This window comes from Erythranthe guttata, chromosome 8 (assembly GCF_056151865.1).
Source record: "Erythranthe guttata isolate IM_541 chromosome 8, IM_541, whole genome shotgun sequence".
Classification (NCBI taxonomy): domain Eukaryota; kingdom Viridiplantae; phylum Streptophyta; class Magnoliopsida; order Lamiales; family Phrymaceae; genus Erythranthe; species Erythranthe guttata.
This window is the reverse complement of record NC_142540.1, coordinates 22,460,405-22,532,493: the sequence shown is the minus strand read 5'-3', so window position 1 is coordinate 22,532,493 and position 72,089 is coordinate 22,460,405. Positions and strand designations below refer to the sequence as shown.

Genomic DNA, 72,089 nt, shown 5'->3' with positions numbered 1-72,089 from the left:
TTTATACTTGGATTTTATATAATAAAAAAGTAAACAATAAGTTATTATGGAAATACACATTTAATATTACAATCTTAACCAATTATTGTTGATTTGATATTTTCAATGAATTAGCCATATGAATCAAATCCAATCAACTTAAATAGGTAAAAAATCAAATTATATGACATAAAATTGGGGAATTTATTGAAAATTTATTGTACAAAAAACATTTGAAATTTAAAATTTGGAATCCGAAAATTTAAATTTCAAAATTTAAATTTTGTTTAGTTAATAATAGTTATAGAATTAAATTAATACATATATATATTAAGTTGGCAAAATATTAAACCAAAAACAAATCCATATATGGTGATGAATTAATTTATTGATATATTCATTTGAATTATTAATGGTTTGTAAAAATAATAATTATTACTACTATATTATTTTTGAATATTATTATTAAAAAACCTAATTTGAAAATATATATTATAAAAAAATGAGTGTTCTATTTAAAGAAAAAAAGACATTCGAAAAATATACGTCGGAAAATTAAATTAAAACGTGAGATAAAAAATGTTTTTTTTTGAATATTCGTATAGACAAAAAATATTTTTTATTTATTAAATAGTTCAATTAAAATATAAAACATTTTTTGTATTTATTTTTAATTGAATGGATATTAGAATATTCCAAAATATTGAAAAAAAACAACGTATTCCATGATTTTAATATTTTAATATTAAAAAAAATGTTTTTTTTTCTGTAAATTATTTAGATATTCGTATATACAAAAAATATTGTATATTTATTAAATAGTTCAATTAAAAAATAAAACATTTTTTTATAATAATTTTTAATGGAATGGATATTCAAATATTCCAAAATATTGAAAATGGAAAAGAAAAAAAACAACGTATTCCTTTATTTTAACATTTTAATACTTAAAAAAATATTTTTTCTGAAAATTATTTGAATATTCGTAAAAAAATTGAGTATCATGAATTTTTTCAATAAATGTATTTTGAAATACTGAAAATATAAATAAGATTTTTTTTATTTCGAATTTATAAACTATTAGCTTTGGAAATAATATATATTCATGTGGTAACTGTTTAAATGAATGTATAAATGTTAAATAGGAAATAACTCAAATACATACCAAAATAAAATTGACAACTCACCAATTGAAGAATCCACCTCATCATCAATTGAACTCCAACTAAGCAATTTTGATAAATGACATCATCATTTGTCACTTGCCAATCTATATATAATATAAAAAGAGGATCTATGCCCTCAATGATTGACATGTGGCAAATGATGATGTCATTTGTCAAAATTGCTTAGTTGGAGTTCAATTGATTAGGTGGATTTTTCAATTGATTAGGTGGCATTTTTATTTATGGATGTTGTTAAGTTTTTTCCTATTTTACATTTACACAATCATTTAATAATTACCACATGTATATATATTATTTCCAAAGTTAATATTTTATAAATTCGAAATAAAAAAATCTTATTTATATTTTTAGTATTTCAAAATATATTTATTCAAATAAATTCATGAAACTCAATTGTTTTACGAATATTCAAATAATTTTCATTAAAAAAATATTTTTTTAAATACTAAAATATTAAAATAAAGGAATATGTTGTTGTTTTTTTTATTTTTTTTTTAATTTTCAATATTTTAGAATATTCGAATATCTATTCCATTAAAAATAATAATGAAAAAATGTTTTAGTTTTTAATAGAAGTATTTAATAAATAATCCACTATTTTTTTTAAATAATTTTTATTATACACGGTGGATTAATTCTTAATGTAGTTGGTTGTATTTTGGAAAACATTATTTAATATATAATAATGCGGTCCGAACTATAGAACTACGGATTATGCAAAAAAAAATTTATTAATTATTATTTCAATAAAATATCAAATCACCAATATAAAGGAATCTTTAATATTCCAAGATTCCATCATATCATCTTTGATTGATTTAATTTATACTTTAATTCAAATTTGAATGGTAAAAAATAAAAATCGTATCTTCATATTTAATGTTTTTATATTGCAAGATTTTTTTTCCACAAGTTATATTTTTTTTTGGGTTGTTTCCTTTATTTGTTTGATTTGATTTCATTAACTAATATATAAATATTTTGAATTTTTAATTTTTCCATAGAATTAAGTTCATTTTCAATACTATATAAACCCCTCAATGTTCATTTCATTTTTTTCTACCATCATTCGATTACAAAGTGCACAATATTCGTATTATACAGTATTACATTTTTTGTTTATCATTTCTTATAAATTATTATACGTATATATGCATAGTTTTATATTCATAATTATTTTTATATATACATATTAGTACTATTTGTATTTCTTTCTCTTGGGTTTTAATTTTAATATACTTTTTTTTTATTGTTTTCATGCAGTTTATTAATTTTAATATACTTTAATTCAAGATGATCTATGCCCTCTTTGAATGACATGTGGCAAATTCCTATGTCATTTTCTCAAATCGCTTAGTTGGCATTAAATTGATGATGTCTCAATTGATTATTAGACATTTTAATCTTGGTATGTTTTTAAGTTCTTTCCTGTTTAATATTTGCACATTCATTTAACAAATATATATATATATATATATATATATATATATATATATATATATATATATATATATATATATATATATATATATATATATATATATATTTCATGCATTTAATATCCTATAAATTCGAAAAATATTATTTTTTTAATAGTTTAAGTTTTCGAAATATATTTTCCACCTATATTTTTTTTAAATTCAGAAAACTCAATCTTTAATGTATAAATATTCAATTTTTTTATATCATGTATATATTTTCGAATTTTTTAATATTATGTATATATTTTCAAATTTTTTAATATTATGTATATATTTTTGATTTTTTTTATATTATGTTTATATTTCCGTAATTTTTGTAATTTTTTTTGTATTTTTTTAGTATTAATTCTTTGAAATATATTATATTTATAGGATTTCACAAACTAATTCGAAATATCATGTTTTTAGGTAATTGTTTGATTTTTTTTCTTTTTAAATCCGATAGTATATATATTACGCTTTAAATATATTGAATTGTAACTAATTTCTAAGAAAAGATAAATCTTCAAATATTAATTTTGGCCAACATATCATAATTTTATTATTTGATTTGATAAATGTGAAGGATTTAATATGGGATAATAATATATTGATTTTATTTCCCATTTTGAGAATAAAATATTTACATGACACAATATTGTACCATAATTATTTAAATTTGCTTATTGATTTCCGGAAAAGAATGATTTCTTAATAATTAATTGATTTGTGCCTTAATTATGTATTATTTACCTTTTTAACAAAACTAAAGACAAGTATAAAATCATTTTTACCCCACACTCATCACTTTCATCCAATTTCGTTCCTGAAAACTACAAATGTTCCATAAAGTTTCATTTTTTCTGTTAATTTTTAGCATGCTTTATATTTATGCGTTTTTATTATTAATTATGTCGTATTCATACAATAATTATTTATAATTTTATTTACATATAAGATTGTATATCTAACATTTTATTTTGTTTGTTTATTATTGTAGATATAGTCGGCAAAGGTTTGTTTTTCGTACTGATTGATTATTTTATGTTAAGATTTAAATCCATAATAATATATCATTACATTAAATAATTGTCTTATTTGAAATTGCAAGGAAAAACTCAAGACTCCATGACAATATAGAGATTATAGGTAAGACTCAAGACTCGGTGACATCAAATAATTGTCTTTTTTGGATTGTGCTAGGAGAGCCGGTGAGTGGAGTTTGATTGGTCTACCAATTGTTCATACGAATTTATATTAAAAAAAATATATATATATCTACAACGAGTATTGCCGCAAAATATTTGGTAAACATATAAATATTTCTATGGGTTATTATTATACATGCATGTGGTGATATATTACAAAATATTTTAGTATTATGGACCTCACATATCTGAAAGTTATTAAATATATATTCGTACTTACTATTTCCACAATTCCTATAGATGAAAAATAGTTACTTTTTTGCATTATAGTTACTAAAATATTTAATTGTACTAAGATATTTAAATATGCTATAAATTTAAGTAATGAAATTTTTAAGTTTTTTTTGCTTAATCTTAGAGTTCTAAACATTACTGAAATAACATTTAAATTGCTATGTATACAATATCATAAATTGAATTCCTTTTCTTGACAATTTGCTTTTCATAAATTAGTAAACACAATTGTAAGGGTTTAAATATGTAAATATACAAAATTTTATTTTTATTATTATATATATTCATAAATAGTTATATAGTGAAAATATTTATAAAATATAATGTAACATGTAAGAGTATATATATATATATATATATATATATATATATATATATATATATATATATATATATTGATATTTTCTCGGATATTGAAAATACTGTCAAATTCATTTAATCAAATAATTAACTACGGTCTATCATAAGAAATAAATATTATTAAGGATTGTTGTGATGATTTTAATATAATTAATAATTTCATAAGAAGTCAAATTATTTAAAAAATTAGATAGATATAATATCAATAATATTTTAATTATACTATTTAGGTTATCCTTGCTTGAGTACTCATTGCTTATCTTTTCAGTAAGGTGCAATTTTTTCTGAATTTTAAAGGTTGGTCAATATGTATTTGCAATCTCTTTAGGCAGGAGATTGCTTCATGTGCATATGATGTTATAAATAGGTCAATAGGTTGGTGAAGATTTCATTTCTATTTGTCATAATACTTCAATCGTTTTTATTCAGATGGTTATTATGTCGGCATACGATCGATAACAAGTTTATCTTAGTTGAGGAAGTACATTTTTACTTTTTGGGGGAAAATACTAAATTTCTAATGTATTGTGACTCAATTTCATAAAACATTTAAACTTTGAGTATTAGTATGGGTTTATTATTATTAGTATTAGCATGAGTATTAGTATTAGCATTAGTATATATTAATATTAGTATTAGTATTAGTATGAGTATTTGCATTAGTATTAGTATTAGTATGAGTATTTGCATTAGTATTAGTATTAATATTAGTAGGGTAAATTACACACACCCCTCTGAGGTATGCTTAAATAACTGTAAGGTCCCTGTGGTATCGATAATTACACTTAGCCCCCTGAAACGTAGTCAGAAACTCTAATGGGATAATGAATTGGATACGTTATTCCGATAGGGTTCTAACAGACTATTGGTTTCAGAAAGTGGTGAAGACAACAAAGAGATATGTGGTGACATGGCTCCCCGAACATTCCCGAACATTTCTTAAATCACCCATAGCTCTTTGTTGTCTCCACCACTTTCTGAAACCAATAGTCCGTTAGAACCCTATCGGAATAACGTATCTAATTCATTATCCCATTAGAGTTTCTGACTACGTTTCAGGGGGCTAAGTGTAATTATCGATACCACAGGGACCTTACAGTTATTTAAGCATACCTCAGGGGTGTGTGTGTAATTTACCCATATTAGTATTAGTATTAGTATTAGTATGAGTATTTGTATTAGTATTAGTATTAGTATTAGTATTAGTATTAGTATTAGTATTAATATCAGTATTAGTATTAGTATTAATAATAGTATTAGTATTAGTATTAGTATTAGTATTAGTATTAGTATTAGTATTAGTATTAGTGTTAATAATGTGTTAGAATTGGTGTTAATATTAGTATCAATATCAGTATTAGGTGGCAGCTGCTAAAACATCGGATAAAGCAGAACACTCAAAAAGTCAAGAAGACTCGGCTTAGTATTAATATTAGTATTAATATATTAGTATTGGGGTATTAGCATTGGTATATGTATTGGTATTAGTATTGGTATTAATATTGATATTAGTATGAGTATTCGTACGTGTATATGTATGAATATGAATATTATTATTAGTATGAGTATGAGTATGAGTATGAGTATGAGTATGAGTATGAGTATTAGTCTTGGTATTCGTATTGGTATCGGTATCGGTATCGGTATTGGTATTGGTATTGGTATTGGTATTGGTATTGGTATTGGTATTGGTATTGATATTGGACATTGGTATTAGTATTGGTATTGATATTGGTATTGGTATTGGTATTGGTATTGGTATTGGTATTGGTATTGGTATTGGTATTGGTATTGGTATAAATATTAATGTTGATTTTAGTATTGATATTGATATTGGTATTAATATTGATATTAGTCTTAGAGCAACTCCAATGGGAGATATCAAAATGGAGCATTAAATATTCATTTGATAATTGATATAATACTTTGATACTTTTAGAAAAAAATTCACTCCAACCACAAGTATTAAATAGATTATCACATCTTAAATATATTAATAATTATATTTTTAAATGCCACATGTCAAATAATGATAGGTTAGTGGAGTGGTTATATATTTGATACTTCATTTTCCAGGGAGCATTTTTGCACTTCGGATGGTTGAGTATCAAAATAAATATCACTTTATTGCTTCCATTGGAGAAGGATTTTTTAATTTTGGAGTATCAAAGTGATATGCAAACACATATAAAGGTACACATTGACAAACACATATATTAGTTTTATTTATGTTTAACATTGTTTTTTTTCAATATGCTCACACACACACACACACATATATATATATATATATATATATATATATATATATATATATATATATATATATATATATATATATATATATATATATATATATATATATATATATATATATATAAAAAAGTATTCTTTATCTACGTAACGTCTTTAACTTATATATTGAAAATGTGCAAAAATAACAACTTATTTGTCATCCTATCGTATATCTGATTGTAGTTTCATTGTCTCCTTTAACAACAATCAGATTCATGTGCAAGACTGGTGCGATGCTTTGATTTCAGTATGGAAGTTACTTGCTACATTTTAACGTGGATGGTTTTTAGAATTTTGTCAGTTTATTCTATATGCAGAATTTTTATTGCTTGATTAAGATACGAATTTTTATTTTTTTGTTCGGTTGTATTCTTAGCATTCTCGACATAATTTTTCTTCGTCAATTTTATACATTAACTCATTTTAATGTTTTTAATTAATCCCCGTGCATCGCACGGGTGAGTTACTAGTTATTGAGGGCATAGATCCTCTTTTATATTATATATAAATAAATTTTGTATTAATAGAGGTCAATTATATATATTACTGACGAAACTACAACAAAACTTTTATATAAATTACTAACCCTCAAACCCTAATATGTGTTTTGTAATAGACCATCTATTTTTCTTTCCACTTCTCCTTATTTAGTAGTCTGTGCTTATGTAAGTTTTATCTGTATTATTTATTTATTTCTTCTTCTTTTCTTTGTAATTTTCTCTTCTTTGATTCTCAATTTATTCCCACTAGATCAATATTAGTGTATGAATCTTCTACGACATCTCCATCTTTTTTTTTTCCTTTTACATTTTCGTTGCATCAAACACGGTTTTCTGGGCCGATTTTTACCGGTTTTATCCGGTTCAACCGGGATTTCAACAGGTCAAAGACGATTGACCCTTTTTTTGACGTTTCTGTGTTTTGATATCCAACAGGACCGGATCAGGCACCTGTTCGCGGTCGAACCGGCCGGTCCGGTTCGATTTTCAAAACATTGGTTGCACGTGATTACGTATGATTTTATTTAATATATAACTTATGATTAATTAATAAAAGTTACGCATTATATTTTACAAAAATATAATTATATTTTGAAATAAAATTAAATACGTACAAAACTTCATGTTCTACTTGTGTATCAAAACGTATAACGAAATAAAATTATTCTAAAATTGAAATCAATAAGCATATAAAATTGAAAACAACTAAAATAAATTGTTATATGCATGGAAATGTCCTTCTCCATGGCTCTCTTTCTCTTTCTTTTTAGGACAGTCTCAAGAAGATCACATCCACTGCCGCAGCTCACTGGACTAGTCAGCTGAAAAGTTCCATCAACCATGGTTCATCCATCTCCCACAACTGGACCAAGTCTCCTTTGATTCCACCGAAAGAAGGGCTCAAAATAAAATTATGTGCTAAAGATTTATTTGTATATTTTTATGTGCTAAATTGATTTATGTGAATAAATTAATCCATGTGCTATAGTTAAATTATTCTACTTGGAATTATATATATATATATATATATATATATATATATATATATATATATATATATATATATATATATATATATATATATATATATACATATATATATATATATATATATACATATATATATATATATATATATATATATATATATATTCGGTTTTGTGTGTAAGAGAGAATTATTGAATTATTAATTAATTAAGAAATAAATTAAGAAAATGATGCATGCTTATACACTTGGCAAAGAGTGAAGATTTACACTAATTCTACACTCAAGCATCCTAAGTATCCCAAATGACACTCTTCCATCTTCATCATTTCACACCTCACTCAACACTTGTCTTCTCTCCTCCATATCTACCGAAACACCACCACCTCCATCAGCCACCTCCTCATCTTCCCCCAAGAAAAAAAAAAGGAAATTCAAGATGCAAATTCCCTATATAAGCTTCACTCTTGAATATGCTAAAAACACCATAAAAAACACTTGCCCTCTTTCGGGAGATCAAAATTCCTCCCAACTTGATATCAAAGCCCTCACATTCTCCATTCAACTTGCTTGATTTCATTTTGGAGCAACCTCTTAAAGGAGGTAACATTTTATTTAGAAGAGTCTTCATTTTTCATTCTTCTCTTCCTCTATGACCCCTCTTTTCTTTTGAAGGTTTTTCTTTCGGCCAACACCCCTTTATTTTCGGTATTAGGTAAGAAATCTTGAATTTGTTATTGCAATTAAAGAGTATCACAGTATGAAAAAGAGGGTCATCGAACGGCTGGGATTTGTCATAGTTTGCAAGGTGGAGCTTGTCACACATGGTTAGCCTAGTGTGATTTACCTCTCCCGTACGGTTTACAAGCTATTATACGAGAGTGTAGGTTTACCCAGTGCACCTACATGGTGGTTGACTGCGGGTTCTTTTATTACCAAAAAATAATAATACTCAGATACCTAATCAATTTTTTTATTTATTATTTTTTAACAAAGTTGTAGTCCTAAATGCATGTAGTTATGTTGTACACCATCCCTCACGGTTTAAATAATGTTTTGGGTTGTTGCTCACGTATAATCTAATATTATTATGAAGAAATCACATCCAATTTTGATTTTAACAAATATAATTGTAGATTCTAGGTATCTCGAACAAATTATCTATATTGTAAAATTTGGACAAATTTATCAACAATTCTCTGAAACATTTGCTTCAGTAATTGTTTCATCATTTACCACACTTGCTAAAATATAATTTTCTCTTATCAAATTTGAAGAGCGAGAGTTGATATGCTAAAATTATTTTTTTTGCCACAAAGGTACAAAAGTTAGCAAGCGTTTATCAGCATAAAAAAAGCACAACTCCGAAGCACTACTTTTATTATTATATAGCTAAATATGTGAAAGTTGATAAAATATAGGACAAAATGTACTTCATCGTCTATAAAATTTTTTTTTTCGCACATACCGCCTAATTGTTTTAAAAAGGGATACTCCCCCTTCGAAATATAGGACATAATTATTTTTTGAAGCAATTAAGTCTGTTTATCATATTATTTGTATGTTATGATAGCTTTGGTGAAATGTACCAAAAAAATCTTTTAAGAAAGTGTAAATTTACTATATCAGGGCCCAAATGTTTGGTGTAATTACATCTAGACTGTCTCTAATTTGAAAAATTATGCATATCTCTCTTGAATTTGGATAGTAGCCAAGACCTAACTCATTTGATAATTATGGGGTGTGTTTTTAATTTTTTCGCACTTTGTGCGCTTGAAATTAGGTTAAAGGTTGAAGAAAATAACAATTTAATTTGTTATGTTGCACCAATAAAAATGAATTATCCTTTATTTTTCAATTAAGGGTGCATTGCGAATGATTTATTGTGTTTTGAGGGTGAAAAGTGCTATTATAGATTTTCAAGGGTGCAAAGTGCCAAAAGGCTCCATTTGAATGGTGCAAAGTGGGATTAAGCCATTACTGATAAGAGCATTGTAGTATTTACTATATTATTTTTGGTGTAATATATACATATTTATTGAGTTTCTTAATATACGGACAACCACCGAAAACGACATCTAATATAGGACGGAGGGAGTATATAATAAGACTTATTATTACATCTAAAGATTAAAAATACATTAAATGGAGCCCTCAATTTTAAAATACACAATCACTGTTACGTGATTACTTATTTATATACATACTTATGATATTATGATCATTGGAATATAATGTAGTTTGTATTTTATAGCTTAAAGACGAGAATGACTTGTTTTGAATGACGAACACAAAGTCCTCTCCGCAAAAACTTACTACATAGTAGTTCAAACACCAAGACATGCGAAAAAGAAAAAAAAAGTTAAACAAGTAACAAATTTTGCTTTAAATTTAAATTGGCACACTGATATACATACACATACAAGCATATAATCCCCACATAACTTATAATTGCCTACATGTTACTATATAATAAAAATCATAAATCATGGAGGCGCACCACAAAATATACGGAAAAGTATTTAGGTCTGGATGCATGCAACCCTTGAACTCGACAAACAAAAATAAACTTTGGAAGGAGGGAGCATCATAAAATCCATTGCAATTGCTTCAGGCCTGGATGCATATGATGACTGTCCAGATATTTGGCCCATTTAAGTCAGCAAACATAGTCAACTTCGGAAGGAGAGCGTACTACAAGATCTACGGAAACTTGTTGAGCCATGGAACATACCGTTTACATGACGACTAGCCAAATTTTATTCAAGGGGTCAAACTGAATAAACTTTGCATTAAAACTACTTTAGATCGGGATGCCTATTGTCTAGATATTCATTCTTTAGAAAATTATTGGATTATACTAAGAGAAATATTAGATTGTGTAGTAAAAAGTAAGAGAAATTCATGTTTCATGTTGCCCATTCACATAGTTTACAAATGATAATAACATGATTTATATATTTTCTAAATACATAATTAATTTGAAATAGAAAAAGTAAGAAAAATTCATGTTTCATGTAGCCTAACCACACATCTTACCTCTCATATTTTACTATTAGGTTACATTTTCACGTGCATTAAATGCGGATATTACCTTATGTGCCAAGAAAAAGATTATTCATTTTTCCTTCTTCAACCCTTACCATTGACAAACTGGCAAGATAAAAAATTTCAATTTAGTATATGTTGACAAAAGAACCTGTCTCCAATGGGCGAGATAATCTATAGCTCATTCCAAAATAAAGTTTTTTCGATTAGATTGCATGCGAAGTTGATTTGAGTTTAAAAATTTATTATTCTAGAGATGTTAGGTTTAATTTGGAGAAACAAATTTCAGATATTCTCTGTTCTCAATGTTAGGTTTATGTGGCAAATTTATGTTTTTCGGCATGCATTGATTCAGATTTTTTATCAATCAAACATTTATGTACATTAGACTTTGATTTAGATCCTTTTTTAATCAAACACTTATAAACGTTAAACTGTTTTTTATTTCTCTCTTTGATTCATAAAAAAAATATCGTTGATTCAGATCTTGATCGCATTAAGCTGTTTTTTCTCCTCGTAAACCATTAAATTCATGTTGCCTTTTTTTGGTGGTGCTGAGATTTAATTAGATCTCGGTATCTGAAATTTGTAATTTTAGTTTTCTATTTACTGAATGTTTAATCCTCTATTTAATTGGAAACTATTTTACCTTATTTTTTACCCTAAGATTATTTTTGAATACAAGTATTTCGATTTCTCCGTGTATTTGTGTAACCACATGCGAAATGAGCATTTCTTTGACCATTAAATGTAGAGTAATTTTTGTTATAAAGTTAATTATGATCACAATTTACTAACTATCTTTTTTCTTTTTATTTTGTTGTTGACACAGAGATGTAGATGTAGATGCATCTGAGTACCATTTCGGACAATATTCGTAACGTCAGCGGCATAATGGTGAGAAATATTTTCTAACAATGTTAACTTTTTTATCGCACTATGTTTGTAAAAAATATGTTTCATGATAAACGAAGTTTATGAATTTCCTCTCATGTTTCTTTTGTTTGAATAACCAATGAAGTTTTACTAGAGGGTGGAGGGAGCAGGAACATCTTAACATTGTTCTCTTGAGCAACACAACAATGGTAAAACGAATCTTCTTGAGCAACTCTCTTTGGAAACTATAAATCATTTTTGGTACAAGTTATTTATGAACAAAACGTAATTTGTTTTTAATGCATTATTTCCCCTGTTTATTACAACTGTAGAAGTTATTTATGATTTGAGTTAATGAACTTTCGATTTTATATTTATTTTATTGTTGAATGATGAAAGAGGTGTACCAAATAAGCATATCTAGAAGTATATATATATATATATATATATATATATATATATATATATATATATATATATATATATATATATATATATATATATATATATATATATATATATATATATATATATATATATATATATATATATATATATATATATATATATATATATATATATATATATATAAATTGTGCTCACAAGGGTAGAACCAATCTCACTTATATGGAACTTTGACTAGTTAATTTTTTTCTCGCATTATGGTTACAAGGTCAATACTAATTCAAAAAAAAGTTTATGAAAACTCTCTCATGTGTCTTTTGCCGTTGACCAATTGATGAAGTATGGCAAGTAATGCTATCGGAGCATCTTGAAGAATTTATTCTAGTAGAAGGTCCAACTCAGCTTCCTTGAGGCATTCCACAAAAGGGTAGAATCGAATAGAAAATGTGATAATTTACAAACATTGCTCTCTTTGTAAAATAGACCTTCTTATTCTTATGACTAATACGAAAAAAATAAAAAAATCACATCCTTCTTTTTAAAAAATAGGAATTTATTCCAAGAATATTTGTAATATCCCTCTTTGAATATGGATCCAAGGACTCCAATTTGTTATCCCTAATATGACATGGCCAACTAAAGAAACATTATAATTTCGCTTGTGACTTAAGTAAATCCATTGGACATATGCAAAATTGATTATATATCCGATGGTTTGAGTTGAATCCTACCACATGGATGTTGTAGGATGGCGTTGGGTGGTTTGGAGGAGTCTATTACGTATTGGAGCCTAATGTCGCTTATTTTTATTGGATTTAATCAACTTTGACATTTGGTGAAGTGTGATTGAATACTCAGTATCGTACTTCTCTGATAGTCATCTTGGATTGAAACTAACTACACCTAGTTTCTCCATATAACCCATTCAATTATATTGAGTGTTGTTATCAAGATTGCTAGGTGCAAAAAGTTGGTTGCCATTCCTTTAGTCCGAGGCGCAAGTCGCTAGCCTAGATGCTATCGGTAGCCGAATGAGGTGCAACATTATATATTTTATGGTCTATATAGGTAGAAACTATTCGCTTCAGTTTCTTTGGTTGTCCATTGTTTTTTTTCTAGCTATAGTAGCTTCTCTCTTGTTCTTCATATTTTCTATATCAGTCACATCACCTATGTTTTTTGATTAGATGTTGTAACTAGTCTATTTGGTTTAGATTTTGGCATTGATACCGACCAAATAGAACTGGATGATTTGTCTAGAGTGTTTAGCCCTGGATGTAACTACATATGGATAAACCTTGGATAGAGGGCCCACCATAAAATCCATGGAAACGGCTTCAGACCATGATGCATACTGCATAGGTGATGACAGTCCAGAATTATATCCTCTTCAAGTAGGAAAAAAATATAAACATTGGATGGGGACCGCACCAAAAAATCCATGGAAATTACTTCAGGCATGGATGCATACCGCCTATTTAACACCTGTCCAGATTTTTGACCGTTCAAGTAGAAAAATAAAATAAACTCTGGATGGAGGCGCACCACAAAATGTATAGAAAATTCTTTAGGTCTGGATGCATCCAACCCTTGAACTCGACAAACAAAAATAAACATTTGGAAATAGGGAGTACCATAAAATCCATTGTAATTGCTTCAGGCCTGGATGCATATGATGACTGTCCAGATATTTGGCCCATTAAAGTCAGCAAACATAGTCAACTTCGGAAGGAGGGCGTACTACAAGAGCCACGGAAACTGGTTGAGGCATGGAACATACTGTTTACATGACGACTAGCCAAATTTTATTCAAGGGGTCGAACTGAATAAACTTTGCATTAAAACTACTTAAGATCGGGATGCCTATTGTTTAGATATTCATTCTTTCAAAAATTATTGGATTTTACTAAGAGAAACATTATATCGTGTAGTAAAAAGTAAGAGAAATTCATGTTCATGTTGTCCAACCACATAGTTTACAAATGATAATAACATGATTTTTATATTTTCTAAATACATAATTAATTTGAAATAGAAAAAGCAAGAGAAATTCATGTTTCATGTTTCGTAACCACACATCTTACTTCTCATATTTTACTATTAGGTTACTTTTTCACGTGCATCAAATGCGAATATTACCTTATGTACCAAGAAAAAGATTATTCATTTTTCCTTATCCATCCATTACCATCGACGCCACTACAAAGAATCGAAATCAAATACAACAAGATCTCCTAAAATTATTAATTAAAAATAACATTTAATAGGATAATTAATTTTTCGGTATGTAATAATAACGCATGGCCATTAGGCTGAGTAAGAATACAAATGTATTTAACATTTTTTTTGATTGTACAATAAATTTGTGTAGACGGTTCACCCTTATAGTTTGAGATAGTTTATATGCGTCCGTCCAATTTGAATATTTTTCGAAGATAAATATACATATATTAAATATGTTAGTGTTGGATAAATCAGCTAACCGGAGTCTCATAATTCAGTTTTGTTAAACAAGGAGTACTTAAGGATGGTGTATCTCATCTACTTATATTTGCTTTAGAATCCGTTAATTAGATACCTTGTGCCATTTAAAAATAATATTAAAAAAAAATATTAAGAAAACAATACAAATCGCATTTGTTATTTCAAAATCAATTTTACAATAAGATAATACTTGGGTTATTGACACACAAATCCAAATCACAAATACAAGCCCAGTGGGCTTTGCATTTCTCTTAATGTACCGCCACATTCCTAGGTTACTACGACACTCTCACTATATATTAAGAAAAAACGACTATAAAAAATCTCTCCGTCTCTACGCCGATATAGTGCCCAAAATGCTGAAATCAATGGATTCATTCAAAGATCTCCAATGCCAGAGGCCGCCTCACGAACCTCCGCCGCAAAGGTATTTTCCCTAATTCCAAAATAAAGTTTTTTTCGATTAGATTGCATGCAAAGTTGATTTGAGTATAAAATTTATTGTTCTAGAGATGATAGGTTTAATTTGGAGAAACAAATTTAAGATATTCTTTGTTCTCCATGTTTGGTTTGTATGGCAAATTTATGTTTTTCGTACTGCATTGATTTGCATTGATTCAGATTTTTATGAATCAAACATTTATGTACACTAGACTTTGATTCATATCCTTTTTTTTTAATCAAACATTTATATACGTTAAGATATTTTGTATTTCTCTCTTTGATTCATAAAAAAAAAAAAAGATCGTTGATTCAGATCTGCGTCGCATTACGCTTCTTTTTCTCTTTGAAACCTTTAAAACGATATTACTTTGTTTTGGGGGTGCTGAGATTTAACTAGATCTCGGTATCTGAATTTGTAATTTTGGTTTTTTTTTACTGAATGTTTGTTTAATCCTATATTTAATTGGAGGATTAAGATATATTACTATTTTACCTTATTTTTTACAGTAAGATTATTTTTGAATATAACCATTTCGATTTCTCCGTGTAACTATGTAACCACATGCCAAATGAACATTTCTTTGGTAGTTGTTGTTATAAAGTTAGATATGATCAAAGTTTACTAACTATCTCTTTTCTTTTTATTTTGTTGTTGATAGAGAGATGTAGATTCATCAGAGATGCATTTCGAACAATATTCGTAACGTCAGCGGCATAATGGTAAGAAATATTTTCTAACAAAGTTAACTTTTTTCTCGCACAATGTTTCTCAAAATATGTATCACGATAAACGAAGTTTATGAATTTCCTCTCATGTTTCTTTTGTTATTGACTAACCAATGAAGTTTTACCGGAGGGTAGAGGCAGCATGAACATCTTAACAGTGTTCTCGTGAGCGACGCAACAATGGTAAAACGAATCTTCTTGAGCAACTCTCTTTGGAAAGTATAAATCATGTTTGGTACAAGTTATTTATGAACAAAACTTAATTTATTTATGATGAACTATTTTCCTTGTTTTGTACGATGTAGAAGTCAATTATGATTTGAGTTAATGAACTTTCGATTTTATTCTTATTTTATTGTTGAATGATGAAAGAGGTGTACCAAATAAGCATATCTAGAAGTATATATATATATATATATATATATATATATATATATATATATATATATATATATATATATATATATATATATATATATATATATATATATATATATATATATATATATATATATATAAATTGTGCTCACAAGGGTAGAACCAATCTCACTTATATGGAACTTTGACTAGTTAATTTTTTTCTCGCATTATGGTTACAAGGTCAATACTAATTCAAAAAACGTTTATGAAAACTCTCTCATGTGTCTTTTGCCGTTGACCAATTGATGAAGTATGGCAAGTATTGCTATCGGAGCATCTTGAAGAATTAATTCTTGTAGAAGGTCCAACTCAGCTTCCTTGAGGCATTCCACAAAAGGGTAGAATCGAATAGAAAATGTGATAATTTACAAACATTGATCTCTTCGTAAAATAGACCTTTTTATTCTTATGACTAATACGAAAAAAATAAAAAAATCATATCATTCTTTTTCAAAAATAGGAATTTATTCCAAGAACAATTGTAATATCCCTCTTTGAATCTGGATCCAAGGACTCCAATTTGTTATCCCTAATATGACATGGCCAACTAAAGAAACATTATAATTTCGCTTGTGACTTAAGTAAATCCATTGGACATATGCAAAATTGATTATATATCCGATGGTTTGCGTTGAATCCTACCACATGGATGTTGTAGGATGGCGTTGGGGGGTTTGGAGGAGTCTATTACGTATTGGAGCCTTGTGTCGCTTATTTTTATTGGATTTAATCAACTTTGACATTTGGTGAAGTGTGATTGAATTCTCAGTATCGTACTTCTTTGATAGTCTTCTTGCATTGAAACTAACTACACCTAGTTTCTCTATATAACTCATTCAATTATATTGAGTGTTGTTATCAAGATTGCTAGGTGCAAAAAGTTGGTTGCCATTTCTTTAGTCCGAGGCGCAAGCCGCTAGCCAAGATGCTAGCGGTAGCCGAATGAGGCGCAACATTATATATTTTATGGTCTATATAGGTAGAAATTATTCGCTTCAGTCTCTTTGGTTGTCCATTGTTTTTTTTCTAGCTATAGTAGCTTCTCTCTTGTTCTTCATATTTGCTATATCAGTCACATCACCAATGTTTCTTGATTAGATATTGTAACTAGTCTATTTGGTTTAGATTTTGGCATTGATACCGACCAAATAGAACAAGATGATTTGTCTCGAGTGTTTAGCCCAGGATGTAACTACATATGGATAAACCTTGGATAGAGGGCGCACCATAAAATCCATGGAAACGGCTTCAGGCCTGGATGCATACTGCATAGGTGATGACAGTCCAGATTTATAGCCCCTTCAAGTTGGAAAAAAACATAAACATTGGATGGGGACCGCACCAAAAAATCCATGGAAATTACTTCAGGCCTGGATGCATACCGCCTATTTGACGTATGTCTAGAGTTTTGACCGTTCGAGTAGAAAAATAAAATAAACTTTGGAAGGAGGCGCACCACAAAATGTATAGAAAATTCTTTAGGTCTGGATGCATCCAACCCTTGAACTCGACAAACAAAAATAAATATTTGGAAATATGGAGCACCATAAAATCCATCGCAATTGCTTCAGGCTTGGATGCATATGATGACTGTCCAGATATTTGGCCCATTAAAGTCAGTAAACATAGTCAACTTCGGAAGGAGGGCGTACTACAAGATCCACGGAAACTCGTTGAGGCACGGAACATACTGTTTACATGACGACTAGCCAAATTTTATTCAAGGGGTCGAACTGAATAAACTTTGCATTAAAACTACTTAAGATCGGGATGCCTATTGTTTAGATATTCATTCTTTCGAAAATTATTGGATTTTACTAAGAGAAACATTATATCGTGTAGTAAAAAGTAAGAGAAATTCATGTTCATGTTGTCCAACCACATAGTTTACAAATGATAATACTATGATTTTTATATTTTCTAAATACATAATTAATTTGAAATAGAAAAAGCAAGAGAAATTCATGTTTCATGTTTCCTAACCACACATCTTACTTCTCATATTTTACTATTGGGTTACTTTTTCACGTGCATCAAATGCGAATATTACCTTATGTACCAAGAAAAAGATTATTCATTTTTCCTTTTCCATCCCTTACCATCGACGCCACTACAGAGAATCGAAATCAAATACAACAAGATCTCCTAAAATTATTAATTAAAACTAAAATTTAATAGGGTAATTAATTTTTCGGTATGTAATAATAACGCATGGCCATTAGGCTGAGTAAGAATACAAATGTATTTAACATTCTTTTTGATTGTACAATAAATTTGTGTACACGGTTCACCCTTATAGTTTGAGATAGTTTATATGCGTCCAATTTGAATATTTTTGAAGATAAATATACATATATTAAATATGTTAGTATTGGATAAATCAGCTAACCGGAGTCTCATAATTCAGTTTTGTTAAACAAGGAGTACTTAAGAATGGTGTATCCCATCTACTTATACTTGCTTTACAATCCGTTAATTAGATACCTTGTGCCATTTAAAAACAATATTAAAAAAAATATTAAGAAAACAATACAATTTGTATTTGTTATTTCAAAATCAATTTTACAATAAGATAATACTTGGGTTACTGACACACAAATCCAAATTACAAATACAAGCCCAGTGGGCTTTGCATTTCTCTTAATGTACCGCCACATTCCTAGGTTACTACGCCGCTCTCACTATATATAAAGAAAAAACGACTAAAAAAAATCTCTCCGTCTCTACGCCGACATAGTGCCCAAAATGCTGACATCAATGGGTTCATTCAAAGATCTCCAATGCCAGAGGCCGCCTCCCGAACCTCCGCCGCAAAGGTATTTTCCCTAATTCCAAAATAAAGTTTTTTTCGATTAGATTGCATGCAAAGTTGATTTGAGTATAAGATTTATTGTTCTAGATATGATAGGTTTAATTTGGAGAAACAAATTTAAGATATTCTTTGTTCTCCATGTTTGGTTTGTATGGCAAATTTATGTTTTTCGTACTGCATTGATTTGCATTGATTCAGATTTTTATGAATCAAACATTTATGTACACTAGACTTTGATTCATATCCTTTTTTTTAATCAAACATTTCTATACATTAAGAAATTTTGTATTTCTCTCTTTGATTCATAAAAAAAAAAGATCTATGATTCAGATCTGCGTCGCATTAAGCTTCTTTTTCTCTTTGAAACCTTTAAAACGATATTACTTTGTTTTGGGGGTGCTGAGATTTAACTAGATCTCGCTATCTGAATTTTGTAATTTTTGTTTTTTTTTACTGAATGTTTGTTTAATCCTATATTTAATTGGAGGATTAAGATATATTACTATTTTACCTTATTCTTTACCATAAGATTATTTTTGAATATAACCATTTTGATTTCTCCGTGTAACTATGTAACCACATGCCAAATGAACATTTCTTTGATAGTTGTTGTTATAAAGTTAGATATGATCAAAGTTTACTAACTATCTCTTTTCTTTTTATTTTGTTGTTGATAGAGAGATGTAGATTCATCAGAGAATCATTTCGAACAATATTCGTAACGTCAGCGGCATAATTGTAAGAAATATTTTCTAACAAAGTTAACTTTTTTCTCGCACAATGTTTTTCAAAATATGTATCACGATAAACGAAGTTTATGAATTTCCTCTCATGTTCCTTTTGTTATTGACTAACCAATGAAGTTTTACCGGAGGGTGGAGGCAGCATGAACATCTTAACAGTGTTCTCGTGAGCGACGCAACAATGGTAAAACGAATCTTCCTGAGCAACTCTCTTTGGAAAGTATAAATCGTGTTTGGTACAAGTTATTTATGAACAAAACTTAATTTATTTTTGATGCACTATTTTCCATGTTTTTTACGATGTAGAAGTCAATTATGATTTGAGTTAATGAACTTTCGATTTTATTTTTATTTTATTGTTGAATGATTAAAGAGGTGTACCAAATAAGCATATCTAGAAGTATATATATATATATATATATATATATATATATATATATATATATATATATAAATTGTGCTCACAAGGGTAGAACCAATCTCACTTATATGGAACTTTGACTAGTTAATTTTTTTCTCGCATTATGGTTACAAGGTCAATACTAATTAAAAAAAATGTTTATGAAAACTCTCTCATGTGTCTTTTGCCGTTGACCAATTGATGAAGTATGGCAAGTATTGCTATCGGAGCATCTTTAAGAATTTATTCTTGTAAAAGGTCCAACTCAGCTTCCTTGAGGCATTCCACAAAAGAGTAGAATCGAATAGAAAATGTGATAATTTACAAACATTGCTCTCTTCGTAAAATAGACCTTCTTATTCTAATGACTAATACGAAAAAAATAAAAAAATCACATCCTTCTTTTTAAAAAATAGGAATTTATTCCAAGAATATTTGTAATATCCCTCTTTGAATATGAATCCAAGGACTCCAATTTTTATCCCTAATATGACATGGCCAACTAAAGAAACATTCTAATTTTGCTTGTGACTTAAGTAAATCCATTGGAAATATGCAAAATTGATTATATATCCGATGGTTTGCGTTGAATCCTACCACATGGATGTTGTAGGATGGCGTTGGGGGCTTTGGAGGAGTCTATTACGTATTGGAGCCTTGTGTCGCTTATTTTTATTGGATTTAATCAACTTTGACATTTGGTTAAGTGTGATTGAATTCTCAGTATCGTACTTCGCTGATAGTCTTCTTGCATTGAAACTAACTACACCTAGTTTCTCCATATAACTCATTCAATTATATTGAGTGTTGTTATCAAGATTGCTAGGTGCAAAAAGTTGGTTGCCATTCCTTTAGCCCGAGGCGCAAGCCGCTAGCCTAGATGCTAGTGGTAGCCGAATGAGGCGCAACATTATATATTTTATGGTCTATATAGGTAGAAACTATTCGCTTCAGTCTCTTTGGTTGTCCATTGTTTTTTTTCTAGCTATAGTAGCTTCTCTCTTGTTCTTCATATTTGCTATATCAGTCACATCACCTATGTTTCTTGATTAGATGTTGTAACTAGTCTATTTGGTTTAGATTTTGGCATTGATACCGACCAAATAGAACAAGATGATTTGTCAAGAGTATTTAGCCCGGGATGTAACTACATATGGATAAACCTTGGATAGAGGGCGCACCATAAATCCATGGAAACGACTTCAGGCCTGGATGCATACTGCATAGGTGATGACAGTCCAGATTTATAGCCCCTTGAAGTAGGAAAAAAACATAAACATTAGATGCGGACCGCACGAAAAAATCCATGGAAATTACTTCAGGCCTGGATGCATAACGCCTATTTGACGTCGGTCCAGATTTTTGACCGTTCAAGTAGAAAAATAAAATAAACTTTGGATGGAGGCGCACCACAAAATGTATAGAAAATTCTTTAGGTCTGGATGCATCCAACCCTTGAACTCGACAAACAAAAATAAATATTTGGAAGTAGGGAGCACCATAAAATCCATTGCAATTGCTTCAGGCCTGGATGCATATGATGACTCTCCAGATATTTGGCCCATTAAAGTCAGCAAACATAGTCAACTTCGGAAGGAGGGCATACTACAAGATCCACAGAAACTTGTTGAGGCATGGAACATACTGTTTACATGACGACTAGCCAAATTTTATTCAAGGGGTCGAACTGAATAAAATTTGCATTAAAACTACTTAAGATCGGGATGCCTATTGTTTAGATATTCATTCTTTCGAAAATTATTGGATTTTACTAAGAGAAACATTATATCGTGTTGTAAAAAGTAAGAGAAATTCATGTTCATGGTGTCCAAGCACATAGTTTACAAATGATAATAACATGATTTTTATATTTTCTAAATACATAATTAATTTAAAATAGAGAAAGTAAGAGAAATTCATGTTTCATGTTTCCTAACCGCGCATCTTACCTCTCATATTTTACTATTAGGTTACTTTTTCACGTGCATCAAATGCAAATATTACCTTATGTACCAAGAAAAAAGTTATTCTTTTTTCCTTCTCCAGCCCTTACCATCGACGCCACTAGAAAGAATCAAAATCAAATACAACAAGATCTCCTAAAATTATTAATTAAAACTAACATTTAATAGGATAATTAATTTTTCGGTATGTAAGAATAACACATGGCCATTAGGCTGAGTAAGAATACAAATGTATTTAACATTTTTTTTTATTGTACAATAAATTTGTGTACACGGTTCACCCTTATAGTTTGAGATAGTTGATATGCGTCCAATTTGAATATTTTTTGAAGATAAATATACATATATTAAATATGTCAATATTGTATAAATCAGCTAACCGGAGTCTCATAATTAAGTTTTGTTAAACAAGGAGTACTTAAGGATGGTGTATCCCATCTACTTATATTTGCTTTACAATCCGTTGATTAGATACCTTGTGCCATTTAAAAACAATATTAAAAAAATATATTAAGAAAACAATACAATTTGCATTTGTTATTTCAAAATCAATTTTACAATAAGATAATACTTGGGTTACTGACACACAAATCCAAATCACAAATACAAGCCCAGTGGGCTTTGCATTTCTCTTAATGTACCGCCACATTCCTAGGTTACTACGCCACTCTCACTATATATAAAGAAAAAACAACTAAAAAAAATCTCTCCGTCTCTACGCCGTCATAGTGCCCAAAATGCTGACATCAATGGATTCATTCAAAGATCTCCAATGCCAGAGGCCGCCTCCCGAACCTCCGCCGCAAAGGTATTTTCCCTAGTTCCAAAATAAAGTTTTTTTCGATTAGATTGCATGCAAAGTTGATTTGAGTATAAAATTTATTGTTCTAGAGATGATAGGTTTAATTTTGAGAAACAAATTTAAGATATTCTTTGTTCTCCATGTTTGGTTTGTATGGCAAATTTATGTTTTTCGTACTGCATTGATTTGCATTGATTCGGATTTTTATGAATCAAACATTTATGTACACTAGACTCTAATTCATATCCTTTTTTTTAATCAAACATTTATATACGTTAAGATATTTTGTATTTATCTCTTTGACTGATAAAAAAAAAGATCGTTGATTCATATCTGCGTCGCATTAAGCTTCTTTTTCTTTTTGCAACCTTTAAAACGATGTTACTTTGTTTTGGGGGTGCTGAGATTTAACTAGATCTCGGTATCTGAATTTTGTAATTTTTGTTTTTTTTTTACTGAATGTTTGATTAATCCTATATTTAATTGGAGGATTAAGATATATTACTATTTTACCTTATTTTCTACCGTAAGATTATTTTTGAATATAACCATTTCGATTTCTCCGTGTAACTATGTAACCACATGCCAAATGAACATTTCTTTGGTAGTTGTTGTTATAAAGTTAGATATGATCAAAGTTTACTAACTATCTCTTTTCTTTTTATTTTGTTGTTGACAGAGAGATGTAGATTCATCAGAGAAGCATTTCGAACAATATTCGTAACGTCAGCGGCATAATGGTAGGAAATATTTTCTAACAAAGTTAACTTTTTTCTCGCACAATGTTTCTCAAAATATGTATCACGATAAACGAAGTTTATAAATTTCCTCTCATGTTTCTTTTGTTATTGACTAACCAATGAAGTTTTACCGGAGGGTGGAGGCAGCATGAACATCTTAACAGTGTTCTCGTGAGCGACGCAACAATGGTAAAACGAATCTTCTTGAGCAACTCTCTTTGGAAAGTATAAATCGTGTTTGGTACAAGTTATTTATGAACAAAACTTAATTTATTTTTGATGCACTATTTTCCTTGTTTTTTACGATGTAGAAGTCAATTATGATTTGAGTTAATGAACTTTCGATTTTATTTTTATTTTATTGTTGAATGATGAAAGAGGTGTACCAAATAAGCATATCTAGAAGTATATATATATATATATATATATATATATATATATATATATATATATATATATATATATATATATATATATATATATATATATAAATTGTGCTCACAAGGGTAGAACCAATCTCACTTATATGGAACTTTGACTAGTTAATTTTTTTCTCGCATTATGGTTACAAGGTCAATACTATTTCAAATTTTTTTTTATGAAAACTCTTTGTCTTTTGCCGTTGACCAATTGATGAAGTATGGCAAGTATTTCTATCGGAGTATCTTGAAGAATTTATTCTTGTAGAAGGTCCAACTCAGCTTCGTTGAGGCATTCCACAAAAGGGTAGAATCGAATAGAAAATGTGATAATTTACAAACATTGCTCTCTTCGTAAAATAGACCTTCTTATTCTTATGACTAATACGAAAAAAATAAAAAAATCATATCCTTCTTTGTCAAAAATAGGAATTTATTCCAAGAATATTTGTAATATTCCTCTTTGAATCTGGATCCAAGGACTCCAATTTGTTATCCCTAATATGACATGACCAACTAAAGAAACATTATAATTTCGCTTGTGACTTAAGTAAATCCTTTGGATATATGAAAAATTGATTATAGATCCGATGGTTTGCGTTGAATCCTACCACATGGATGTTGTAGGACGGCGTTGGGGGGTTTGGAGGAGTCTATTACGTATTGGAGCCTTGTGTCGCTTATTTTTAATGGATTTAATCAACTTTGACATTTGGTGAAGTGTGATTGAATTCTCAGTATCGTACTTCTTGCATTGAAACTAACTACACCTAATTTCTCCATATAACTCATTCAATTATATTGAGTATTGTTATCAAGATTGCTAGGTGTAAAAAGTTGGTTGCCATTCCTTTAGTCCGAGGCGCAAGCCGCTAGCCTAGATGCTAGCCGTAGCCGAATGAGGCGCAACATTATATATTTTATGGTCTATATAGGTAGAAACTATTCGCTTCAGTCTCTTAGGTTGTCCATTGTTTTTTTTCTAGCTATAGTAGCTTCTCTCTTGTTCTTCATATTTGCTATATCAGTCACATCACCTATGTTTCTTGATTAGATGTTGTAACTAGTCTATTTGGTTTAGATTTTGGCAATATTGATACCGACCAAATAGAACAAGATGATTTGTCTAGAGTGTTTAGCCCGGGATGTAACTACATATGGATAAACCTTGAATAGAGGGCCCACCATAAAATCCATGGAAACGGCTTCAGACCATGATGCATACTGCATAGGTGATGACAATCCTGATTATAGCCCCTTCAAGTTGGAAAAAAACATAAACATTGGATGGGGACCGCACGAAAAAATCAATGGAAATTACTTCAGGCCTGGATGCATACCGCCTATTTGACGTCTGTCCAGATTTTTGACCGTTCAAGTAGAAAAATAAAATAAACTTTGGATGGAGGCGCACCATAAAATGTATAGAAAGTTCTTTAGGTTTGGATGCATCCAACCCTTGAACTCGACAAACAAAAATAAATATTTGGAAATAGGGAGCACCATAAAATCCATTGCAATTGCTTCAGGCCTGGATTTATATGATGACTGTCCAGATATTTGGCCCATTAAAGTCAGCAAACATAGTCAACTTCGGAAGGAGGGCGTACTACAAGATCCACGGAAACTTGTTGAGGCATGGAACATACTGTTTACATGACGACTAGCCAAATTTTATTCAAGGGGTCGAACTGAATAACCTTTGCATTAAAACTACTTAAGATCGGGATGCCTATTGTTTAGATATTCATGCTTTCGAAAATTATTGGATTTTACAAAGATAAACATTATATCGTGTAGTAAAAAGTAAGAGAAATTCATGTTCATATTGTCCAACCACATAGTTTACAAATGATAATAACATGATTTTTATATTTTCTAAATACATAATTAATTTGAAATAGAAAAAGCAAGAGAAATTCATGTTTCATGTTTCGTAACGACACATCTTACCTCTCATATTTTACTATTAGGTTACTTTTTCACGTGCATCAAATGCGAATATTACCTTAAGTACCAAGAAAAAGATTATTCATTTTTTCCTTCTCCAGCCCTTACCATCGACGCCACTACAAAGAATCGAAATCAAATACAACAAAATCTCCTAAAATTATTAATTAAAAATAACATTTAATAGGATAATTAATTTTTCGGTATGCAATAATAACGCATGGCCATTAGGCTGAGTAAGAATACAAATGTATTTAACATTTTTTTTTAATGTATTCTCTTCATTGCCTGACAGCCGTCTGGGCTTATATGCTTCAAATTTCAACCTGAAAATAAAAAATATTAGAAAATTGTTAGATTGCATGCTCATAAAATTCCTAAGAAAAATAAAATAAAGAAATATACGAACAAAAACGATAGAAACTCATGTTGCCTCCCGAAAAGCGCTAAGTTTATAGTCTTCAGCTGGATTTTGTTCTTTTATTTCAAGCAAAAAGTGATCAAATCCACTTGGCGTTCGTCGCTATTTTCCAAGTAATGTTTTAATCGGCTCTCGTTTACTTTCAATGTATGATCCGATTTACGGTCCTTTATCTCAATTTATTCATGCGGGAAAACTTCTTGGACGATGAATGGCCCCGGCCACCTTGATTTGAGCTTTCAGAAAAACAACTACAAGCGTGAATTAAACAATAGCACTGCTTGCCCTTTTTGAAAACTACGTTTCAAGATACTGTTGTCGTGCCACTATTTGACTTGGTCTTTGTAAAACAATTACTCTCGCATGATTGTTCTCTTTTCTCGTCTAGCTCATTGAGTTGCAATATGCATTTTTCGTTGCATTCCTTGTAGTCAAAATTCAATTTCTTCAACGCCCAATACGACAATGCTCCAACTACAATGGAAAATGGCACGCTTTTCAAAACACCGCACGATAAGGAGTCATTCCTAACAGAGTTATGTATGCCGTTCTATAGGCCCACAATTCGTCATCCAATTTCTTCGACCAATCTTTCCTCGTTGGGCCAACCATCTTCTCTAATATATTTTTGATTTCACGAATTGTAACCACAGCTTGCTCATTCGTTTGGGGAAGATATGCTAAGGCCATCTTATGCTTAACTTCATATATGCCCATCAAGTTTTCGAATTGCTTGTTGACAAAGTGCGAACCTCCATCGCTAATAAGCAACTGTAGTGCTCTAAACCTAGTGAGTATTTGTTTTTCAAGAAAGTGCACACTATTGACGAATCATTAGTAGGTGTGGCAACCGTTTCCACCCACTTAGAAACGTAATCTACGGCCACTAAAGATGTATTGGTTAAATGGGAGTTGGTGTTGTGCCAAAATATGGCCCGTTCGTTGGCACCCATCACAACTAATAGCAAATTTTTGCGAATCTTTAAAAAGAGTGGGCCAATAAAAACCTTATTGGAGAACCTTTCGTGTTGTCCTCTAGCCTACATAATTTCCTCCAGAATGTGAGCCATGGCAACGAATAGTATATCACTTCGCTCGCTCTCCAGAACACTCTCCAGAACACATCTCCCTACAAATAAATCACTACACCATCTAAAAAGAAACAGCTTTTCCCAAAAGTAAAATTGCAAAAGAAATCCTCTGTTGATGAAATGATGATCAGGTGGAAGTACTTGGCAAACTAAATAATTCTCATAATCGGAAAACCGAGGTACTTCTTTATCAACAGCAAGCAATTGTTCATTTGGAAAACTTTCGTTAATGCAAAATTAGTATTTTTCATTCACTTCATTCTCAAGCCTAGACAAGTGATCGGCTATTTGATTTTCACTACCCTTTCGATCACGAATTTCTATGTAAAATTCTTGCAACATAAAAATCCATCTAATAAGCCAAGGTTTTCATCTTTTTCTCAAACAAATATTTAAGATCCGAATGATCTGTAAACACAACCTAAACTTCTCAAAGGCAAAGACAACCGCTAATAACTCTTTTTTTGTGGTATAATTCAACTCCGCATCGTTAAATTTTTTACTAGCATAATAAATTGAACAAAAAAAATTTATCTTCCCTTTGACCAAGAACGGTACCAATGCCATAATTAATAGCATCACACATGAGCTCAAATGATTCATCCCAATTGGGCCGACAAATAATAAGAGCCGATACTAACCTTTTCTTAAGCTCATTGAAATCTTGGAGACACTCACCATCAAAATTGAATTATGTCTCCTGCTTGAGTAGGTTGCACAATGGCTTGGTGATTTTGGAGAAATCTTTAATGAATAGTCGATAAAAGCCCGCATGTCCTAGAAAGCTCCGGATCCCTTTGAACGAGATTGGTGGTGAAGTTGTTCAATTGTTTCATCTTTTTCATTATTAACCTCCAAGCCTTCTCGAAACACCTTATGCCCAAGCACAATTCCTTCGTTTACCATGAAGTGGCACTTTTCCCAATATAGCACCAAGTTGATCTCTTCACACCTGCGCAAAATCTTAGGTAGCATGCAAAGACAAGTGTCAAACGTATGACATAATATAGAAAAATCATTCACGAACACATCTAGGTCGTTTCCACCACATCGGTGAAAATAGCCATCGTGAAACTAGCTTGTGCATTACATAAACCAATGGGCATGCTTCTAAATGCAAAGGTGCCATACGAACATATGAATGTGGTTTTTTGTTGATCATCCGGTGCTATTACATTTGATTATACCCCGAATACCCATCTAAAAAGTAATTTTACTCTTTACCTGCCAACATATCAAACATTTGATCAATACAGGAAACATTTGATTTATGTTAATCGTTGCAAATTCTCCACCCCGTTGTGATCTTAGAGGCAATTAATTCATTATGTGCATTCCGAATGACCGTCATACCCCTTTCTTAGTAACACCTTGAACCGGACTTACCCATGCATTATAAGAAATAGGATAAATAGTACAAGCATAGAGCCACTTGAGAATTTCTTTCTTTACTACTTCTTTCATGATGGGGTTAAGCCTCTTTTGTTTCTCTGCCGATGGCACATGTTCGTGATGATTTTGTGAATGCAAAACGAAGGACTTATTCCCTTGATATCCACAATTGTCCATCCGAGCGCGAACTTGTGCTCACGAAGCACATCCAAGAGCCTTTGTTCTTGCAAATTAGAGAGAGAATCAAAAATAATCACAGGTAAAGTCTCGTTCTCACCAAGTTAGGCATATTTCAAATGTGGTGGCAATTCTCAAGATCTAGTGGCTCCTCCAACTATGTTTCCATGGGCGTAGTAAGAGTGGTGATATCCAAACTCTCAAATTTTGTTCTTAGAAGATTTTCAGCGGATTCCAACCAACAAACTTGATCTTCCACTCTCTGGTCTCCACAACTATCTCCTGCAACCAAAGATGTTTCCAAAGAGTCCAAGAGTATATAATCACAATTTTCAAGAGAAAAAAGGAATCGAAAACATTCATTGGAATCATGCAGACGCTTAATTACAGTAAAAACATTAAATCTAATCATCATACACAACCATAGTAAGATCACCACTAGCACAATCAATGATAGTCTGAGAGGTAGCCAAAAGTGGTTTCCCCAAAATCATAGATATCTCCCCGTCCTCATCCATATCAAGAATAAAAAAATCAACAGAAAGAAAAAAAAATATCAACTTTCACTACCACATCTTCTAAAATACCTTTTGGGTAAACTGACGAATGGTCGGCTAATTGAAGAGATATAGACATCGGGCCAATATTTACTTCATATCGGAGTTTGAATTGGATTGTTTCCTCGATAGACTTGTTGTTGAGGGGCTCGCTGTTGATATTCTACTAGAGGTCTTTGGAATCCTTCGCATTGTTGATTGCCTGTATAATGGCATTGTGGTCTCCATCCTTGATTTTGGAATTGGCGAGGTGCATTGTTGACATAGTTGCGCGATTCCGTCCCTTGTTGGTATTGGTTTGAGTAATGATTGCCTGCTAAATTTCGCAGCATAGGGATACATCTGGTACCTGCATTGCATAGACTTGTTATGGTGGGTTTGCCTTGATGTGATTTATATAGAGTTGGTGTCGTTGAGCAATTTGGACCACTTGAGCTTTAAAGGTTGTGAGTGCGTCTAGTTCCAAAACTCTGGGAACTTTCTTGGCTCCATTGATCTTCCTTTCTCTTGTCTTGGCGAACCTGTTCAGAGCAATTTGACCCAACTAAATAAATGCATCATTAATAGATTGACTCGTAACATTACCTCCCGATGTTGTATTTAGGACGGTTCTCACATTCTCATTGATCCCTTAATAGAAGATGTGGATTTGCCGCCATTGTTCAACTTTGTGAGTTGGGTACTGTCTCAAAAGCATCTTAAATCTCTCCCAAGCCTCGAATAATACTTCTCCTTACTCTTGCACGACATTGTGAATATCCCTTCGCATTTTTTCATCCTTTTATGGTGAGTTGTAAGTTTTCATAAAGAGTTGTAGGAGTTGAGGAGATGATGTGAGGACCTTGGGACATCAACTATTGGCGACATTTTCCTTGCAATTTGCATTTAAAAATAAGTAACTGGAGTGCTTTTTGGGAAACACCGTTTCGAAGATGCGAATTACAGGTATCCAAAAATTTTATGAAGTGAAAATGAGGATCATCACTTGCTAAACCACTAAAAACCCATTATTTTGGAGCATCGTTAAAAGCCCTTGCTTGATCTCCAAGTTATGAGCTTCAATGAATGGATATTGGATGCTTGGGCGAAATCCGTCAAGAGTTGGGACTATGTAGTCCTGCAATGCCCTATTTTCTCCAACTAGCGGTAGTGAAAGTAGTGTGGTTTGGTCTTAAATTCAATTTCCATATGCATCGAGCAAATATCCTTTTGCGTCCTTTCGTTCATCGCCCTCCATCGTAATGTTCTCTCGATGAAGTCTCCTAGCCGCTCAAAAAGTGAGCTCGATCTCGGGATCAAACGGTACTCGGTTGAACTCAAGTCACATTCGCATAAAATGATACTTGAAATGAAAAAAAAAAAAAAAAGTGCTACACATTGTTAAGGAAGCCGTATTACTATTTGAAAGAGGTTCAAGTGAAAATCTGAGTTTTTGGAAAACAATTTGGTGAGCAAGAATAAGAGTTACTAAAATAAACGGACCAATTATATTAAAGTTTCAAAATGAGGCATGTACCGTGTTGGTCGAAAACCTACACGCAAGTGCACGTATCGTACAAGTAATAAAGTGGATTTTTAAGTCCAAGTATCGATCCCACAGAGAATATTTAATTATCTAACCCTAGACGCTAAATTCTACCAATTGTTATCAAGCCCACCCTACACAGTCGAAAGATGATTAATAAACTAAAGCAATTAAAAAGACAAAAACAAGAAAGCAATTAAAACGAAGATTTAATTAGATAAAACGAGCCTAGGATTTTATTCTTCCCCCTATGTGATTATTATTCCCCCAATTCCTTCAATTATGCAAGCAATTAACCCGGATTACTAACCTGAGATGCTAAAATAATCATAACCCGCTTCCGCGTGTATTACGATTCTAATACTCTAGATTCAATTACTATATTCCTATGCAATTAATTCTAGAACACAGCATTAAGCACAAATCTCAATAATGGCTACCTAAGAGATTAACTATATTCCTATGTTAATACCACAAAGGCTCTTCTACCACAGTTCTAATTATTAACCCGATCATCCGATTCATGCGATTAACAATAACATAAAAGCACATAAGTTGATCAAGTTCATGCACTTAATAAAACAAGTAGAAGAAATAATCCGGAATTAAAACTTGCATAAAATCATAGAATTGGGTTCATAAATCCCACATAGGGTTCCAAATAAAATCCTAGAAATAAAGACTTAGCTACTCGTGATTCTTATGATAAAGAAAATAAAATAAATAAATTAAATAAGAAAAACTATGCTTGAGTCTTCGTTGATCTTCGTTCCTCGCGTTTTGTGGTGTAAAATTTCGTAAAAAGATATCCCCAATTGTGTGCTTGGGTTGGTCTTATATAGGGTGAAGAACTTGGGGAAGAAGGCAGTTTGCTTGTGCAATTAAAATTCCTTTACTGCGCAACTTCGGAGTCTCGGACGGGGGTCCCACAATTTGAACTAAAACAGGGACGGGGGTCCGAGATTTAAATCTTTAGAATTTTTTTTTCACTTTTGGCCCATATTTTCTCCAAAATTGCAGTTTTGACCCCATACTTTTCCAATTCTTCAATTTGTACCTAAAATACAATAAATCAACTTTTTAAGCACCAATTATCATTAAAACACGCCAAACGCTCAAATAAAAAGGTACGATAAAGTGTAAAAATATACACTTAACATACCGATATAAGAGTTCATTTTCTCTAACGATGAAATACGGTAATTTGTAAGAACGGATATTTGAATTTGTCCTTAGATTACATCACCAAAATATTACTAGGATAATTTATAAGTTCCCCCGTACGAACGTCAAAAACATTTGGGCAAGACTCCGACCCACTTCTCGGTCCATTCCGGCGAGGGTTTTCTACTACTACGTGCAATTAAAAAGTATCTATATGAGCTATTAACCCTAGTAAGAAAAAAGAATGAATAACGGGGATTTAAAATAGGTTTTACATATTTATATATGTATATACACATAAGCATCACACTTTATCATACGTCTGGAAACGAACACATAAGGACACTTAATTAAGATTAGCACGTAATTCACTCTAATACCGAAAATTACCAAATTACCCCTTCGTGCAAATGCATGAATGAAAACATTTTCTGTTGTCCGGATCCGTGAATAATTAACTTCTTTACTTGAATGATAAGCATATTATACTGAGCCCGTTCTTTTGGTGGAATCAAACCACCCCGTTTACTATACTATCTATGGTTGGGAAACCAGCCCTCCGTATCCCGACTCATCCAACCCACGCATTCCATCTATCTTTCCTAACTTTAAAATAAAACCATATATATACACACACACACATATATATGCCATGCAGCCCCCAACAACATCATTAACAAAGAGCATTTAATCACTCTAATCATCCTCTTAAACTCATATCATCTATATTCACTCATTAATTGTATTTCTCCCAATTTTATTTATTAATTATTGCCAACAAAATTCTTACTGCCCCTTCAACTGCAGAGTTAATCAATAAATTCCATATTTTCATAATCAATTTGTCAAGAATCTCAAAGCACAATGATTAGAGCATAAAGACTTCTTTTGTTACATATGCACAAATAATATTTTGAATTAATAGCAAATGACTTCCCAAAAATCACAAATTTTATTTTAAGACTCTTAACTGACTTAGTACTGAGATTCAAAAACAGTTCTGCAGTTTCTCCAAAAATCGTATTTTTAAAAATTAAAATACTATGCAAGTAGTATTTTAGCCAAAAAATGTTTTTTACAAAATACTAATTCCAAACCATGACCAAATGTCAAATAAACGAAATTGCACTTGCTATCTACTGAGATTTGAAGTTTCAAATATTGTTCAAGCTGAAATTTTGGAGAAATAGCTGATTAGCCCTTAAGATTCATAGATTTACACATGCAACAGCAAAAATCCCAAAAACTCATTTTCTTTTGCCAATATTCCAAAAAAATCCGAAATATTTAAATCTTCAACAACAAAAATACTTAGATTCACAGATTATAACATGGATTGGACATCCTCTTGTCCAACACCGCTTTCTTTTTCGGTATTATGTACGAAATTGCAAAATTTGCACAAAGGTTTCGGTTTTTTACACAAAAAACCCTAAGTTTCGAAAAGTGAAGAAATCTTTTAGATAATTTTGAAATCTTTTCCATACTATGATACTTTTTAGTTGAAGCAAGAAATTCAAGATTTCTTAACTAATACCGTAAAGAAAGGGGTGTTGGCCAAGAGGAAAAAATTTCAAAAGAAAACAAGGTTTTTTAGAAGCTCTAAACAAAGTGTTACCTCTTCCAGGAGGTTGCTCCAAAACCAAAACAAGTTAGTTGAATGGAGAATGAGAGAGATTTGATATCAAGTTGAATAGAGTTTTTCTCTCCCGTAAGAGGGCAAGTGTTTTTATGGTGTTTTTAGCATATTCAAGAGTGAAGCTTATATAGGGGATTTGCATCTTGAATTTCTCTATTTTTTCTTGGAGAAAATGAGGTAGTGGCCGATGGAGGTGGTGGTGTTTCGGTGGAAATGGAGAAGAGAGGACAAATGGGTATGGAGGTGTAAAATGATGAAGATGGAACAGTGTTATTTGGGATACTTAGCATGCTTGAGTATAGAATTAGTGTAAATCCTCACTCTTTGCCAAGTGTACAAGCATGCACATTTTCTTAATTTATTTTCTAATTAATAAAAACAGTAATTCTTCCTCTCTCACACACACAAAACCCAACACACACACACACACATATATATATATATATATATATATATATATATATATATATATATATATATATATATATATATATATATATATATATGTGTGTGTGTTATGCATGTATTTATGTATTATTATATGCATATATTAGTATTATATATATACTAATCATAAAAGCACTTACTAAAATTTCACACATAATTAATAAATTACTTTAATAATTTAGTGGTGTAGTTAAAATTCCTAACAATTCTTACGTAATTAATAAATTACTTTAATAATTTAGTGATGTAGTTAAAATTCCTAACAGTTCTACATTAATAATTAATCCTAGCAAATAGAGCACATCAAGCAATTAATTTAGTGATGTAGTTAAAATTCCTAACAATTCTTACGTAAGGATTTTTGGTTTGCGGAGATTTCATTTGGGATTATGGTTTCGAGAATGTGGGGTATCACAAAGATACTATATTATAAAACTTCTTTTCTCTCTAATTCTTGAATATTAATGGAGGTTGATTACTAAAAGCAGTGCTCCCTTTCCCGATAGTAGATCTATTAAAACGCTCTCTTCTCTCTACTACTTTGAAAACCCTAATCATCAGCCACCTTCTTCTTCGTCGGCATGCAACCAACGGATGTCCTCCATGTTAAGCATAGTAATAGTCCTTTCGCTATCGATGGCCAAACAAAACCCTCCTTCTCTTCCATGGTCGCATCGAAACGGTCGTCCCTCAGACCTCGCTTGGCCCCTGTCCCGATGGTTCGTAGACCTCATTTGGTTATTAAAAACGCTCCTGATATTTTGTTACCTCTGTGGAGATTGATCAACTCAATAAACCATGTGAGAATACTGTTAAGTATATATTTTTATACTTTATCGTACCTTTTTATTTGAGTTTTTTGTGTGATTTAACGATAATTGGTGCTTAAAAAGTTGATTTATTGTATTTTAGGTATAAATAGAAGAATTGGAAAAGTTTGGGGTCAAAACTGCAATTTTGAAGAAAATATGGGCCAAAAGTGAATTAATCAAAAATCTGAAGAAATTGGCACGGGACGGCCGTCCCAAATTTACACCTAAAAATGGGACGGCCGTGCCAAATGCAGAAATTGGGCAGAAGGTTTCGGCGATTCTCGCGCGGCCGTGCGAGAATTGCACTAATTTTCGCGCGGCCGTGCCAAATCACGCTGGAGACAATTTTGGACTTTTAAGCACACAAGAAAACCTAGAATCATCTACCAAGTTGGAACATCTATTTAAGCCCAAACCAAGCGCGAATCAAAAAACTTTGGACACAACCTTGGAGCGAGAGGAGCGAGAGAACGAAGAATCGAAGACGGAGAATTGACAAATCTTCATCACAATTCTTCTTTCACCTATCTTTTCTTAATCTATTTCGTTTTATATTTTTATTATGGTTTCCGTAGAGAACATCCGTAGCTAAGTTTTTAATCTAGGATTTTGTTGGAACCCTATGTGGGGATGGTGAACCCGTTTTCTTGAGATTATGCAATTATGATTTTATGATTATTTCTTCTACTTGATATGATTGTTAGTGCATGAACTTGATCAATTTATGTGCTTTATCTGTGATTATTGGGATTGACTCGACAAAGCTATTTCGATAATTAGACGGTAAGTAGAAGAACCTTCGAGTAGTTTTCACCGAATGAGTGTGTCAATTGCATGTGGTGTCGTAGACACACAGATATCACCTTAGGTAGCCATTTACGAGACTTGTTTGTTAATGCTTTATTCATAATTTGTTTGCATAGACATATAGTGAACCGTTTATGAATAATAGACTCATAATACACGCGACAGCGGGTTATGAGTAAATTAGTGTCTCGGGTTAATAATCATGAATCATGTATTTCATAATTGAGGGGTTTTGGGTGAGCAATTCTTGCATAGGGGGAAGATAAAATTCTAGGTCCGTTTTTATTGATATTTTCTCGTGTTTAATTGCTTTCATAATTAGTTTAATTGTTTAATTGATTTTATTTGACAACTTTGCGTAGGCTGGATAAAAATCATAATTGTTAGAATTTGGTACTTAGGATTAGATAATTTGAGTATTCACTGTGGGATCGACATCCAACTCTCACGAGTCCACTTTTACTACTTGTTTGCTTGCGATACGTGCACTTGCGTGTTAGGTATTTAGCCCCCAACAAATACTTTTTATGAAGTTCTCGTCTGGGCATCCTAGTCACCAAGAGATCCGTAATTATATTGAGGTTGAATGGAGACTAGATTCGGCTCAAGTTGTGGGTTTGCTGGATCCAAGGCACGTCACCATTTATATGGGACGTGTGAAGATACGAAGAAGGCCTTATCGTACAACTCTCACTCTATAAATAAAATCCTATACCGCCTCTTCATATGGCATCTTGATTTTGAAATTGGAAAAGATACCGCCTCTTCCTTATTTTAATTCGTCTCGCCTACAAAGAATTGGATCGTCGACGGGTACTGTGCTCCGAATTGATGATCAAACATTGGTACCCACAAATCCTATGTTCGCAAGAATGTACATTGAAATTGATGTATCAAAACCCTTACCATCACGGACATGGGTAGGAACCACGAAAGAAAATGGCTGGTGGTAGAAGATTGAATTAGAAGGGAACTATGCATATTGCACTAACTATGGTTTGTTGTGGCATATGATTGGGTTATGTAGAAAACTAAGAAATCCAAATTTGGATAATACCAATTCACCGAACTGTTGGATTACACAATAGCTTCAAGGAGCAAAATGTTCAAAAAATTATCTTAAACAGACCTACTGTTGTTACCCCTGTAGTCAATAGTCAATATGGCGGAAAACCAAGTGGACGATTTGGGGGATGGTGTGAGTGTAATACCCAAAGATGCTTCAATGCAGCACATCAAAGTAACATCGAAGAAAACAAAATTGACTCACAACAATGAGGCACCTATAGGGTCACAATCCCATACTCAGCCGATTTCTCCAAAAGCATCTAAGGAAATAGGTGTTTTGTATAGTTATAACCCAATAAATGTTGGAGTTAGGGGAACACATATCGGAGAACACGAATGCCTTGGGGAACTAAATGAAGGTTAAGCGGTTTCCAATTGATTTCATGTTTTGTAAGTCGATGACGCAGCACAGTGTAAGGAAGTCGATGACGCAGCACAGTTTACTAATTTTTAGTTTTACGAATACAATAGTAGGACTTAATCAAAATACAAAGACTCCCTCTTTGTTGAGGCCGTTCTTGTATACTACGCTGAATTATAAATCTTCAATTTGCAGCACGTCCTTTACTCCGCTCGGTTGAACTCCCTTCAACGCTAAATCCCTCAGTCGGCGGATGGATCTCCTCCCGATATCTGTTTAGGCCCCTCTCCCGAAGAACCGATATTCTTTTTGTATAGAAGAAGCAAACTTGTGATAATCCTTGAATCTTGGTGTCTTCACCACAAAGTCTTGAAGCTGATATATTTTCTATGAAAATCACGTATCACGATGGAGTAATAAAAACGAGAGAAAAAATATTTTCTCTCGAACTTCTCTCGATGGAAAAGTTGTAGGAGCAACAAAGAAAGGAAAAAAAATTTTATCTCAAAAAAGCACGCAACGGCAACAAGAAGAAGAGAAAATTTTTTCTCTCCAAAAAGACGCCAACAAAAACGAGCGTAAAGAAAATATCCTGTGTAAATTTTTCTCTCCAAGAAGGCGTGAAGCCTTATGCTGAGATTGCTCTCCTTTTATATTCTACGCCATAAGATCCCTATACAAGGAAAAGTTAGAGACCAAAATGTTACAAATACTCAAATCACGTAGGAAACTAAATCTTAGAGATATAGGAGATTTCTTTGCCAATAAATAATTCCCATATTTATTAAAACTCTAGCAATATATGACAATAAAATATAAAAAAGATAGTTATGCTTGTATAAAGATAATTTCCACTATTAATCAATTAATGATAAAATAAAGAATTAAAACACAAGGAAACTCCCCTTCTTATATTACGACATATCTAGACTTGTGGTACAAGTCTTTACACATTTCCTTGCAAAGTCAGAATCCAAAGGATTCTAACAATCACGATCATGTGCTGCTCTCGTATATATGCTCTCCTAAGTTTTTTGATTCACTGTATAACAAGGAAAACCAGAGTCCATTAGGGTTAGGAAACTTTTAAGAAGAATAATTTCTATTATAAATCAATTAATGACAAATTAAAAGAATTAAAAGCTACAGGGAGGACTCGATCTTCCCTTCTTTAGCTCACGGTATATGCAAACTTGTGGCACAAGTTTTATTAAATTCTCGTATAATTAGAATCAAGGGGATTCTAACACACTTCACTGTTAATGAGAGTACCCCTAATTTTTTTATTTTTTTTTTGTACTCCAAAAAAGGAAGAAAAACTCACATACCTTGCACGTTCAAGTGATTCCGGCAAGAATTGAAAGGAAATGATAACTTTAAGGCAGCGTTCGACAAGTTCAGGTAAAAACATATAAAAAACATTAGTATAAGGGGTAACGTGCAAAAATACACGATTGTTTGGGGGCAAAATGCCATTGGCCCTATCAATGATTGTTGGATGTGTTTAACAATTTGTTATCTATCTATCTATCTATTCTATACTATCTATAAAAGCATGAACGGGGTGGTGGTTTCTTCCCTTTTATATAGTGCCTATTATACCCCTATGTTACTCAATTATAACATTAAGTGACCTTAGTCAATTAAGTAATTAAAAAATTAAATAATAAATAAATCAAATTAGAATTATCATTCTCTATAAAGAAAACATTAAAGAAGTTCATTTAATTTAGTTTTTTAATTAATACGAAAAGTTTATTTACTAAAAATTAATCATCATAATTATAAATTATGTAGAACTTAATATTACGTATGGATTTCATGATTAAACTTGAAGCTTAACTAAATACAATTGTTATTTTGCACTTTTGAGTCAAATAAAAAATAAACCAAATAAAATCAAGATTAATTAGAAATTATAATCAAGATTCGGAGCTATTTCATTTTTGACTTTCTAGACAAATAAAAAATAAAAATATTTTAATACAAAATAGAATGTAATTTCATTTTTCATTCTTTTTAATATTCTTTTTAATAAAAGTAATTCATTACAAGATAGAATGTAGTTCCATTTTCTTTTGTTTGAATATATTAATTCAAAACATAATCAAGATTCAATGTTAGTTATATTTTTGTTTATTTCTCATATTTTGCGCTTGAATAATTAAAATTATTATTTATAACAATAATGTTATATGTTAGTATTTTTATCGCTCGGGTAAAACTAATTTACTCTATCGACAATTGTTATATATGTATGGTAACTTAAGAGAATACAGAAACAGAAAACATATGAAAATCATAAAATATTCGTAATTTATTATTCAATTTATTTTTATTTATGATATGGTACAAATTTATAACTTTAATAATACTTAATAATATTTAATTAATAAATTTAAATAGATATATTCGAGTGACATTTTCATATGAAATTTTGCTCCAAAAGATTAAATTACAGTGAGCTCGTAGGAAATTCACATGTCATAGCCCATAAATAAACGTATTTCATACGCTACAAGTGAAAAAAAAGGAGATCAAATAGTAATGCTGAAAGATTCTTTTAGAACTCTACGTGCGGATTTAAAATCTTTTAAATTAGAATTGATATTTAGGTCATTTTTCACATCTTCAAAATAATTTTGATTAAAGTCTTATTATGTTTTAATCTATTTAATTTTCATCACCTATGCCTTTTTTTTTCCCCAACATAACAATGTTCCACATGTTTTTGATATTTTGTAATATATTATGTAATTTTATGGAAAATTAGGATTTATTTAAATTATTTTGTACATTACAACTCAATCTAAATAAGAAGTTTTTGAAATTATATATTTTTTACTGCACTATGAAAAACATAAATTAAATTATGCTTTTAAATTCTTAATAAAAATAAAATAAATAAAAAATATGAAGTAAGAAATATAAAATATAAACAAGAATGATATTTGTTTTTCAAAGTTAAAATATCGTGTTGTATTCATTTTTTGGTTAAAGTATCGCAAGAATTTATGTGGGGTGCATGTTTCTATGAGATATATAATTTATAGTGAATTTTGCCAATTTTAAAATATTCGAGTTCGAAATGTCAATTAGTGTCAATTTTGAGATGCAAAACGCAATTCACTCGGCTATAAGGAAGAAATTGATGAATGATAGTGAGTTCCAATAAAACAAATGCAAAAAGAAATTAACTAAGAAGCAAGTAAATATCATTCAAAATTTTGATAGCAAAGATGATGAGCAGAAATTGTAATAATTGAAACGAAATGATAAAAAATAACAGTTTCATGAATATACATAATGAATATACATAGGTAAAACCGTATGAATATTTTTATATCTATTTTACTATTAATTAATAAATAATTTAAATAATATTATATACCAAATAATTATCAATGTCACCAAATATTTTTCTAATAACAATTTAACTATCAAATATAGATTAAAATAGAAAGAAAAATTAATATATCGCGTGCAACGCACGCACACCTTTCTAAAGTGCAAAAAAAATTTGTGAAAAAAATTAATGGCTAGAACCCGTCTTAGTCAAAGTCATACACTCCCTCCCTCTCGTTCGTGTCATTCACGTGCTATCTATGCGACTGCGTGTGCGATATGTTATGTGAAAAGACATAAATGCCCCTTAGAATCTCTCGGCTTTTCTGGTTCCATTTTAAACAAACAAAATAAAAGAAATAAATACTGAATATAAATAAATTAATTAAAAAAGAACAAAACAAAAAAAAAAAAAAAACGCCGCCGGCAATTAGTTTAGATCTTCTCCAATGTCGTCGCCAATTCGAGCTCCGGCCATCTCCGCTTGCCGAAGTCTCCAACCAATTGCAAAACCCACCGCAAACTCTTCTCCTGCACATGGCCTTTCCGCATTTTGCGGGGCGGGGGTGTTTTGCATTTAACTCATTTGATATAATACAGGCTACTAGATAGTAATTTAACTATTCTTTGACCGTGGTTTAATGTTTTAACAATTAATAAATACAACACTTACACAACCCCCTGCATTTTAGTACCACTTGTTTGTTATACTAAAATATTCCCATACTCATTCTAAAAGAAAATTTAAAAGAAAAAAAAAAAAAAAAAAAAAGAATAATTTCCATGATCTAGTAGTAAAAGGAATTGCAAATGGAAGCTTAGCATCATTGACATTGACATTGACAAAGCTCAAAGCTGTCATTCTAAATGTATCAGATACATTCTCACAACCTCTTTCACACAATTCATTGAGAAAATATGCGATGAAGTTTCCATCTCTGAATATCATTTTCGCCGTAGCTTCTTTCTTCTTGTTCGATCTTTCCTGTGTCGAATCCCAGCCATGGGATTATCCAACGGCAAACCTCTCGACTACTTGGATCAACAGTGTCTCCGCAAGTCACTCGGTCAGCTTCTCAGACAACTCAACCATCAGAGCAATCCTTCTCCGATCAGGAACTTTCGGCCCGAGATACGCCTGCGGATTCTTCTGCAACGGCACATGCGATACTTACCTCTTCGCCGTATTCATCGTCCAAACCAGCAGCGGTGGACGCATCACTATGCCGTCGATAGGGTTCCCGCAGGTCGTCTGGTCGGCCAACCGGAACAATCCGGTCAAAATCAATGCAACCCTGCAGCTCACGGCCGACGGCAACTTGGTCCTGAGAGATGCAGATGGCACATTGGCGTGGTCGACCAACACCGGTAAAATGTCCGTGCGCGGCTTAAACATGACGGAATCCGGAAACCTAGTTCTCTTCGATTCGAAAAACTCCGTTGTCTGGCAATCATTTGATCACCCAACCGATGTACTTGTCCCAGGTCAGATCTTAGTATCCGGTAAGAATCTGACCGCGAGTTCTTCGCCTACAAATTGGACAGACGCCGGCCTTTTTTCGCTGTCAATGACTACCACAGGCTTAGTTGCTTCTATCCAATCAAACCCTCCGCAGGTATACTACGAAAATTCGTTAAGTGGCACCAAACAGAATACAGAATTAAGTTATGCTAAGTTTCGAAATGGGAGTTTAGATTTATATTTAAATTCTGTCGAACCAACCGATCCCGATTTATCGATACCGATTCCCGATGCTAAGTCGGCTCAATTTATTAAATTCGGGTCCGACGGGCATCTGAGGGTGGTTGAGTGGGGACAACCATGGAAGGAAGTAGCTGATCTTCTTACAGGCTTTCTCGGTGTGTGTAACTATCCTATGGTTTGCGGTACGTACGGAGTTTGCTCGAACGGGCAATGTAGCTGCCCGAGATCGGGTACTAACGAAGTCTACTTTTCGCCGAGAAACAGTAGGCGCCCTGATCTCGGTTGTCTCGAAGTGAAACCACTCGGTACTAGTTGTAATAATGTTTCGGAAAATCACGGGTTTGTGGATTTGGAAGATGTGAACTACTTTGAGTTTGTGACGGATATTAGTAACACTAATATGGATACATGTAAAGAGGCTTGCTTGAAGAATTGTTCTTGCAGAGCTGCTATCTTTCGATATGGTTCTAATCCTTCTGGCGGGGACTGCTATTTGCCGTCACGCGTCTTTTCCTTGATGAATAACAATCGAGCGCTAACAAATTTAAATTCTTCGGTTTCTTTGAAAGTGCAGATTAATGCTCCTCCTGCTGTGAGTGCTCCCCCTACTGTGAGTACTCCCCCTGCAGTAGGTACAGTACCCCCTACTACAGATTCCAAGGGAAATAAAAAAAGCTCTGTTGGAGCTATACTTGGATCAATTGTTGGAGTTCTTTTTATATCGGTTGTTATCGGAAGTGCTTTTTTCGTTTACCGAAAAAGGAGAAAACCCGATGAAGTTGAGGAGGATTATTTAGATCATGTACCCGGGATGCCGACGAGATTTTCTTACGAACAGTTGGAAGCTGCAACGGAGAACTTCAACAAGAAACTCGGTGAGGGAGGATTCGGTTCGGTTTTCCAAGGGTTGTTGAAAGACGGTACGAAAATCGCGGTGAAAACGCTCGACGGAGTTGGACACATCAAGAAGTCGTTTCTAGCAGAGGTCGAGAGTATAGGGAGCATTCACCACGTCAACTTGGTGAGACTCATCGGATTTTGTGCCGATAAATCTCACAGGCTTCTCGTTTACGAGTACGTGGTTAACGGGTCATTGGAAAAATGGATATATACAGGAAGACAAGAGAAGAGTCTCGACTGGAAAACGAGGAGAAAAATCGTTCTTGATATAGCCAAGGGATTAGCCTATTTACACGAAGATTGCAGGCAAAAGATCATCCACTTAGACATAAAGCCTCAAAATATACTTTTAGACGAAAATTTCAATGCCAAGCTGGCAGATTTCGGGCTTTCGAAGCTAATCGATAGGGACCAAAGTCAAGTTATGACAACCATGAGAGGCACTCCGGGCTATCTTGCACCGGAGTGGCTGAGCGCGGTTATTACAGAGAAAGTGGATGTTTACAGCTTCGGGGTTGTGGTTTTGGAGATTGCGTGTGGTAGGAAAATATTCGAGCAATCTAAGCCCGAGGAAGAAAGGCATTTATTGAGTGCTTTCAAGAAAAAAGCAGAGGAAGGGCAGTGGCTTGATCTTGTGGAGAATTTCCATTGTGATGATGTGCAGTCGAACATGGAAGAATTGGTTGAGATGATGAAAATCGGGGCTTGGTGTGTACAAAACGATTACACGAAAAGGCCAGCTATGTCGATGGTGATGAAGGTTCTGGAAGGTGGTAAAGATGTTGATAAAGATATTGACTATAGTAACTTCTTAACTCCACCGCGGTATGTAATGAACGATATATCGGGAATCGACTCTGAAGATGCAACTCGTTTGCTTCCTTCGGTTCTATCGGGGCCAAGATGAAGTTTGGTGTTTTCGGGGAGTATGTTATTCTTTGATAATGTGAGACTTGTTTTTTCTCATTTGATTCGTTTGTTTGAGTGTGAGGAGTTCAATGATTTCGGGCCATTTGACTTTCCCTTTTTTACGTGTGGTGTGAAGTACAACAAAATTTGATCCGATATTGTTTGGATTTCTTGTGGATGTTGGATGACATAAATCCTCAACATTTTGTAATTATTTGATTTTATTTTACATCTTTCCACAGTATGAACAAATTTGTTGGTGTCGGTAATTGGGATAAAAATAGAATTTATTCTAAGTAATTTATTTTGGCTTTGCTTTATTTAAAAAAACAAAAAGCCACAATCTATCTATATCTATATATATTGTCCTATATTTTAGATTATATTATATTAAATTATATTATATTATTATACTACACTACTTATAAAAGTACTAATGTGATTTGTGAATTTTTCTTCTTTTTTACTGTACAATAATATCCATTTCAAAGATAATATGATTCATTCTAACAAATTAATCCGCTCAATTTTGTTGTTATTTGGAAGTTTGTAGAATATGATTCTTTAATTTATAAATTAATCTGTACGATTAATGTGAAAGATGAATGTTTAGTGACAATTAGTTAACATCAATTTCATTGATAAGATATTTGTATGGGTTAGTCATTAATATGTACGTTGGTAATATCCCAAACAATCGCAATATAACTCATAAAAAAAAGGGGGAAATTTGCTAGATACCCCTTATTTTGGACTTATGTAGGTGGAGATTCAAGCTATGCTGCACGGACACCTCTGGATGGTGAAGAATCCCTGTATCCGATACACGGACACTCGAAAACTTCCGGACACGGCTCGGACACTCGTGTCGAGCCGTGTCGTAATTAAGCTAAAAGTAGGACACCCATTTTCGAACTGTGTCTGCAATTTTAAAAAGTTTGGACACTTTTAAGTTTTAAAAGCCATCCCTAATAAAAATAACGTGAATCGCGATATGTTTTCTTCTCATAAAGCACGTCCCTCTCTTCTGTGAAAGTTCACCAAAATTCAAAAACCCTAGCTTTAATTTTATTGTTACTTAATTAAATATTGTTATAATTTATATTGAAATGTGCAAAGAAAAATAACAATTCGTAACAAAAAAAAAAAAGAATATATATATATATATATATATATATATATATATATACTAGCAAACAACACGTGCATTGCACGTGGAAATGTATGATTTGACTTATTATATAAATGTATAATTAAAAATATTAAAGTTAGATGTAATATTTAAAAGTAAATTAAAATTAAATAAAATCAAGTAAGTATAAAAATTAATGTTGTTATTATGTATCTATGAATGGTAAAATATAATTATTTTAAAAATTATTTGAAAAGAATATAAAATATAAAACAAAATAACTAATTTTTTTTTCTATATATTAGTTCATACATGCTCACATTATGTTTTCTCTGATTTTATTGTGATTGTTGAAACAATTTTCATTTTAATGAGTTTTTCTATATCAGTATTTTTTAAAACTATTAAGTTTTTATTTTCGTGTTACTTAAGTTATGGTCTCCCTGATCAAAATGTCGACACTTGAAATTTGAATATTAATGCCTTCAAAAAATTTGAATATTAATTTAATTATAGCTATTATCGTTTTTATTCATCTTTTTTTTTTTCAATTTTCTTCAAGGATACATCTTGTATTTGTCACAGCCTCACAGGTGTCAGAATAATATACTTTTATATTTAAAAAAAAAAAGAATGATATATCTTTATATTTACAACAATAATTTTCTTAAAGAAATTTACTTTAGAAATATTAAAATATTTGAGATTCTAATGTAGCAAGGTTTATTGATGAAAAATATTAGGGTAAATTACAAACACCCCCCTGAGGTATGGTCAAATTACAAAAACCCCCCTCTTGTTTGAATAATTACATCTACCCCCTCAACTATGATTTTTTCTTAGACCTCCACCTTTATGGTGCCAAATTCAACATAGTCATCTAGATTCCGTGAAATGTGCTCTAGTTTGTACTCTTTTTGTGTACAAAATACAGTTTCCGATGCACCACAAACTGATATATACAAGCTAAAAATCACATATTATGATCATCTTGCTTCATAATGTAGAGTTTGAATGGGATAAAACGGGTACAAAAGTGATAATATTCCATATAATCTCGAAGATTCCACTAAATTTGATGAGTTGAGGGGGTGGTTGTAATTATCCAAACAAGAGGGGTGTTTTTGTAATTTGACCATACCTCAGGGGGGTGTTTGTAATTTACCCAAAATATTATATTATCCAATAGCATGTAAATTAAGTATTTTCGACTTTCAAGATCGAAATCAATATCGCTAAATGAAGATATGAATTATAAAATAGTAATAATTAAAAAACAGGGAGGTAGAGACAACTAAATACAATTGGACATGCATATTTATTCAAGTATCTTGAGTTAGCCAATTCATATAAGACATGTTAATCACGTATAATAATATTCAATTTACTACTTATGGGTAATATAATCAGTGCATAATTCATAATTTTATTGTTACCTTGGTGTTATAATATCATCATCATATTATTTTTTGTTATTGTTGAAACTTTAAGTGAGATATGTTTTGTTACTGGAGTCATAATAGTTATCGATCTTCAATTTCACCAATAATTTTCTTACAAAGAAAAGATAATTCAGTAATTATAGTGACCATTGATGTTTTTTAAACTATATGTTTACCCTTGACCATATATTGAATAATTATAGTGATCTCTCCTGAGATCAGATCTAATTACATACATATACACCGTAAATCTCATATTTAAAAATAAATAAATATTATATTAAAGATGCTCCTCTTAAGTATACTTTTAATTATTTAATTACTAATAACAAAATAAATATTTTTATAAGATATTTTTTATAGAGAAATTATATTAGAAAATTAATACTATTTAAAAATATATAACATAAATTAAATTAAATATTTTGCTTGTTTCTATTTTGTACCCTCGGAATGTATCATTTATGCACTTGGCTCCCCCAAAAAAAATCTCGAAAGGAATTAAATCATTCGCATTGCATCCTATTTAAATTTTAAGGTTAATGAGGATAATTTCATCTTTTAGTGGCATTTTGAAATGATAATTTTCTTTGGAGTGATCAAATGTAATTTAAATAAAATAATTTTCATAATTAAAGTGTGAAATTATTGAATAGGTATATCTTTAATTTTCTTGGAATTGGTAAAAATATATTGTTCTTTTGTTCTTTTTTTTTTTTGTATGATTTTTTTTTATGTAATTTTGTGAAAAAGTAGTTGAAGGGTGGAAAAATTATAATTCTAAAACTCAGTACAAAGATGACAAATACTTTTGTATCGGTGTAATTATTGAGGATATTTTTATCTATGCAGTAGTACTTATTTTATGTAATTGTTTATTTCATTCACTATTAAATTATTTTCTTGCTAAAATTACTTGAAAATTAAATTTTGTTATCTAAAATAAAATTTAAAATATTTTTAATTTTAATAAAATATCAATTGGGGGTTGCTGTGTGAATCATTTAATCTTTTAAGGGTGCAATGTGTTATTAATTTTTTTGAGTGTGCAAAGTTCCAAAGTGTATATTTCGAGTCTGCAAAGTGTTTTTGTTTAATTAATCCTTACCTTTAAATTTATGATTGACATATGCTTGTTTAAATTTCATGTATTTTTTAACAATAGTAGTCATGTTTCAATACCATTTTATTTTACATAAAATATTATATTCGAAAATGTAAGATACATAAAACAATATCATATTATCATATTTGTGGAATATACGTAATAAATATAATCTAATAATTAATTTAAAATTCGAAACTACTTTATGTGTAAAACGAAAAACAAATTTCTACATATATGCTTATAGTATGTGATTGTAAAACTCTTCGAATCTAGTTTAAGACGAAGTTATTTTATCTAAAAAATATTATGTAGAAAAAATTACAAAAATAAGAAAATCAACGAACTTGTGTAAATATTTGAGCATATGAAAAGACATTAGATATTTAAACAATATTATTTTACTATTAATTTGTTATTTCATTATGCTTATTACACAATTAACCATAACTAATTAATGGTGTAAGTTAGTTTACAAAGGGCATAATAGGAAGCACATAAATGTTAAGAAAAAAAAACATTCATACTTTTATAGTTGGTAGGGATATATATATATATATATATATATATATATATATATATATATATATATATATATATATATATATATATATATATATATATATATATATATATATATATAATATATATACGTACTGTGCCACGAGCCCGATTTAGAAAAATACTGTTACGAGAGCTCAATCACCTTCAAATTAGATTTGAGCCCAAAAAATTAATCGCAGCCCAATGGACAAGGTATAAATAACGATATAATTCATTTATTAAAGGTGCTCCGTATTATCTCAACAAGACTACAAGTCATATACTCTCAACTATTTCCTATAATTCGTACATCTGACTTGAGCGTCGGAGGGGTTTCCGCCGGCCTCTGGCTCGTTCAACCCCCGGCCCGGTTCACGTATGTTTTCTATTCGCAGCTATCTCAGGGTCATCTAGCACGTGAGCGGTGATCCACTTTGCTCTCCCAGGTCCTTCGGTCTCAACTACTTAAGGTGATCTATTTCTACCATCATTATAATGGCGCCGTCTGTGGGAAAGCATACAAGATCACGTCGCGCGCATGGTGTCCTTGAGACATCTACTTAGAGAGAACATGCCAATGCTAACAACCTCCCACCTCGTGGAGGCTCTGGCTTGGCACTTCTTCCGACTAATCAGGATCCACCTCATGAGGTCCAGATAAATCACCCGCATGATCCACCACTCCCCGCTCCTTGAACGGTTCAAATAATCGAAGAGGCCCTCCAACACATGATTGCGGAAGCTTCAGCTCGAGCTGCTAATGAAGCAGTGGCACAATACATCGCCACAACGGGAGTCAACGCTCATCTCCACCCGTGGCACAACGACCTCCACCACCACCGGATAACACATCCACCTCAGACCCTAGGTCTCGGATGCAACAATCTACTCATCGCCATAATGCACGAATTGGGCGACAAGACCCACGTTCACCTTCAAGAGGCAACGTCTTCTGCCAACGAGTACCTCCACACAATGCTGCAGATGATGAAATTAACAGTGGCTATCTCGCTCAAATCACCTTCCCCACATAGATAATCCTATTGGTGGAAGGGCAATACCTCCAATAAGGTGCAATCCCTTCACTGTCGCAATAATCAATGAGATACTACCCCAACGGGTAAAGGTCTCGAGTCTACCACAGTTCGATGGAACTAGTGACCCACAAGACTACCTTGAAAAGTTCTACGCCATGACACGATCCGGTACCCTTTTCGACTTGGCTCCCATATCGACTCGTGAGTGGGGGCTAATGATATGCCTAATTGGGCCAGCCCAATTAGCCTACTATTTCTCTACGTACTGGGCCACGAGCCCGATTTAGAAGAATACTATTACGAAAGCCCAATCACCTTTAAATATGATTTGGGCCCAACAAATTAACCGCAGCACGATCGACAAGGTATAAATAAAGATATAATTCAATTATTAAAGGTACGCCCTATTATCTGAATAAGACTACAAGTCATATTCTCTCAACTATTTCCTACAATCTGCGCGTCTGACTTGAGCGTCGGAGGCGTTTCAGTCGGATCGACCCCCGGCCTAGTTCACGTGTTCTCTGTTCGCAGGTATCTTAGGGTCATCTACAACGTGAGCAGTAATCCACTTTGCTCTCCCAGCTCCCTGTGTCTCAATGACTTAAGGTGATCTATTTTTAGCATCATATATATATATATATATATATATATATATATATATATATATATATATATATATATATATATATATATATATATATATATATATATATATATATATATATATATATAGGGTAAATTACACTCACACCCCTGAGGTATGCTTAAATAACTGTAAGGTCCCTGTGGTATCAATAATTACACTCACCCCCCTGAAAGGTACTTAAAAACTCTAACGGGATAATGTATTGAATACATTATTCCGATAGAGTTCTAATGGACTATTACTTTTAGCTAGTTGTGGAGATAACATAGAGTTATAGGGAGTTATGGGGTGACATGGCTCCCCCAATATTTCTTAAATCACCCATAACTTTTTGTTGTCTTCACCACTTCCTGAAACCAATAGTCCATTAGAACCCTATCGGAATAATGTATCCAATACATTATCCCGTTAGAGTTTTTAAGTACCTTTCAGGGGGGTGAGTGTAATTATCGATACCACAGGGACCTTACAGTTATTTAAGCATACCTCAGGGGTCTGAGTGTAATTTACCCAAACTATAAATATATATATATATATATATATATATATATATATATATATATATATATATATATATATATATATATATATATATATATATATATATATATATATATATATATATATATATATATATATATATATATATATTGGGATAAATTACGGCAACCCCTGATGTAAGATCAAATTATATAAAAAAACCTTTATGTTTGGGTAATTACACCACCCATCAACTATGTATCTTCTTACATGTCCACACTTAAATTTAATGAGAATATTGTAGATTATATGGATTATTCTTCACTTTGTACCCGTTTTACCCCATTCGAACTCGACATTTTGAAACAAGGTGATCATAAGATGTGCTTGGCTTGTAAATATCAGATCGTGGTGCATCAGAAACTGCATTTGACACAAAACGAGTACAACATGGAGAACCTTACACGGAATATAGAAAATTATGTTGAATTTAACACCATATAAGTGAACGTATAAAAAAAATATAATTAAAAGGATAATTATAATTACCCATACATGAGGGATTTTTTCGTAATTTAACCTTATTTTTTCAGTGGTGGCCGTTAGGGCTGGGCATTTGGGATTGGGATTCGGGATCCCGTCCCGTCCCGAACGGAATTTTACTATTTGGGACTAAAACTTCGGGAATTCGGGATTACGGGATTCGGGATTGGGATTATGAACAAATACGGGATCGGTATTAGGGAATTGGTTCAATCCCGATCGGGATATTTAATCCCGAATTAGGAAAAAAAAAAACTAATATATATATATATATATATATATATATATATATATATATATATATATATATATATATATATATATATATATATTGTCAAGGAGATGAGAAATACAATATAAAATATATTGTTTCAACTTATTTTTAAATTTTTAAAATTTTATTTGTTCCAAGTTTTGTGGTAAAAATAAATAAGGCAAGAACAATAGTATGTATATAATATATTTAAGTTGGTTTAGTGTATAAAATAATACTAATGGAAAAAAGATGCAATATTTCTTAGTTTTTAGGCAAATTATGGGATTTCCCGATCCCAATCCCGATTCCCGAAATATTTAGGGATACCGATATAACGGGGATTTAATAGTTTGGGACGGGATTGAGATTTAAAATTTCTATACCAAATCCCGAAATTCCGATCCAAAAAATCCCGAATTCCCGAAATCCCGTCCCGAACTCACCCCTAGTGGCCGTAATTTAAATTTTTGAATAACCCACAAGTGACAAGACTATCGCCCATTTCTAAAGACTCCGACATACTTTCTTCTGATTCAAATCGCACCAACGGTTAGTCCTCCATTTCAAACCCTAAGGATCTTCTCTTCGAGTAAGTAACCCGAATTGAAGCCGTCTAGTTCGTGAAAAAGTTCAGTAAGTATGAAATTCTTGCTTATTTCTTACTGCGATGACGAAATTTTAACGACCCTTTTGGTTTTCGTCTTTTGCTTTTTTCCCCGTTCGCCTTGTTCATGTGTGAATTTTTGATTGACTTGTTGTATAGAATTTTAAACCCATCAAATCCAGTTAAAATTCGTTGTGTACACAGTAAAATTCTTGTATTTGCATTTTTTCTTACATTGTCTTGGTCTACTGTGTGTTCTGTTGTTCTTACAGGAAGTTCATGTTCTACTATCAAGAATCAGATTGCAGATTCTGTTCGGAGATTTCCATTAAATTGTGGTAATATGTCTCCATCTAATATGAAATGCCCAAAAGTTGATGTTGTTAGCGTTAAACGGGACCCTAAAAAGTCGGTTGTTGGACAAAAAAATGCCGACAAGGACGAGAATAAGGTTCGTCTCTTAGAAGAGTCGTGGGAGTGTGAATCGGAGAAACTGGCAGCAGTTATTGCCGAGGCTAAACGGTACATTAACGAGTTTGATGCTAAGCATAACTATACGGAATCGAAGAACTCGGAAAAGAGAACGAGAGAAAATCACTGTCCTGAATTTCCGGATTTCGATGACAAAAAGATGAAGGTTGGGGAAGACGACAGTGAAGAGGAAGAAGTTTGCGTTGTATCGCCCGCAGAGTGGACAGGTTCGAAATCTGGTTTCAAGAACGGTGTCGACTCGTCAAAGGGTAAAATAGGAACAAACCCACGAGGTGTTTCTGATTGTCAGGTGGCTGCAACTAAACGTGGAGAAAAAAACATTGAAAAATCAAGAAAATCGAAAACTCTTACGGAGGTTTGTGTGTTGGATGACGTGTCGGGTGGAAGAGAGAAGTTGCCGATTCGTGCGTTGAACGGAGTGGACGAAGAGCGGCCCCCGACTTTCACTTACGACACCATCATGGAATATCCGTATTGGTATCGGCTAATTAACCCCGTCGGTTGCGATTGCGTGGACGGTTGCTCGGATTCCGAACCGTGCGCTTGTGTGTTGAAGAACGGGGGCGAGATCCCGTTTAATGAAAATGGAAAAATAATAAGGGCGAAGCCTATAGTTCACGAGTGTGGCCCTTTATGCAAATGCCCCCCTTCTTGTATGAATAGAGTAAGCCAAAACGGGCCCCGCTATAAATTGGAGATTTTCAAGACTGAGTCGAGGGGTTGGGGTGTGAGATCTCCGAGTTACATTTCTTCCGGAAGCTTCATATGCGAGTACATTGGGAAGCTATTGAGGGATAAAGAAGCGGAAAAGAGAGTTGGCAAAGATGAATATTTGTTTGATATATGCGATGATTCTCACGAAGAAGAAGGTCAAGGGAAAGTTTGTTCGAATGAAAAATCGAGTGTTGATGGATTTGCTATCGATGCTGCATTGTACGGGAATGTCGGGAGATTTATCAACCATAGCTGCTCACCTAACCTTTATGCACAAGAGGTTCTTTACGACCATGACGACAGGAGAATGCCACACGTTATGTTCTTTGCCTCAAAGAATATACGTCCTATGAAAGAGCTGTTTTATGATTATAATTATAAGATGGATCGAATTTGTGACGTCAATGGGAATATTAAGACCAAGGATTGTCATTGCGGCTCACGAAAATGCACGGGGAGGATGTACTAGCTATCGACACGGCAGATCCTTCGTTTTCTTTGGTTCAACTTCTATGTATGGTTAGGGTTAGTATTGGTATTTTTCTTTTCTTTTTTTCTTTTTTTTTTTTGTTGGGATATGTTATAGGGGTGAGATCGGCTCGGATCGGGTCGGTTTTGGCCTCAAACCGAACCTGGAACCGAAATGGTCGGTTCACGAAGAACCAAAAACCAAACCGGTCGGTTCATGTCGGTTCGGTTCTACTCGGTTTTTCGGTTTTTTTTTTCGGTTTCGGTTTTTTTTCGGTTCCTAAATTTTCGGTTCGGTTTCTTAACGGTTCCGGTTTTCGGGTCGGTTTTCAGCCCTTTTTTTTCTCTAAAATAAATCTAAATAAGCCCAAAATATCCTAAAAATAATTCAGCCCATTTGGAACCAACAAAGCCCAAAAAGAAACGAGTTGGGGCGGGTTATTGGGCTGGGGCTGGTTATTGGTCTAGGGCACATTAAAATTCAGAGAAAAAAAAAATCAGGAATATATATTAGGCCCTATCAAAACGACGTCGTTTCGGGTCGGTTCGGTACATCGGCTCGGTTAACCACTTGAAAAACCGAGTGTGAACCGAAAATTTCGGTTCGGCGGAAATAAAAAACCGTATATGCGGTTCTTGCTTCGGGACGGCATACTTCGGGTCGGTTTTTCGGTTTTCGGTCCGGTTTTTCGGTTTTCGGTCCGGTTTTTCGGTTTTCGGATTTTTTTTCCTCACCCCTAATATGTTAGGAGTATTGTTAAGTGATGTATTGAAAAGTGGAGTTGAATGAGTTACCTTTTTACCCTTATTTTCATTTTCACCTGGTTTTTTATATAATATTTTCATTTAAATTGACATCGGTAAGGATACCGAAGTGTTTGATCATTATTGTGTACGAATCATTACAGTACCAAAAAATGTGGTATACCGATGTACAGTAAAACGTTACTTACGGTGGTACACGGTACGGTACACTACCATTATCTTATACTCCTTCGATCTCTTATTATTGGTCGTGTTGTTAAATCCGAAAGTCTCAAATTAACTTGCAATCTTCTCTTTTCAACAGTGGTGTCTGTATTTTAATTCAAAACATATACACCAAGAAATAAAAAAGGGACTATTAGTGAGAACCCCCTCCACCTTTATTTTAATAAGGATGGATCCAGCTCATTTTTCTTTATTAGTGAGAGACCCATCCTTTTTTTATTCTCAAATTTACCCTTCCTCTATTCACTAATTATTATACACTACTTTGATACACTTTTTTATTTTTTTATTTTTTTTTTATTTTAATTTTAATTTTCGTTTTTTTATTTATTTCTTATTTAAAAAAAATATATTTTTTTAACTTTTTTATTATATTTTTAAAAAATATTTTTTTACTATATTTTTTTGTTTTCACTTAAAACAACTATATTTCAATAAAACAACTATTATTAAAACAACTGTTATTAAAACAACTATATATCTCCAACAACTCTCATCTATCAAAATCAACTATTACATTCAACTAAAAAGTAATAAAAACAACTATATTGCTGACGAAAACAACTATATTGTTGTACGAAAACAACTATATTGCTGTACGAAAACAACTATATTGCTGTACGAAAACAACTATATTGTTGTACGAAAACAACTATATTGCTGTACGAAAACAACTATATTGTTGTACGAAAATATCTATAAATCTGTAAATAACACCACACAATTTCAACAAAAACAAAACCTACATTATACTATTGATTGAACACAAAATTAGCCTTCTGTATAAGAATTCAACCAAAAACTCCAATTAAGAAAATTAAGATTCGAGAATTGGATTCAAAAAAAAAAAAACTCAGAGAAGAAGAAGAACAACAACAACAATGAAACAATGTGGCGGTGGTCTGTATTGAAATCTCAGACGCAATATCAACCCTAGCGCCGTTGCACAATCTCGTCTTTCTCCCTAGCGAAAACCCAAACGCCGTCCTTGACGAGAGAATCCCAGGGGTGAAGACCGACTTCTTTTCGCGTCGGTGGAGGGAGGAACGCGTTGGGAGAAGAGAGTAACGATGGCGGCACAGAGATGGAAGAGGGTTGGAGGCGGTGGCAGAACACAGATGGAAGAGAGTTGGAGGCGGCCGATATGTAGAGAGAAAAGAGAGAGAAGAATAAGAGAAATAGAGAACGTGAAATAGGTTTAATTATTTTAGATATAATAGGGCAAATTAGGTATATTAGTAATGTCTAAAATAATATTAATTAAAAAAATATTATTTAATATAAGATGGGGAGTTTTCACTAATAATGAAAAGGAGGTTATATCCACCTTAATATAAGTAAATGAATTGGGGGGTTTTCACTAATTATCCCAATAAAATAATGGTCAAGAAAAGGTGTTCATTAAATAACACACACATTACAAAAACACATAATACTCAAAAGGCAAGCTAAGCAACATTTGCAAATAAAAAACCACATTTATTCATAACAAGTAAGTGAATATCGAGACTTCTTTGGACCCGTCTATAGTAGCTTTGCTTAGAATTAAGTTTGCGGCGTGCTGAGGGAGAGGCTGCAGCAAAGGATAAAGCTGGAAAGAATAACGCCGTAAAATCATAACAAGCGCCATTTTAGCCTCCAAAATTGCAAAATTATGTCCTATACATCTCCTCGGTCCATAACCAAATGGGAAATACGAGAGTTGCCCTTTTGTTGCTTTTGAGACGCCTTCGCTGAATCTGTTGGGATTAAATTAATTTGCATCGTGGCCCCACGATTTTTTTGTCATGGTGAATTTGAATCACAGGCAGGAAGCGTCCTTGTCAGCGGTTCAGCTAAGAAGGATCCCTGGTGGATTAATCTTAGTACCTCGTGTAGAATCATGGATAACTGCATGAATGCTTGTAATCGTTACCCTTGAATCCAATTCGAAGACATAATTTTCGAGAGAAAAAGGATGTATAAAGAGTTTTCTTTGCAAATCGGAGAACAATTCCATCAATGCATTATGTTGATTAATTTTTTTATGTATATATAAAAATCAAGCTAAATTTGTGTTTAGTTCGATTAAAGCTCGTTCAAGCTCAATTTTGACTGATAGTCAAACAAAGCTCAAAAACGCACCTGCCAATAATAAATTGGCATTAGTGATACCTTAATTGTGATAATATCAAAAGTTATCACTAATAGCTGAAAGACACACAACATTTCGTATGGTGTCACTAATAGCTCATTTTGTTGCAATATATATAATCATTTGTATTTTCACTATATAGAAGTAACAATCAATTTTTACAGCCACTACATACAATTAGGCCTATTTTGGTTCAAGTGATGGGATATGATGGGATTACAAATCCATTTTCAAATTACACTGTAGGGATACATGCAAAAAAGTGGGATCTCATATTTGGTAAAAGGGATTGAGCCATATGGATTGAAGCATGGCTGTATAGTAATTGACAATATTACCCCTGCGAAGTTGTATTTTTTTCTACAATAGTGTTTCATTTCCCACATCATTCCAAATTTAAATCAGATTGTTTTCTTTTTTTCGTCTGTGTTCATAAAAAATAAGGAACTTTTTTTATTCTAATACTTGAAAACTGAATAGCATTTGGCTTATTCAAATCTTCAGATTATTTTATTTTAATCGATCAATTCATCCATGTAAGCACAAAAATAATAAAATTCAATTCCACTAAACAAAAAGTTTCGCTTCGACCAAAAAAAAATAACTCTCAATAATATATAATTGTCTGACGAACTACAACATATGAATAAATTGTTTGTAGTCTACAAATTGAATAGAATAACCGGTCTAAAAATATTATGCAAATATTTTCCATCGACTTCGAAAAACATATACTACAACAGATCAGACTGTTCAATAACATCGTTCTCCAAAAGCTTGAGAAGTTGTTCCACTTTATTCTGCATTAACATTAATCAAATGTTAAAACCAGTTTAATAGTAAAACATATTATAATCAAACTAACATGAAGTATATAAATAGTTATAAACTAATAAATGCAGGGGCTCTTGAGTACATATCTCATTGAATAGTAGAGGAATTTGCTTTCTTAAGGTGAAAAGACATAAACATGATTTATAGACCAAACAAACAAAAAAAAATTCCACTCACATCTCCAGTACACATTCTAATAGCTTAGAAAAGTGCATTTCACTAGTGTGATGAAATTATTATCAAGCAAAGCAACAAATAAACAAAGGAAATAGGTCGGTTCGTAGATAAAACATACAAATAAAGTAATAACAAATATTTCAGCTGACATCTCGAGTACTCATATTCAAATAGTCTGGATAAAATGTGTTTCACATAAGGCCACTTCTTTAGACAAATAGATGATGTCAATAGAGATGTTTTCATCTAAATAACATAAATTAATTAACAAACTCAATTTAGGAAGCCAACTAATTAAGGGTATAATTGAGTTCAACGATTAAGAAATAACCTGCGAGAAAAATCCACATGCTATTATTTATTTATAACACAAATTACAATCCATCTATTGGCAACTCAAGTAATGTTCAATTTATTAGTGCTCAGACTCCTCAAGTAGCTACAATTATATAGTATTTTCATATTTTTCACTCAATTCAAAACAAAAAAGTGAAAGTGCATTGATAAAAAAAATTATCCCAATAAAATATAACATGTTATAATGATTTAAACATAAACTTTCTTACCAAGACAAATTTTCGGCAGTGTTATTCCCTTGCATTCTTAGAAAGAATTGATACATTTCTTCATGTGTTTGCAATTGCAACGACTCTATTTTTTCTTCATAACTACTATTTTGTTTTGCCATTTTCTCTGCTAGTTCTGTAGTGATTCATAACTACTGCTTATTTTTCCTTTGCTCTGCTAGTTTTGTATTAGGGTGTTAGTTATCTTTCTTGCACTTTGAAGCTCATTCCCATTTTCTTTTTATGTATTTAATGAATATTTCCATAGTTCAATCTTGTTTGGATTAGTCTGCTTGTTAATTTTCAAAAAAATACGGGGTAGATTTTAAAATTGAGAATGACAAGAATACAAACCATTTTCCTATAACACGAAAGATATATAAAATCAAAAATCAATTTAATGAGATTCAAGGATTGCAGGCCCTACCAAACATCACCAAATTGTCACAGATTGAGAAAAAAAAATATCAATAGTAGGCACATAACATTACCAAATGCCATTAACAGAAGGGGGTGTATTGATTTAGATTTTTATTTTTTAAATTGAACTCAACAATGTCGAAAACATGTTCAGAGGAGAAGACAATATAAAAGAAATGTTTAAAGCTGCGAAAAACTCACCTCGCGAAGATAATCGATACCAGAAAGAAGCACATCCGTCGCTCCGTCGCCCACACTCCGCCGACGCTGCCAAATTTTGTCCAATACAGAACTTCAATGTATTGGCTTGCGGAAAAGTAGCAGTAAAAAAACCTTAAACATAGCATAGCAAAATGAAAAAAAATATACCTTGATTTATTGAACGATTATTAGCAGAGTATAGAAAATCGGAGATGGGCCGGAGACCAATCGCGTTGAGAGGGAAGAAAGCTATGGCTTTCTGCAGGAGCGTTTTGGGGGAGACGTTTTCTATATATAGTTGGTACAATTGCAATTATGAATAGGTTTTAGGGGCTGATAAGTAATATCACAACATATTTAAGTAAAGAAAGGACAGGATTGGAGGATCTCACCTTGGGTGGTCGGATCCGATATCACGTAATTGGCTGATGAAAACCCGGGCCGCGGATCAATCCGCCTCAACTTAAATCGAACCAAATCTGAGATCCGGCCCGATTATAGGATCTATCAGTCCGGATCAGCTGAACCAAAATAGCCCTTAGTGGATAGCCTATCACTGCAACATTTTTTGCCTAATCATGTAAAAATAGGTGTTGTCACTAAAAGACTATTTCTTGTAGTGACAACTTCTCTATAAGTTTAAACAAGTTTGAATAATCATATGCTCTGGCTCAATTGAATTCGATTGACTTACATCCTAATTAATATTGATATCAACACGTCATTATATATGGATGCGAGTTTCGATGATGCAAGACATTGTACAATAGTCTAAGAACAAAACTTACTATTTTGAGGTGATTTAGCTCTTGAAAATCTCGCTTTCTTGTCCCAAAAGTTTCTAGAACCTCCTCTCTGCCACGAGACTGCCAATCTGAATGCTTACTCAATAAAATCATCGTCCGGACAAGCGAGGACTAGATTGTCTCTTGTCCAGTAAAGTAGAAATGTTTGCACTCCTCAATAACTTTCTTGATACTCATTCCGAATTTGTCCCCATTTCATTGGATTTCCTTTAAATTGGAATCCAATAGAATACCCAGCAAGTCATCACCACCATGGCTAGCTTCCACTGCTTTCATTCCCTTAATTCTCTTATCAATAATGCCACGAATAGAGGAATCCATTTCCTTCCAATTTGCTTCATCCTTGTGTTGATCTTTGTGGGCAACTGCATATACATAACAGAACATACACTAGAACCTCGATAAATTAATACTCAATAAAATCATATCCTCACGTAAATAATATTTTTTTCCCATACATGGTAAATTTTTAATTCAATAATTTAATATTTCACTAATTATTAGACTGAAGGGTTTGCATGATAAGCGCAGCTTGTTCTGTCCGAAGCTGGATTATCTTTATTCCTTGTTTATAGCTACTGCCAAAGCAGTGCATGAAATAGCATTGCTCATCAATGTTTGGAGATACGGCACACGAAGGGCCGGCCCAAGGCATAACCTATAGGCGGGAAGGGCCTTCGCCTTGGGCCTCCAAAAAATAGAACGTTTTAGGGGCCTCCAACATTTGAAATGTCATATATATATATATATATATATATATATATATATATATATATATATATATATATATATATATATATATATATATATATATATATATATATATATATATATATACCACGTGCGTTTGCACGTTATTATAACATATGATTTGAATTAATACATAACTTATGATTAATTAATAAAAGTTACATACTATATTTTGCAAAACATATATTTTAAAATAATATTAAATAAGTATAAAATATCATATTCTACTCATGTATTCAAACGTATGATAAAATAAAATTATTATAAAATTGAAATCAATAAGAATCAAATTGAAAATTAAAAGTACATTAAGTTTCTAATACTCAGCTAAACTTTTTTGTACATGAATATTCACTTACATGTTTATGATATATCACTGAAAAACTCTATTATGAGTTTTGTATGAAATAAATTTTATTTAAAAAATTAAGAAAATAAACTTTGACTCCAGAAAGAAATTATAATATATGAAAAAATGATCATACTTTTAATATAACATAAGATAAATATATTATTATTGGTATTAGTAAATAGTAATCAGTTGAGTTTACGCTATTTTAGTTTTATATTTTTGGAATTTACGTAATAACAATTATACAAGAATTAATTTAATATTCAAAACAACTTTTGGTATATAATTCTAAACTTAAAACAAGAGGATTTATTTTAAATAGTATTGCACATAAATATGCTTGTAATATTAAGATCATTGGAAAACTCTTGATTTGTAAGTCTAAAGAAGAAGAATTGTTGACATTTAATGTATAATTACGATAACCAAGAAAAAAAAAAACTTTTAACATATTTTGTAGTATACTAACGGGCCCTTGCCATTAAAATTATATTTACTTAAAAGTAAATAACATACATTATCATTTATTAACTTATTACGTTTTTATGTTTTTTTTACATGATTAACTATTGTTATGTTTGTGCTAAAAATGGTATTTTTCATGAACTTTCAGTGAAAAATGAGGTTGTAGAAAGAAGGAGTATATATGATATTTCTCGAAATGGCCGGTGTTATGTTAAATGCAAAAATATTTCTAAGAAATTTTGGGCTGAATCTTTAAACATGGCTTGACATATTTCTAATCGTGTTTATATGAGAACATGTTGTATACTGACACCATATGAGATATTCAATGGTAAACATGTATATTTGCTTATCTAATTCTGTTAAACATGATCATTCTAGTCTTTGGCATACAAGGTTAGGTCACATAAGTGCTAGAGGGCTTGAGTTATTGCATAAAAGCAATTATCTTTATAATGACTGTGTGTCTGATCTGCCCATATGCGACTCATGCATTTTAGGAAACAGACTAAAGTCCAATTTCCTGTCTCATTTCCCTAATTCTTCTAAATGCACTGATATCGTTGAATACATACATGCTGATGTGTGGGGCCCTGCCCCAGTTCAATGTCATGGTGGTAATAGATATTTCCTCTCTGTGGTTGATGATTTTTCCAGAAAAGTGTTTGTATTCTTGCTGAAAAATATGTGTTTCAAAGATTTAAAGCATGGAAAGTTTAAATTTAAAATCAAACTCCAAAGAAAATTAAAACCTTGAGAACAGACAATGGAACTGAATTATGTAATGCTGAATTTGATGCTCTGTGTGTTGAGTCTGGCATAAAGAGGCATAAAACTGTAGCTTACACCCCTCAGCAAAATGGTGTTGTTGAGAGGATGAATAGGACATTACTTGATAGAGTTAGGTCCATGTTAGATGCATCTGGCTTATCTAAAATGTTTAGGGGTGAAGTTGTTTTAACTGCTGTATATGTGATCAACAGATCACCTTATGTGCCTTTACGTGGTGAATTACCTGAAACTAAGTGGTCTGGTATTCCTGTTAGTTTGTCTAATCATAGAGTATTTGGTTGCTCTGCCTTTGTGCACCAGAAACATGATAAACTTTATCCTAGGTCTGTTAAATGTGTATTTTTGGGTTATCCAAAGGGGGTTAAGGGTTATAGGTGCTGGCTTAAGGGGGAACAGGGATGTAAAACTGTGATTAGTAGAAATGTGATATTCAATGAAAATGAATTTCCTTGTCTATCTGTTGTTTCTTCTGAGTCTACCTCTACAGAGGTGGAGACTTCCCCTACTATTCCTGTTCAACATGAAAACGTGTCTGATTCTGATAGTGAAACTGATAACAATGTGCCTGAAAATGATATATTTGGTCAAAATAATAATACTGATGTGCCTTATGTGGACAATCTTGGTGATTACCAACTTGCTAGGGATAGAGGTAAAAGGAACATCATTAGGCCTCATCATTTAGATGAGTATCAGCTTGCTTCATATGTGTTTCATGTTTTTGAGTCTTTGGATGGTAATGAACCTAAGTCTTATAGGGAAGCTCTTAAATCTAATGAATCTGTCTCTTGGTTAAATGCTATGAATGAAGAAATTGAATCTTTGCATGTTAACCATACTTGAATTCTTGTGCCAAAACCTGTTGAATGCTCTTTAGTTGATTGTAAATGGCTGTTTAAGGTAAATAATAAATCTGATTTAATCAGATATAAGGCTAGGCTAGTGGCTAAGGGGTTCACCCAAAAAGAAGGAATTGATTACATAGAAATATTTGCTCATGTTGTGAAATTTACCACTGTGAGAATAATGCTTGATCTAATTGCTCAATTTGATTGGGAATTAAAACAAATGGATGTGAAAACTGCATTTCTCCATGGTGAATTAGATAAGCAAATATACATGAAACAGCCTGAAGTTTTTCTTGATAAGAAACATCCTGATTATGTGTTGGGTTTATTGAAAAAATCCTTGTATGGTCTTAAGCAGCCCCCTAGACAGTGGAATAAGAAATTTGATGCATGCATGAAGTCCTTGAAATTTTTTAGAAGTTCTTATGATCCATGCTTGTATTTCAAACAATCTGCCCAAATTCATGTTTTGTTGCTCCTTTATGTGGATGATATGCTTTTGACTAGTCCTTGTATTAAAACAATCAATTATGTCATTAAATTTCTTAGTGATGAATTTGACATGAAATTGCTTGGTAATGTTAAAAGGGTACTTGGCATGGATATAATCAGAAATATAAAATGTTGTTCATTGTTTCTGAATCAATCTTCTTATAGTGAAAAAGTCCTTGAGAAATTTTCTATGCAATCTGCAAAACATGTATATGTTCCTCTTGCTGCCCACTTTATGCTAAGTAAGGAACAATGTCCCAAGACTGAACCTGAAATGTCTGAAATGAAGAATGGACCTTATGCTAATGCTAAAGGGTCTGTTATGTATTTAATGGTCAGCATTAGACCAGATATTGCTTATTATGTGAGTTATTTTAGTAGATACATGTCTAATCCAGGTTTGCCTCATTAGGAGGCTCTTAAGTGGTTGCTTAGATATTTAAAAGGATATGTTAAAACTGGCTTGTTGTTTTCTAAGTGTAAACCTGATAGTGAACTCTGTGGGCATGTGGATTCTAATTTTGCCAATGATAGGGATACCAGAAAATCCTCCACTTCTTATGTGTTTACTTTAAATGGTTCATGTGTAAACTGGAAATCTCAGCTTCAAACCATTGTTGCTCTGTCTGCGGACTGAGGCAAAGTATGTAGCTACTACAGAAGCCTTTAAAGAAGCTATATGGCTGAAAGGTCTATTGCTTGAAATTGGTTTCTTGAGAAACAAAGTGGTAGTTTTTTCTGACAGTCAATCTGGTATTCAATTGTTCAAAAGCCCTGTCTTCCATGATAGAACCAAACATATTGAGATCAAATTTCATTTCATTAGGAGAATTGTGGAGGAAGGGATTATTTATCTTGAAAAAATCCCATCAGAGTTCAACCCTACTGATATGGGAACTAAGTGTTTACCAATTGAGAAATTTCGTTCTTGTTTGAAAAACTTGAACCTAATTTCACAAGATTAAATTGATGTGTGCTTTTGTTACAGTCTGTGTGACTGATTTTTTATGTGCTTTATGTGTGATTGCTTGTATGCATGCTTTTCTTTGTGAACTGCAATGTGTCTATCTGTGTGATCTAGTTCTGACTTTCTGTGTGAAAGCGGAAAGATATACTAATATTACTTTGTGTTTTACATGTATATCAAAAAAACAATGATGACTTCCGACAACCATAAATTCACTAATGATACACTTTGGTCCAAGGTGGAGATTTTTTAAGGTTGTGACCCAATGTGTTTGGACCTGTAGCCCAAATCTCAATGTTACTTGCACACACACGCATTACTAGAGAATGGCCCATTAGATACTAAATCCCAGTTGTGGGAAGCCACTGGAAGGATGAACTTGAGCCGTTGGATTTGTCCAACTCATCCTAGCCATTGACTCTTTCTGACTCTCCCTCTCCCTTTGTACTCTCTCTTTCCCGTTTTGTGCCCTAGACAGCCTATGTTCTTCCCCTTTGTCCCCTTCTGCTCTTTACTCTTTTTGCTCCAGCAACCATGGGCCAAACGCCGCCGTCCTTGGCCGTGCTTGTCCCAGTGGTGGTCCATTCAACGGTTACCTTTGACTGGAGCACCTATTTAATGTGGGGATTGAAGTGGCAGAAGGTAAGACCTAGAGAGAAACCCTAATTTCAAAAACCTGATCCATCTCTTCTGTGAGTTGGCTCTATGGTGAGTGGATGAGTTGCTGAGTGCCTCGTTTTCAGGGTGTTACCTCTTATCTGAGTGGGTTAGGGTTTGAGAGAGAGTGAGAGTGTGAGAGATCTATTCTCTGTTGGTGCAATCTTAGTCTGTGTGTGTGTAAGCCTTGAGATCTCTGTGAATCTCTGGTGTGAATCGGTTTGGAAGACTGAGTTGTGTTTTATCCTATATCATCTTTCAATCATTCTTTCTTATTCATATGTGTTTACATATGATTTATTCATCTAACGTTTATCTGAGTTGCCTGTAGTAAGTTTCTTCAAGTGGAAACATAATATGACAAAACAATTATAAGAGATTTATTATAATTCCATTTTACTTTTTCTTCAACTCTTCTGGAGTTTTACTTTATTTCATTTTCCTTCGGGACTCCTACTAAATTTTACTACATAAATCATTTGTATGGAATTATTCAAAGGAAAACATACCTTATAATACATTTATCAAATATTGGCATCCAATGAATTGATTTATTTTTTTGAAATCCATAGTAATAAATCCGTCATTTAATTTGTATTGAATAATTTGATGGGAGAATTTCAAATCCGTACTACTATCTATCAAACTAAAATTATTTGATGAATCAATTTCTGATAGATTTCAATCATTAACTCTATTTTCACTTAATTTTATGTTATCGTGGTAGATTTCAAATGCAGTTTAAAATATCTTAAAACTCATGTTTACATTATATTATGGTAGTAGTTTAAGTTATTTAACTAAAAAATAAGCATTAAAACTAAATAAACTTTAGTGTAGCTACACAAAACTATTTTCAATAGGAACAATGTCAGACTTACTTCCATATTTGAAACCAACTTCAAGTGGATTAGGACAAAGTCTTGAAAGATCTACCACCAGGCCCGGCCCATGGGTATTGCAGGGGAAACATTTGCTTTGGGCCCCCAACTAGGAAGGGGCCCCCAAAAAAAAGAAAGTGTATTATATATATTGCAAAAATTAAATATTATATATTCTCATTTACATGATCGGCAGAAAAAAAAATTGCTTCTTTTGTTTTGTGGGCCCAAAGCTCTAAAAGTCAAACATCAATTAAAAAAGAATAGTACTGTACTAGCAAACAAGTTAAACAATTACAAAACCTATTTTTCTAACTTTTTCGGTGGCTGCGGCGGTTGCAGGGGAATTGCTTTTCCCATTCTTCAAATTCTGCATACAAGGTTTGTGTTCTTTAATTTGAGTATTTGACATATAATATACATATAATTTCTTGAATATAGGACCTTTTCTTGCATCAAATTTTAACAAAGCTAATAAATTATTATATTCAAGTATGAATTTTTTTCTTATTATAATATAGTACTGGTTTTTTTTTTTTTGTAGACTAAATTCTTTGGAGTTTGTCCGGTGTCCTGAATTGAAATTGCTAATTATGGGTCCGCGAAAATATATGTGTGGGAATGATAAAAAAAAAAAAACAAAAAGTTGAAGATTTTGTGCAATCTATGGCTGGTACAATTGAAAAGTTTATAACAAGGGGCAATAATACAGTAAGTTCGGGTTCAAAGTCAGTTGAGAATTCGATGAACACTGATTTTTCAATTGAGGCGGAATCTGATTTAAATATTGAGGAACAACATGAAGATCAAGTGAAAGAAGAACGTGATATCTTGGTGAACGAAGAACCTAACGAAGAACCTAGTCAAAACAATGATGAAAATTCGAATGAGGATAAACAAGAAGGTTGTGAAGCAGGGCCTTTGAACATCGATCCCGGAAATTGGGATAAGATTGATCACAGTCTGAGAAATATTTTGGTAGAAAGAGGGCCAATAAGAATAACAGATGATGATGTCACTTTTCCTAAAGATAGGAGTGGTAGACATTTTTCTTGTACATTTTATGTCCGAGATCTGTTAAATGGGGAGAAACCAGATAGTAAATGGTTGGTATATTCCCTTGTTGAAGACAAAATATTTTGTTTTTGCTGTAAATTGTTCAAGCAGGATAAAGTCATCTCTCGTCTAACTGCTGAAGGATACAAGGATTGGAGAAATATTGGTAAAAGACTTAAAAGTCACGAAACCAGCAGAGAACACCTTACATGCATGAGTAAATGGATTGATTTGCAGATGAGACTGAAAAAGTACGAGACAATAGACAAGAGTTTGCAAGTGCAAATCAATAAAGAGAGAGAACATTGGCGACAAGTATTATTGAGGATAATTGCTCTGGTGAAAACACTTGCTAATAATAATTTAGCATTTCGTGGAGATAATGAGAAAATTGATCAAGAGAACAATGGCAATTTTTTAAGCTTTATTCAGATGATTGCAGAATTTGATCCAGTTATGCAAGACCACCTCCGGCGTATTAAGGGTGGATCGATTTATCATCATTACCTCAGTCACAAGATTCAGAATGAATTGATTCAGATGTTAGCAGATGAAACTAGAAGTGCAATTGTGAAAATCATCAAAGAAGTGAAATACTTCTCCGTAATACTTGATTGTACTCCTGATATTAGTCACGAAGAACAAATGACTCTGGTGGTTCGATGCGTAGATATTTCAGCAGTGCCGGTAACAATTAAAGAATTTTTTGTGCAATTTTTGAAAGTGGATGACACAACAGGTTTGGGCCTTTTAATGTACTTAATGATGTATTGAACACTCTTGAACTTGATATTGCCGACATAAGAGGTCAAGGTTATGATAATGGGGCTAACATGAAAGGAAAACACAAAGGTGTTCAGAGAAGACTACTTGAAGTGAACCCGAGAGCGTTTTATACACCATGTGGTTGTCATAGTTTAAATCTTACACTTTGTGATATGGCTGGTTGTTGTACCAAAGCTGAATCTTTTTTCGGAGTAGTGCAGCGTATTTATACTTTGTTTGCATCTTCTACAAAGCGGTGGGATATTTTAAAACGTCATGTTCAAGAGCTTACACTTAAGCCATTGTCTCAAACTCGATGGGAAAGTCGTGTTGAAAGTCTTAGAGCTATTAGATACCAAGCACCAAAAATAAGAGATGCATTACTTGACTTGACAAATAGTAGATAAGACGCCAAAACAAAGAGTGAAGCTAATTCTTTGGTCACTCATGAACTTGAGAATTTTGAGTTCTTGTTTGGCATGATTATCTGGCATAATGTGTTGTTTACTGTAAACGTTGTTAGCAAAATTCTTCAAGCTGAAGATATGGATATTGATGTTGCTATCAAACAACTTAAGGGATTAATTTCCTTTTTTGAGAAGTACAGAGAAAGTGGATTTTCGGAGGCAAAGGCTGAAGCAAATGAAATTGCAAACGAGATGGGAATTGATCCTGTATTTTTCTGAAAAACGCATCATTCATAGAAGAAAACATTTTGACGAAAGTTGTAGTGAAGATGTGTTACAATAAACCGAAGAATGCTTTAGAGTGAAGTACTTTCTCTATGTGGTAGATCAAGCGCTTCTGTCGCTCAATACCAGATTTGAACAACTTCAAAAATATGATGAAAATTTTGGTTTTTTGTTCGACTTCAAGAGACTAAAATCGATTGATGATGAGGCTTTAAATACTTACTGTGTCAACCTTGAAGAGTATTTGAAACACGACACTTGTGATATTGATGGGGTGGATTTATGTATGGAGTTAAAAATCTTTAGATATATTTTACCAGAAGAACTGAAAAGGCCGATTGAAGTGTTGAATTATTTGCAGGTTATAGGCGGTGGTTTTCCGAATACATGGATTGCTTACCGGATTTTGTTGACGATTCCAGTTACTGTTGCATCAGCTGAAAGGACATTTTCAAAGTTAAAGTTGATTAAGTCTTACCTCCGATCAACCATGTCGCAAGAAAGATTAAACGGACTAGCGGTGTTGTCGATTGAGAAGGATATGGTACGAAAGATTGATTATTCGAGTGTTATTAGTGATTTTGCTTCAAAAAATGCTAGAAGGGTAATATTTAAGTGATTAATTGTATTGAAGGTTTATCCTCCTTTATTGATTTAATTATCTATGACGAAATAGTTTTATTTGTTCATCAAAATTACTCAATCTACTGTGTTTTTGCTTCACCATGTTTCACTGCTTAATTTTATATGTATATAGTAGTTTCCTTTTTTATTGTTTAATAAACACCTCTAATGTAAAAATATTTTAATTATGAAAAAGTTCAATAATATTATCGGAAAAATGGACATTATTTCAAAACTTGCTTAGGGCCCCCAAATTCGATGGACCGGCCCTGTCTACCACCTTATATGAACTGTATATTATATCCTTGCTACTCACGAATCTTTTGCAAACAGTTTTGGGGTTGTCTAGGGTCCGAGATGGGTTGTACTACTCGGACCCAAACGATTTAATATGGTGCGTAGAAAATATTTAGTAAAAATTTATAGTCGTTGATTTAAAGTACGAACTAGTACGATCCAGTACGAACCTATAAATTTATAAATTAAAGTACGAACCCAATAAAAATAGATCGTACAAAGGTCGTACTCCATCGTACTTCATGTAAAATTACTTTATTAACCTTACATTATTAAACCACAAAATTAAAAGTAGGGTTAACTGTACTTTGCCAACTTTGGTCATTTATGCACTTTGCCCCCCAAATAAAATTTTTTTTTTCCACGATCATACCTTGACTAACTAATTTAGCCCAATTTCACCAATGAACCAATTTTTTACCATAATTTCAATTTTGACCCCAATTTTAACTCGCCACCACCGGAGACCGCCAGAGACCCACGGTCTCCGGCGTTAACTCTTTTTTTTTTCAAATTTTTTTTTTTGTCTGAAATTCTTTTCCGGTAGCTCAATCGCAGGGTCTCCGGCTTCGATTTTTTTTTCTTTTTAATTTTGTTTTTTCTAAAAAAAACTATTTTAACTAATATTAATGTATTGGTTGTTAAATTATTGTCTTCAACAATTACTTAACTGTCGGAGAGAGTAATTTAATGTTAATTAACCTTTTTTTTCTTAAAAAAAATATATTAATTAATATTATTATCTTGACTACTAAATTACTGTCTCCACAGTTATTTAATTGTCGGAGACAGTAATTTAACTGTTAATTGATTTTTTTTTCTTAAAAAAAATATTTTAATTAATATTACTGTCTTGGCTACAGTAATTTAGCTTTCGAATACAATAATTTAACTGTTAATTGACTTTTTTTTTCAATTTTGTTTTTTCTTAAAAACAATATTTTAATTAATATTACTGTCTTGGCTCAAAATTACTGTCTTCAACAGTAATTTAACTGTCTGAGACAATAATACTACTGTATTAATTAATTTTATCGTCTTGGCCTGCATTATTGTTGTCTTCGACTGTAATATTATTGTCTTCGACCGTAATATTACTGTCTCAAGCAATAATGTCACTGTTTGGGACAGTAATATTAGTAATATTACGGTTGGGGAAATAATATTCATAATATTACTGTCCGAAACAGTAATATTATTGTCTGAAATAGTAATATTACTGTATGAGACAGTCATTTAGTAGGCAAGATAGTAATATTAATTAAAATATTTTTATCTATGAATTTGTTTTTCAAAAACGAAATTAAAAAAAAAGTCAACGTCGGAGAGCGGCGGTCAACTACGGTTGACTGCCGGAAAAAAAAATTCAGAAAAAAAATGCTTTAAAATAAAAAACAATCAATGTCGGACAACGCCCGCCAGGTCAACGCCGGAATCTGGCCGGAAAAAAAAAATTAAGAAAAAAAAAATATTTTCTAATAAAAAATATTTTTCAAAAAATTATTAAAATGGGGGTTAATGTGATACATTTGTTTAAATTCTGGGTCAATGTGTAATATTAAGGAAGTTAGAGTATAATGGATGAAATTGATAAAAAATATATTATGGAGGGTATTTTAGAGTAAAGACTTGGTGGTGATGGGTTTATTTGAAAGATTGTTGTTTATGTGGACCAATGTGCATTTAAGTCCCTTGTCATGGCCCTAATTATTAATTATTATTAATTATTACTTAAGTTTTAGTTATAGGGGTTTTTATGTAATTTTACTTATAAGGTAGGTATCGTACTTTTTTTGTGGGGTTCGTACAAATCATACGTGTCACATTTTTATCGGTTGATTTTCAATCGTTTGAGTCCGAGTAGTAGAATCCCTCTCGGACCCTAGACAACCCCAACAGTTTTATGTCCGTTTTTTTAGCATAATCACAACATAAAATTGGTTATGCCCAAACATCTTGACACATAATTCTGGGGGATTTTGGAGATATATATATTTCATTTTAGCGACTATCGAGTATTATAATATTCTTATTTTTCTCAAATTTAGTATTGTGATATGTGTCCTTATACTAAATGGAAGTATTCATGAATAACAT

General features: G+C 32.1%; 2 protein-coding genes, 4 long non-coding RNA genes and 2 pseudogenes across 6 annotated transcripts; 6 read left to right on the top strand and 2 right to left on the bottom strand.

The window, feature by feature from the left end:
- The first annotated feature begins 15,338 nt into the window (after positions 1 to 15,338).
- Positions 15,339 to 17,316, top strand: LOC148768844 (uncharacterized). Its single transcript, XR_016033274.1, has 4 exons — positions 15,339 to 15,448; positions 16,125 to 16,185; positions 16,311 to 16,374; positions 16,863 to 17,316. It is a non-coding gene; the product is annotated as an uncharacterized LOC148768844 (long non-coding RNA).
- A 1,952-nt stretch (positions 17,317 to 19,268) lies between these two features.
- On the top strand, positions 19,269 to 20,538 carry LOC148768843 (uncharacterized). The gene is made up of 3 exons (XR_016033273.1): positions 19,269 to 19,427; positions 20,101 to 20,161; positions 20,287 to 20,538. It is a non-coding gene; the product is annotated as an uncharacterized LOC148768843 (long non-coding RNA).
- A 2,653-nt stretch (positions 20,539 to 23,191) lies between these two features.
- Positions 23,192 to 24,428, top strand: LOC148768842 (uncharacterized). Its single transcript, XR_016032923.1, has 3 exons — positions 23,192 to 23,338; positions 24,012 to 24,072; positions 24,198 to 24,428. It is a non-coding gene; the product is annotated as an uncharacterized LOC148768842 (long non-coding RNA).
- A 17,430-nt stretch (positions 24,429 to 41,858) lies between these two features.
- LOC105965064 (G-type lectin S-receptor-like serine/threonine-protein kinase SD2-5) lies at positions 41,859 to 45,013 on the top strand. Its single transcript, XM_012989570.2, has one exon. The coding sequence runs from the start codon at positions 42,171 to 42,173 to the stop codon at positions 44,757 to 44,759; it is 2,589 nt and encodes an 862-aa protein (XP_012845024.2). The 5' UTR covers positions 41,859 to 42,170; the 3' UTR covers positions 44,760 to 45,013.
- A 7,425-nt stretch (positions 45,014 to 52,438) lies between these two features.
- On the top strand, positions 52,439 to 55,046 carry LOC105965363 (histone-lysine N-methyltransferase, H3 lysine-9 specific SUVH5). The gene is made up of 3 exons (XM_088822397.1): positions 52,439 to 52,497; positions 52,825 to 54,346; positions 54,976 to 55,046. The coding sequence occupies exon 2, from the start codon at positions 52,896 to 52,898 to the stop codon at positions 54,225 to 54,227; it is 1,332 nt and encodes a 443-aa protein (XP_088678523.1). The 5' UTR covers positions 52,439 to 52,497; positions 52,825 to 52,895; the 3' UTR covers positions 54,228 to 54,346; positions 54,976 to 55,046.
- A 1,653-nt stretch (positions 55,047 to 56,699) lies between these two features.
- Positions 56,700 to 62,534, bottom strand: LOC105964892 (cytochrome P450 CYP72A219-like; annotated as a pseudogene).
- Positions 57,988 to 59,705, bottom strand: LOC148768841 (uncharacterized). Its single transcript, XR_016032922.1, has 2 exons — positions 59,549 to 59,705; positions 57,988 to 58,150 (listed from the first exon to the last, which is right to left on the bottom strand). It is a non-coding gene; the product is annotated as an uncharacterized LOC148768841 (long non-coding RNA).
- Positions 62,535 to 67,224: 4,690 nt separating the features above from the next.
- On the top strand, positions 67,225 to 69,690 carry LOC148768840 (uncharacterized; annotated as a pseudogene).
- Positions 69,691 to 72,089: the final 2,399 nt, after the last annotated feature.

Coding starts and splice junctions, on each gene's coding strand:
- LOC105965064 (XM_012989570.2), top strand. CDS start 42,171: ATGAAGTTTCCATCTCTGAATATCATTTTCGCCGTAGCTTCTTTCTTC.
- LOC105965363 (XM_088822397.1), top strand. CDS start 52,896: ATGTCTCCATCTAATATGAAATGCCCAAAAGTTGATGTTGTTAGCGTT.